At 37.4% G+C, this 72,089-nt stretch overlaps 1 pseudogene; it reads right to left on the minus strand.

Moving 5' to 3' along the window:
- Positions 1–31,305: 31,305 nt before the first annotated feature.
- LOC145035985 (isopentenyl phosphate kinase-like) lies at positions 31,306–33,120 on the minus strand (annotated as a pseudogene).
- Positions 33,121–72,089: the final 38,969 nt, after the last annotated feature.

Genomic DNA, 72,089 nt, shown 5'->3' on the forward strand with positions numbered 1-72,089 from the left:
GGGTCCTGACCCGTACTAGCTGCTGCGCGCAATCTATCACCACCCCATTGGGGCTCAGCCAATCCATGCCTATAATCACCTTGTTCCCACGCAATGGAATGGGAACCAAATCTACCAAATAGCACTCCTCGAACAAACGCAGCACACAATCTCGGAATATCATCGATGCTCGCACCGATCGATCGTCAGCGATCTCCACTTCCAAAGGGCAATCTAACTCAACCGATGGCTCATGAAACTTCTTGCTAAGTGCAAGGGAAACGAATGATCGGGATGCTCCTGAATCAAATAACACTTGAACTGGGAGGCCGTTCACATGGAACGATCCTAAGGCATACATATACATATAGAGCACATATCAATAACATAACTGATGGGTTTTGAGCATTCTAACACTTCCTAAGTGTACATGCAACCCTAATAACCTTGGATCTATGTTTGTCTAATTATCATGCAAAGTTGAATTCCAATGTTATATTCCTATCTAGCATACATGGGGAACAATTTTAACTTAAAGTATAGATAGAATAACTTACCTTGTTGTTGTTTGTGTTCCTTGAAACCTTGTGAGCCTAGCACCCCAAGTGTGATGCCTCAAATGCTTCACACAACACCAAATGCTCTTGGAAGAACTTATGAGAGAACACACACTTCTCAAAATCGGCCAAGCCCTCTTGTTTCTTAGTGTCAACCGATTTTGGTGGAGAATATGTTTCTTATATAGTGTTGACACATCTAGGGTTAAACCCTAATGTGTCATGACTCTTCATTTCCATGACCCATGGGTTTGTAACTCCCATGGAGCATCCATGGAGCATCTAATGGGTGGAACCCAACTTGAAAATCCATGGAGCCTCTTAGCCCACTATACAAGATATGGATGATTTACATAATCAACCCATATATTTAATTAGTTATCTTTTGATCACATAATTAATTCTAAATTAATTCTTGATCAAACTAATCAAATAATATTATTAATATATTAGAACTTATCATATATTAATAATCTCCAAGTGTTATTTCTCTCATTTAGTCTATCGAATTGCACGGTGCCATACAACCCAAATGGACCATGCCGGGTCGGGTCAAGTACATACCAGAAATAGTTATGGACTTAGACACCTTATCCAACAGTCTCCCACTTGGATAAGTCTAATAACTATTACTGCAAGTATGACTTTAGGAACCGATCGACAATCGTAGCTCTTTACAAGGTTTCTCGGAACTGAGAAGATGATGGTACGCCATTTAAGATAAGTGATCATATAATCCTCTGTTCTAGATATCAGTCGGACAAATACACGGAACAATGTCTTACTTATTGTCCAACAGTTTGTTTCCCGATTTCCGATTTGTTTGACAAAGAACTTCATTGAACACATCAACTTAGTTCTGACCGGGCCCGGTACATAGGTCAAAACAAAATCATCGAGGGGCCCAGATATCAGCTTCTAATCCAAGAAGGAACAGATAAACTTCGACTCATATGTTTGTTCTACTACTCATTGAATTACACACAAGAGCGCGATTTATAACATCGAGTTACCAATGCGTTTTTCGTACAATCAATGCATAACCAACTTGTAAGTAACAAATCATATCTCTAGGTTTAAAGACTTATATGATATTACCGTCTCACGATCACTCGAGATAGAATTCCATGAAGTGATTCCAGTGAGCGTGGGTTGAGTCCAATGCTCAGAACTTTTGAGCACTCATGATTGCTGTAGCCTTGTCCAAGACCTCTACAACCAAACATGACAGTCTTGATTCATATCTACTTCCGACATATGACCGACTGTGGAGGTTTGAATAATATGTTATACCAAACAAAAATTATTCTGGAAGTCAAAACATGCAAAAGAAATATAGTAAATGATCGACAAGAGATAGCAACACTTTACTCATAAATAAAACACTTTTATTCATCATCAGATGTCAATTACACTTTACAAATTTCGAGGTTATCTAACTACTAAATCTAATATCATCCTTCAGCCCTATGCTCCGAGCATGCTGGAGATGCTTAACCCGAGTCAGTCCCTTCGTGAGGGGATCTGCTGGATTCTCATCTGATGATACCCTCTTTGCCACGAGGAGTCCTTCTTCGATCCGATGTCTGATGAAATGGTATTTTCTGTCGATGTGTCTGGATCTCCCGTGATCCCTTGGTTCCTTGGCTAAGGCAACAACGCTTTCACTATCACAGAAAATTTCCATTGGCTCTTTAATAGCTGATACAACTCCAAGGTCTCCAATGAAGTTCCTCAGCCATAACGCCTCCTTTGCCGCCTCGCTAGCTGCAATATACTCTGATTCACAAGTAGAATCTGCCACTGTCTCTTGCTTGGAACTCTTCCAAGAAATTGCTCCTCCATTTAGGGTAAAGACCCAGCCCGACTGAGAGCGGAAGTTATCCCTATCAGTCTGAAAGCTAGCATCACTATACCCTACAACTCTCAAGTCATCACTCCCACCGAGGGTAAGGACCCAGTCCTTAGTCCTTCGTAGGTACTTGAGAATATTCTTTACCGCAATCCAGTGTGCCTTGCCAGGGTTCCCCTGAAACCTGCTAACCATGCTCAGGGCAAAAGCTACATCAGGTTGAGTACACGTCATAGCATACATGATCGATCCTACAGCCGAAGCATAAGGTACTCGACTCATTTGTGCTATCTCAGCCTCAGTGCTAGGGCTTTGTGTCTTACTCAGTTTGGCGTTACTCTGGATGGGCAACTCTCCTTTCTTGGGGTCTTGCATTATGAATCTCTTCAACACCTTATCCAAGTAGGTACTTTGACTAAGTCCAATTAGTCTTTTACTCCGATCTCTCAAGATCCTTATCCCTAAAATATAGGCAGCTTCACCAAGGTCCTTCATAGCGAAACACTTTCCAAGCTAGGACTTTACTTCCTACAGGGTTGGAATGTCGTTTCCTATGAGTAGTATGTCATCCACATACAATACCAAAAAGCTAACTATACTTCCACTAGCCTTGACATACACACAAGATTCATCTTCACTCCTAGAAAAGCCAAATTCCTTGACCTTTTCATCAAAGCAAAGATTCCATCTGCGAGGTGCTTGCTTTAATCCATAAATGGACTTCTCAAGCTTACACACTCTATTGGGGTACTTGTTGCTGACAAAACCCTCTGGCTGACTCATGTAAACATCTTCAGCCAACTTTCCATTAAGGAAAGCGGTTTTGACATCCATTTGCCAAATTTCATAGTCATGAAATGCGGCTATGGCTAACAGAACCCGAATAGACTTAATCTTGGCTACCGGAGAAAAGGTCTCATCATAATCCACTGCAGGAATTTGAGAGAAGCCCTTTGCAACCAGTCTAGCCTTATAAGTGTGTACTTTACCATCCATGTTGGTCTTCTTCTTGAAGACCCATTTGCACCCTACAGTCTTTCGACCTGGTACATTCTCAACCAAGTTCCAAACTTGATTGTCATACATGGATTGTATCTCGCTATCCATAGCCTCTTTCCATTTAGCAGACTCGGGGCCTGCCATGGCTTCCTCGTAGCTGTTAGGGTCATCTTGACTTACTATTCTCACCTTCTGCAGTAATATGGAATCCATAGTAATGCTCAGGTGCACTCCTAACTCTCGTGGAACGCCTCAGAGGTACAGATTCGTCAATTGGCTCAACAGGAGTTTCCTCCTCAAGTTGAGGGCTAGAGTTTGAAGTTCCATCACCACTTGACTCTTGAATTTCTTCAAGATCAATTTGCCTCCCACTGTCTCCTTGGCTTATAAACTCTCTTTCTCGAAAGACTCCTCTTCTTGCTACAAAGACCACATTATCACTAGGTCTGTAGAAGAGGTAACCAAAGGATTGCTGTGGGTAGCCGATGAAAATACACCTCTCACTTCGGGGTTCGAGCTTATCATGAGTCTTGCGTCTCACGAAAGCCTCGCAACCCCAAATCTTGATGTGGTCTAGTTTAGGTACTTTACCAGTCCACATCTCGTGAGGAGTTTTGGCAACTTTCTTTATAGGGACTAGATTAAGGATATGGGCGGCAGTCTCTAAGGCATACCCCCAAAATGAGATTGGTAGCGAAGCTCGACTCATCATGGAACGAACCATGTCCAACAAGGTTCGATTACGCCTCTCAGCCACACCATTCAACTGTGGTGTCCTGGGAGGTGTCAATTGTGAGACAATCCCACATTCCCTTAGATAGTCGAGGAACTCTGAACTAAGATACTCACCACCCCGATCGGATCGAAGCATCTTAATGTTCCTGCCCAATTGATTCTCGACTTCCTGTTTAAATTCCTTAAACTTCTCGAAAGTCTCTGACTTATGCTTGATTAAGTAGACATATCCATATCTACTGTAATCATCAGTAAAAGTCAAATAATAACGATTAGCATCCCTTGTGGCATGTTTGAATGGTCCACACACATCCGTGTGTATAAGGTCCAACAAACCTTCACCTCTTTCACACGAGCCTGTGAAGGGCGACTTTGTCATTTTTCCAAGTAAGCATGATTCGCAACTATCATTTGACTTAAGGTCAAACGACTCCAAGACTCCATCTTTTTGGAGTTGGCCTATGCGTTTCTTGCTTATATGTCCAAGACGACAATGCCATAATGATGCTTTATCCAAGTTATTATTATTAGTAGAATCAATACACAAAACATTATTTCCTAAGTTATCTACAACAGACACAGCTTCAAACATACCATCATAAGGTAATGCTTTAAAATAAAGAACATTATTAAAGAAAGCATCAATAGAACCAACTTCATTATTAAACGAAAAGGTAAACCCTTGTTTGTACAAAGCATGAAAGGAAATAATATTTCTTGCCATTCCTGGCGAGTAACAACACTTATTCAAATATAAACTAAACCCACTACTTAGCGATAAAGTATAAACTCCAATCTTGGTGACAGGTGAAGCTTTCCTATTCCCCATGATCAAGTTTATTCTTCCTTGCTCCACATCCTCACTTCTTCTAAGTCCCTGCAAGTCACAACAAATATGAATACCACAACCGGTATCAATGACCCAAGATTTCGAATGGGGTGAGTTATTAGAAATGATAGTGTAAATACCTGCATGGTTGGGTTTGACTTTCCCATCCTTCACATCCTGCTGGTACTTTGGGCAGTTCCGCTTCCAATGAGCTTTTTCATGGCAATAGAAGCATTCAGCCTCTTTTGGGTCAGAAGAAGGAGTAATGAAACCTTTCTTGGTTCCACTTGAACAAGAGCCATCAAGGGTCCGAGCCTTGGTACCCTTTGAAGATCTCTTTCTCTTCCTCCCTCGACTTTTCCCGATTGCTAAAACCGGAGTTGAGTTTGGAGTAGGAGTGATAGCAACCGACTTCCCCTTAAGACCTGTTTCTGCGGTCTTGAGAAGTCCCTGAAGTTTGCTGAGGGTGACCTCTTCCTTGTTCATGTGATATGTCATGCGGAATTGATCATAGCACGATGGTAAGGAGTGAAAAATGATATCTATTGCAAGCTCCTCAGGGAAGTTCACATTAAGCTTCAGCAAAAGATCCACATACCTTTGCATTTTCTGCATGTGGCTCGTGACGGAATCTCTGTCCTTCATCATGGTTGTTATCATGGAGCAGATGATTTCGTAGCTCTCTTGTCGTGTACTTTGATGGTATCTTTCCATCAAATCTTGGTGCATTTCATAAGGGTAGAAATCCTCATAAGACTTTTGGAGTTCAGCTGTCATTGTGGCCAACATGATGCAAGCCACCTTGGTTGCATCTCTTTCATGAGTATGAAAGTCAGCGATCTCCTGGGGAGGTGCAGTGGACTCATCAATTTCCTTAAGCTCCTTGTCAAGGACATATTCTTTGTCCTCGTAGCGGGTAATCATCCTGATGTTTCTGATCCATTCATTGAAGTTGGATCCATCAAAGGTGACTTTCCCACACAGACTCATAAGAGTAAAGGAGCCATTAGGATTCGAGCCAGAAGCATTATTTGAAGACATCTGAAAGAGAAGAACAAGTTTAGTATAGATTTAAGAGAGTCCTTAATAAAAAACCCAAATGTAATATTAAGGCTATGATCCAATCACAATATAATATAACTTAGAAGAGGTATGCCGTAATCTAAGCTATACCATATTTGAAAGGTAGGTGAATGACGATTCACCAATTTCCACCATGAAAACTGAAATATTAGATATTAGGCTTTATTGGTTTTTAGAAATTCCTAGATTCTTTGAGATTCAATGAACTTTTCAAAGGCATGTTTCAATCTCGAGAGTGCCCTCCAAGTTTTGTGACTGGGATACCGAGGATCACAAAACGAGGTGTGAAGTAACCATGCAAATCACTTGGTACCCTTAAAGTTTATCACTCAATCGATGTGCCGGTAAACCACACACGCTCCACTGATACTATAATAAACCTTAAGTCACCCTTTACCTACCTTGTTAAGTCCAAGTTAGTGTGCCGGTTAACCACACACGCTCCACCAACGACTTAGACAAAGTGTAAAGTGTAATTTCATGGATTAGCACCTTATTCACATTTTCCTAAAGTAACTAAGATTGGGAATTTAATAAAACATTTAGTTACTTTATTATATTCATCATACTTTGAATGAGAGTTTATAAGTCCTTGTCTTACCCGTTCGGCTAACGACCCTCCACCAGTCAAGCAAGCGGTGGGTGAGAGTAGACACCCATTAAGTCACCATTTTATAGGCAACAACCTTATACCCACCTTATAGACCGACTTCGTGAATGAGGCGTACTAGCGGTAAGACGACTTTATTCTTATACATATATATATATATATATATATATATATATAATTATTAAATCATCATAATATAAGTATAAGGGTTGAATTTTAACTTTTAAAATTCTAGGGGTTGGAACTTAAAGTTTTAACTTAACTTTTCTTGTTCCAAAACTTGAGGGCAAGTTTTGTAACTTTCAAAACTTTTCATTTCTTGTAACTTATGAGTTTAATAGAGTAATTAAAATGAAGACTCTTCATTTTTCTAACTCTTGTGTTTTTTTTAATGGTTTTAATTCAAGTGTGACTCTTGGTATACCATAACTTGAGGACAAGTTATGGACTCCATTAAAACACATTATGATCAAGAATTAATCTACCACATAGGTTACAAATAATTCCTATGATCATCTAAAACATCATAAGAACAAGAACATGAATATGAACACATTCATAAATTACACTTAAAACTTTGTAATTTTGATAACTAGTTGTTGTAAATGAATTAGCAGAGACATTACACCACCAAAAACAAGTTTTTCAATTACCAAAACAGTTTAGGGTAATGTTTCTAATTCATTTCCAGCAACTAAATCGAAATTCTGCAATCAGTCGACCCTACTCGCCGAGTGCATGAACTCACTCGCCGAGTTGGTTGAAGATACTCATGAACTCGACGAGTCCCCCTTATAGACTCGACGAGTCCACTCGCAGACAACAAGATTTTTGACTTTTTTCAACTTTTAAGCACAAATAAAAAACAAACAAGCCTAGGCTCTGATACCACTGATGGGTTTTGAGCATTCTAACACTTCCTAAGTGTACATGCAACCCTAATAACCTTGGATCTATGTTTGTCTAATTATCATGCAAAGTTGAATTCCAAGGTTATATTCCTATCTAGCATACATGGGGAACAATTTTAACTTAAAGTATAGATAGAATAACTTACCTTGTTGTTGTTTGTGTTCCTTGAAACCTTGTGAGCCTAGCACTCCAAGTGTGATGCCTCAAATGCTTCACACAACACCAAATGCTCTTGGAAGAACTTATGAGAGAACACACACTTCTCAAAATCGGCCAAGCCCTCTTGTTTCTTAGTGTCAACCGATTTTGGTGGAGAATATGTTTCTTATATAGTGTTGACACATCTAGGGTTAAACCCTAATGTGTCATGACTCTTCATTTCCATGACCCATGGGTTTGTAACTCCCATGGAGCATCCATGGAGCATCTAATGGGTGGAACCCAACTTGACAATCCATGGAGCCTCTTAGCCCACTATACAAGATATGGATGATTTACATAATCAACCCATATATTTAATTAGTTATCTTTTGATCACATAATTAATTCTAAATTAATTCTTGATCAAACTAATCAAATAATATTATTAATATATTAGAACTTATAATATATTAATAATCTCCAAGTGTTATTTCTCTCATTTAGTCTATCCAATTGCACGGTGCCATGCAACCCAAATGGACCATGTCGGGTCGGGTCAAGTACATACCAGAAATAGTTATGGACTTAGACACCTTATCCAACAATAACATCATCATAAAAAAAATAAAGGGGAAGAATCATACCCGTCACCACATCGGGTGCGGCGCGTGCCTCCTCGGCAGTCAACTGAAATGTCCGACTCCTCACCACTGGAGCCTCTGCCTTGCCCTTTCGACCATCCGTGATCCGCAGGGTCGCTGGAGCTGGCGCCTTTACTGGCGCTGCAACTGTCAACTGGGGGCAATTGGCCTTCTTGTGGCCCCTCTGGTTGCAGTGAAAACACAGCAACTCGGATGTCTGAATAGCTGAAACTGGAGCAGTACAATCCCTGCTAAAGTGCCCTGACTTGCCGCACTTGTAGCAGCCTCCTGATCCCATCCTACATATCCCCACGTGCGTCCTGCCGCATTTCCCGCAGCGGCTCGATCCTGAATGACCTTTCGGCCTACCGTCCGATCCCTTGGGCTTCTTCCCCGAAGCCCCTCCTGCCTGACCGTCCTCTAGTTTCCGTTTCCGAATGTGCTCCAAATCTATCTCCCTCTCCCTAGCCCTGGCAATCATAGAGTCCAGGATAGGGTAAGCCGAAAAGCTAACATGCTCCCGGATGTCAGCTCGTAGCATATCATGGTAACGAGTCCTCCTCATGTCCTCGTCACCAGCATACTGGGGCACCAATAAAGCCCTCTCCCGGAACTTGGCGGTGATCTCCGCCACAGTCTCCGTCGTCTGCCTCATGTCTAGAAACTCCCTAGCCAGCTGCTGAAGCTCGACCGCCGGTGCAAACTCTTCCCTGAACCTAGTCACAAAGTCCGACCAGGTCATTGCCTCGATAGCTGAGGCTCCCAACGAGTCACCCACTGACTCCCACCAATCCCGAGCTCGGTCTCGTAAACACCCTGCTGCGTACCTCACCTTCGACCCCTCGGGGCAGAAGCTAGTCAACTGGGCAGACTCGATATCTGCAATCCACCACCTGGCGACAATGGGGTCCTTCACCCCATGGAAATCTGGCGCACCACTGCCCCTGAAGTCCTTGAAGGACAGTGTGCAAGATCCTGACTGGCTAGAGGCTAAATCGCTCCTGAATGCCCGTAGGCGATCCTCCATCAACTCTATGATCCCTTCCTTGATAGACCCAAAGAGAATGGGGGTCGACTCAAGGATGCCCCTGGTGATCTCCGACGTGATGAACTCACGTAGCCTCTCGTCAATCGGCTCGGAGCCTGATCCCGAACCTGACCCCTCTCCTGAACCGCCATCTGTCAGTCTCGGTCGAAGTACCACCATTCTGCAAAACATCATAATAATCATTAGTGATACTGCTACTTTCTGAGGGATCTCAACTACTTACAGGTTCCCTGGTCTCATCTTGGCCTTCCTTGGTTCGGGTACGGATCCTCTGCTTTCAGTAGTACGGGCCCATACTACCTTCCACATCTATCCGTACCTTCTCCAAGGAATTCCTCGACTCCACCAGATCCCCTTCACTACTGCTGCTCAAAGCTATACTCATCCTAGGCTTGCCCTAGGGAGATCTCTAATTCTACTCTAACCAGTCCTCAGCTGCTGCAGGCCTCATTATAATGCCAATTGGCCATTACTCGAATGCCATCACACGTGACGAGGCTTAGATAATCCTTCGAGTACCGGACTCGTCCCTACAACGGTTGGACTCAAACAAGAGCTACGCAGTGGGATCAAATTCGGCACTTTAAGATTATCCAATCCTGATTACATGTGATGTGACGCATTCGACTAATGGCTAACTCCCATTATTCAGAGTCCCACGAAGCACGAAGCAAGCAGCATTCAGACAAGGGTAACAGTCTCACTTAACTCTATCCATTGTCAGGAACTGAGCTAGCATATAGTGCTAAGCTCATACTACCAGGCATAACCTATTCAGGCTATCCTACTTACTGTATACTCCGTAACTAGCATGCAATTTCTCACACAACTGAAACACAAATAGTAGGCACATAAGGCATCACTCCTAGATCCTTAGTCCTATTCTAGCATGCGGTTCTACGAAAGCTGATAAACATAAGATAAACTTGTATGGGTACTATGGGGAATACTTACTTGAGCTCGGCCGGTCGCGCACGTCACACACTTCGCTCTTTCTTATGACCCTTTTCCAAGTTTTAGAGAACATTTTCTTTTAGAAATTCTTTCAATCCCTCGATTTGAGTTCAGACACTCCCGAAGGCGTGTCCGAATCCCTCAAACCAGGGCTCTGATACCAACTTGTAACGACCCAATTTTCACATCAAAATTTTTTTTGTTTAAAAACGTTACTTTAGAAAATATTAATAACTAAAACATCATTCGATCATCCATAATATAAACTGAACCATGTCCGAAAACCAAAACATACAACTAATCAGAATATCAGAGTATCAATCCCAGAAAAGCTCGTAAATGCGGAAACCGAAGAGGGTGTGTGTGACATGCTGCTACCGCGCCGGCTCCTTTCCCCTAGCTGAGGAGGTACCTGAAACCAAAACTGAAACCGTAAGCACAAAGCTTAGTGAGCTCCCCCATAATACCCCATACCATACAAGCATTTAACAAATAACATGCAATTAGGAGATACGGGCCCCGCCCACACTCGTGAAGATATGGGCCCCGCCCACACCTCACTTTCTGAGAGATACGGGCCCCGCCCACACTTCGCTATCTGGGAGATACGGGCCTAGCCCACACTCCATTCTCGGAGAGATACGGGCCTCTCCCACACTCAACCGCCAACTCATAGCATACAAGTCTCGCACAGACAACAAGTGTAAACAATTCTATCATACTGGCATATATCATAATCAACTCAACTAATAGATACGGGCTCGACCCACACTATAATACTAACGTCTCATCTATACGGGCCGACCTTGGTGCCTTAGACCCGTTACTACTGGAAGGAAACTCACCTCGAAATAGCTGCTGGTCTGTGTGGGAATTGATCACCTACTACTGCTGCTGCTGCTCCGGAAACTCCCCGGCTGTAATTCCCACAATATACTTAATCATACACTGCTAACTGTCCTTTGGGTAAAAAGACCATTTTACCCATGGTCTAGCCCTAAGTCAATTCGAAGTCAACTTTTAGTTGACCCAACTCGCCGAGTGGATCTCCACTCACCGAGTCCCTGTCCAGACTATTGTCCTGGGTCCCTGATTCTACTCGTCGAGTTGGGCTATGACTCGACGAGCTCATCTTCTAATCTGTCATTCAACTCCTTCATCCTACTCGCCTAGTTGTATGAACAACTCGTCGAGTTCATCTTCATCCAAAGAACACATATGCTAAGACTCGCCGAGTTGTATGAACAACTCGCCGAGTCTGTTCTTGATCTATGAAGATTGCCTTGGACTCGCCGAGTCAGGGCATTGACTCGCCGAGTCCTAACATGGGTGAGTTCAGCTCCCAACTCACTGGGTCACACCCTGTGACTCACGGCTCAACTCGACACATCATGAAAGGACCAGTCCAGTGACTCGCGACCAGACTCGTCGAGTCACATATACGACTCGCCGAGTCGCAGCCATGCATCCATCAAATACGCCGATTTGCTCAATTCCAGTCCATGCCATTCACAGATCTGGGCTTCTAGGACACAAATCACACGTAAAGTTTCCAACTTTACGTGTAGATATTCACCAATATGGATTTTAAGGCTCAAAGTGCACCAAAAGAGGTAGATCTAGGGCTTTCATGCAATATGAACCCATAAAGGCATTAGATCCAAGTTCCAGGGACTAAATCATGCCTAGATCTAAAGGCTAACAACTTATTACAACCCACAAAGCATAAACAAGCTTGGGGAAGAGCCCAAGAAGGACTCCTATGAAGCTAAAAGAGATTACAAGCTTGAAAACAGAGGGGAAACGAGCTATACCTCAAGGAAAACGTTGGGATGACACAAAGATGCCTGGTCTCCTTCTCCTCTTCTTGATCTACTCTTCTTTCTCCTCAAAATCTTCAAGAACACTCCAAAAACACTTCAATCTCTCAAGGAAATAAGGGAAAAGCGATGTTGGGAGTTCTGGGGGTGAATGGGGACGAGGTTGGGGCGGAATGAGGGTTTAAATAGGGTGCAAACCCTTGAAATTTAGGGTTTCATCCAACAGCGGTGACTCGCCGAGTCCGGGATATGGACTCGCCGAGTCGCCAATTTAAACGTGTCCTGAGTCTCGTCCCTACTCGGCGAGTCGGACCTTATGACTCGCCGAGTCCAAGGCTAAAATAGGGAAATGCTCAAATAAAATTCACATACCGGAAACCAGGTGCTACAATGATGATGATGATGATGATGATGATGTATATGAGTTTGTGAGATGTATGTGAACGTATTCATAAGCATTATAGTGTTAAACCACTAAACAGGCAATGGATCTCGTATGTATACACGCCTTTATAAATTATATTAACAGCTATAAATTGGTGAAAATATAGATAATCATGTATAATAAAGGTGTGAAAAAACGGAGCAAAAAAAACGACGTTTGGTGCCCGAAGAATCAAAAATAAGAAAAAATCCGTTGCACACATACACATATGGTGATGGTGATGGTGATGCTGTTGCTGGTGCTGGTGATGGTGATGGTGGTGGTGGTGGTGGTAGTGGTGGTGATGGTGATGGTGATGGTGATGGTGATGGTGATGTTGGTGATGGTGATGGTGATGGTGATGTTGATGCTGATGTTGATGATGATGATGATGGTGATGGTGATGATGATGGTGATGATGGTGATGGTGATGGTGATGATGGTAATGGTGGTGATGGTGATGATGATGGTGATGGTGATGGTGGTGGTGATGGTGATGATGATGATGATAATGATGATGTTGATGATGATAATGATGATGATGATGATAATGATGATGATGATGATGATGAAGATGATCATCATGGTGATGATGATGCTGGTGATGGTGATGGTGATGGTGATGATGTTTATGATGGTGATGGTGATGGTGATGGTGATAATGATGATGGTGGTGGTGGTGGTGATAATGGTGGTGATGTTGATGATGACGATGGTGGTGATGATGATGATGATGATGGTGGTGGCGGTGGTTGTGGTGATGATGATGATGGTGGTGGTGGTGGTGATGTTGATGATGATGAAAATGATGGTGGTGATGGTGATGGTGATGGTGATGGCGATGGCGATGGTGATGGTGATGGTGATGATGTTTATGATGGTTATGGTGATGATGATGGTGGTGGTGGTGGTGGTGATGGTGGTGGTGGTGGTGATGATGATGGTGATGATGGTGATGGTGATGGTGATGCTCATGATGATGATGATAATGATGATGATGATGGTGGTGGTGATGATGATGGTGATGGTGATGATGAAGATGGTGATGCTGGTGATGATGATGATGATGATGATGATGATGATCATCATCATCATCATCATGTAGGTATACGTGTTTGTGAGATTTATGTGAACGTATTCATAAGAATTATAGTGTTAAACCATTAAACGAGTAATGGATCTCGTATGTGCACACGGCTTTATGAAAAATATTAATAGCTATAAGTTAGTGAAAATATAGATAACCATGTATAGTAGAGGTGTGAAAAAAACGAAGCGAAAAAAACGACGTTTGGTGCCCGGAAAATCGAAAATAAGATATATCCGTAGCTAATCCGTAGCTAATTCGCTACGGATTAGCTACGGAAAGCATGTACCATAGCTAATCCATAGCTAATTAGCTACAGATTAGCTACGGATATTTCTTATTTTCCATTTTCGGGCACCAAACGTCGTTTTTTCTGCTTCGTTTTTTTCACACCTCTATTATGCATGATTATCTATATTTTCACCAACTTATAACTATTAATATCATTCATAAAGTCATGTACACATACGAGATCCATGACTCGTTTAATGGTTGAACACGCTTATGATCTACATTCACATATAAATACGCACAAACACGTATACATACACACATACACGTACACATATACCACAACTCTTTCATGTATGTAAATATACATATACAGAAATAAATTCATCACCATTTGGTGAAAAGTATAGTAATTACATTGTTAAAACTGTGAAATGAATACTTGATACTGAAGGTGCACACGACTTTATGAATGATATTAATATTTATAAGTTGGTGAAAGTATAGATAATCATATATCGTAGATGGGAAAAAATCGAATCGAAAAAACAACGTTTGGTGCCCGAAAAATAGAAAATAAAAAAATTCCGTAGCTAATCCGTAGCTAATTAGCTACGGCGTAGCTACGGATTTTTCTTATTTTTGATTTTTCGGGCATTAAACATCGTTTTTTTTCTCTTCGTTTTTTCCCACCTCTATTATACATGATTATCTTTATTTTCAACAACTTATAGTTATTAATAATGTTCATAAAGTCGTTTGCACATTCGAGATCCATTACTCATTTAATGGTTTAATATTGTATCCGTAGCTATTCCGTAGCTATTCTGTAGCTAATTAGCTACGGAATAGCTACGGGTTATCATCCGTAACTATTCCGTAGCTATTCCGTAGTTAATTAGCTACGGAATAACTACAGACTAGCATTCGTAGTTATTCTGTAGCTATTCCGTAGCTAATTAGCTACAGAATACCTACGGAATAGCATCCGTAGTTATTCCGTAGTTATTTCGTAGCTATTCCGTTACTAAATTAGGGCATCCCATTCTGTAGCTAATCCGTAGCCATTCCGTAGCTAATTAGCTAGGAAATTTTCCGTAGCTATTATCCGTAGGAAAACACCGTTTTTTCTAGTAGTGATATATATATATATATATATATATATATATATATATATATATATATATATATATATATATATATATATATATATATATATATATATATATTTGAAATGAGAACAAAAAAATATAGGAACTCTACTAATCATTTTTTTTAATTTTTGATTAACAATAGTTTGGAATAATCTAACATTAATATTAATATTAATCAAATTATTTTTTTCTTTAGTGTACAATTAGTTGACATTTGTTGTCGGACTATCATTGGAACGTCGTCGGACCACTGTCACTAAATTTAATGTCATTTTGTGGGTAGTATTCACAACTTAAAAGAATAAGCAATATAGTTCCTATTTTTTTGGTAATACCTTTTAAAGTATGCTATTTAATTTTTGCAACCAAACATACAAAAATTTAATAAAAATATGAATTATGCCTTGAAGAAACTCAATTTTATTTTTTCTATGTCGTAAATTTTCCTTTAAAATGTATCAATATATTTATAGTTTAATAAACGTTTTAATTTACTAATACACAATTTAATATTTTTATGCATACATTTATTCATATTTTAATATAAAATTGATAAGTAATTTACAATTTAATAAATTTTTTTTTTGGATAAATAAGCAAAACTGGCAACATAACATAAGTGGTTATTCAGTTTGTGTTCTATCTAAGCTGCTAGTGAAAACTACTAACACACTCTTGTAAGTTTTCTTTTACCTAGTTAATTAACCAAAACAAACTCTTCATTTATCCATAACTTTTTATTAATTTAATTAAATAAGTTATTAATCAAATCAGAAAGGCAACGTTGTGATCTAGCGTTGTGATTTGTGTACATTCCCAACAACATTCATTAATTATCACAAGCTTGGAAGCATAAAATTATGAAATTTCAGTTTAAAATAAACTCAATTCCCAATACAGAACCAATTTGATTAATTATTACTAGTTTATTAGAACAATTACAGATTTCATTAACTGATTACTAGAATGATTTAATCAAAATTTAGGTGATCAGGCTAAAAAGAATCAAAATCAAAATTTCATTCAATGGAAAACTGAAAAAATCTAGATAGAATCACAAATAAAAACCAGATATAATGATCGATTACATAAAAAAATATTTATCTATGCCGAATTAAAATCTAGGATTTAATCAAACATTGCTAAAATTGAGTCTAGAACAATAAAAAGAGACATTGAATAACTAAATCTTACTAATCTAAATGAGAGAAATGATGTACAGCCTTCAGATCTTCAAAATGATGTAAAAATGTAGAAACCGCCCTCAATAATCATCTGAAAATAGTTTTTCATCATCTGGGAACAAAAAATAAAAATCATAATAATAAAATAAAGGTATCTAAAAACTTGAAGTTAAAAACCTAAAAATAATTCACTTTTTTTTTCACATAATCAAACTTCACACCGAAAAAGCTCCAATGAAATCATGAGCTTAGAAAATACTCTTAACACATTTATTACAATTTCAGAACTCATTTTTATTAAGTAAAACAAAACTTTGAGTAAATAATTTTTATGCGGAATTAATTTGTGAAAACAATATATTTTTAAAAATAATTTCACGAAAATTACTTTATAAAAGCATAACATAACTGATCACTCCTTTTTTTTTAACTCATCCAATAAACGTGATAAGCTCCATTATAGATAGAAAATGCAAGCTTATCCCTATGATTCACTATCGATCAATATAACTCATTATACCACACATCTTCTTTGTCTTGATCAACTCTTCAAATTTAACTTTGTTTGGTCGTTGATTTCAACTTGAACTTAACTTGCATTTACCTTGATTTCTAGAGTTCTTCAGGTTGCTTGATGTATCATTTCTAACAAGTACATTGATTGGGCATAGATTTCACTTAGTGTCCTACCATATTTTCAGTTCTTCAAAAAATAATAATTAAGTATATGGATATAACAAGATTTCCCTATCATCTCAAAAAGGTGTAGAAAGTATAGGGTTCAGTATTTCAAGCAAAGAAATTAGTTATTCAATATAGGTTCTTTTAAAGGCATTAAATGAGTTTATTTTTAAAACAATGTTCGATTTTCCATCCCACAGATTCATTATAAAAATTATTTGACTCTTTCATTTATTCATCTCGTGTAAACATTTAAAGTATTTTCTAATTTTGAACAAACAACTCTAATATTTGGTTGTAATGAGATAGTTATTTTTAGTTCCTATCACACTTCATGTTTACAAAGCTATCGAATATACAGGTTATCCTCCTCTCATGTAACTTTAAAAAACATTTTTTTTAAAAATTTTTATATGTAGAAAATAAACACTAAAATAACTAAAAATAAAATCTCTTCAAATTTTTTATATAAAACGTAGAAAAAAAAATTAAAATGAAAATATTTTTGTACTTTTTCACAATGTTAGCAAATGCAATGCAGAAAAGAAAAACGAAAATTTTAACTTAAAAATAAAAAAAATTTGAAATTTTTAACAAAAATTGAAAATTTAACACTATCCTCTACCCAAAATTAAAATGAAGCATTGTCCTAAATACTCATAAAAGGAAATAGACAAGTCAATAAAATATAGAAAAGGAACATGTTGCAGCTAGGAAAGAATATACCTGATATGTTGTAGAAATTTCTAATTTCGACGAAGATGTTGACGAAAAATTTTGATTTCTAGCAAATTAGAACATCCTCTAATTTCCCCAAACTTGCTTGGAACTACGACCACACTTTATTAAAAGCAAAAAAAATAAACTACACATTGGGTTTTAAAGTCTTTGGCTCGACTTTACACAACCGTATTGTTAACTAGTGTGGTTTGGACTCCTTTTCAACTAAACTCTTTTCTTTTCACTCCAGATCCCTTAGGATATGTCAAAGATGTCAGATTTGGTATGTGCATACAAGAATTCAGATGAAACATTCTTCTTCAGTCTTTTGATTTTTTCTTGCTCTGGTCTTCTTTTGAGAAATCTCCTTCTTTCTCTTTTTCTCCAAGTTTAATTCCTTTTCAGCCTTTTTCTTAATTATTCCTTAGCAAAACTCATATAATCCTCCATAAGCTTGCCTTTTTTGTCGGCTTTATTTTAACCCCTTCAGTAGAAATCATATTTTCTTTCACCTCCCCAAGGTTGCTTCTTTTCAATTCCTTTGATGCGATAAAACTTCAGATCCTATTTGAAAAATATTTCTTGCACAAAATCATTTGAAAACTCACATCAATCCTTAAATAAAGGACCGTCGGTACCCAGAAAGTTAACAGAAAGATTATCGGTGGAAAATCCAACACATGTTCCATCTTCCTCATGTGTTTTAGCTCCACTAAGATCCTATAATGCATCCAAAACTACTCCCAAATAACCGCTCCACTCGAAATCTCTAAAAACGACATAAAAACATCAACTACATGGGAATTATGACGATAAACATGAGCTTGACAATATTTAAACTGATACACACACAAAAGCATAAAATGTGATATAAAATGCTAATAAAAACTATCCTAAAAGATGCATAAAATGGCATTTATCACCAACATAACAGACAACTAACTAAACTAGGCTAATTGCCTAATACCATACTTCACTACAACTACATTTCAATCATATGAAGGATATATACAGAGGCATATAGTACAATAAGAAAACTCACATGGACAATTACTTAGACGACTATCAGTTATCCATCAGATAATCTAACTAGTAGGATCAGTTCAACATATAACTTTTCAGAAATCTACAAGCAAGCCAACATGTACATCCTACACACATCTCCTATAAGTAGACCAATCAGAATATTTTATCAGAATTAATGACTAATATGGTACTTATAGGTTTCGAATAATAGTTATGAACATAATTATAATTTATCCTTCAAGGTTATTATGTGTAGCTTAACTTACATAAATTTCTAGTGAAAAACCAAAAAGTCGTGGGCAGAGCCTCGATACCGAGCACTTCTTAATGCTCGACTCTATGCTACCCCAGAGCCTCGATAAATTAGAATTCTTCAAAATCCCAAAAATACTTTAGAAATTTGGAGGTTTAGAGAGAGAGAGAGAGAGAGAGAGAGAGAGAGAGAGAGAGAGAAGATAGATTAGTGTGTAAATGAGAGGTGTGGTTTGATTTCTATTTATAGGAAGAAATTAAGTAGGTCGCACTACCTACCTACTAGGCATGCCATGCATATCGGTAGGTGGGGAGGGTGGATTTGGTCTTTGTTGAGTCTAGGAGTTACGTCATTGCGCTAGTTTACTAGATCCATTAATGTCACGGTTTGCGCCTGTCCAGTCGTGTTTTTGTAATTAGGGCTTAGTATATATGGTGCATCCATGCATAGTTATTGGTACAGTTCATGAAAAATCTCTCTTTGATTGTACTATAACCCTAGCACACCTCTACAGTTGAAGTTCTTTGTCAAGATCTTCTAAGGTGTTGTAGTTTTGATCATTCAACACTTGTTTGATTCATTGTGTGTTTTTGCTATTATTTACTTTCTGATTTACTTGTTAAGAATCTATACAATCTTAAAAGAATTTTCAACTCATAAATTGGTATCAGAGCAGGAGACTGTGTAATCCATAAGCATCTCTTATATTGAAGAAGTTTTTAAGGTTTCTGTTATCATCGTATTTGTTAAGAGTCGTCATCTTGCTATTGACCCTGCTCTTAGATCACAATCTTACGCTAACTCAGTTTACTAGTCTAATTCTTTGTAGGTTATCAAACCAAATCATCATGTCACATGATGACTCTCATTCAAACCCTATCAACATATCCGACAGTATCAGATCTACCATGATAATCCCGATTTTATACACTCATGATTATGAAGTCTGGACGCATCACTTTGAGGACTATGCTCTTGGTTCAGAGGAAAATGGGTATCTAATTCTGGAGGCGATCACCGTGGGTCCTTTTGGTCATTCTGGAACGAGTAAGGTCATCAAGATGCAGAAGGAATATAATCAGCTTTTGATTAACATAGAAAAATTTCCTCAAGATGAAAAGGACAAAGTGATGAGCAACATCAAAGCTATGAGGATGATCAGATTTTCCTTACAATATGATACCTTTCGTCTAGTTAGCTCATGCACAACAACAAAACAAATCTGGGATAAGTTGAAGGAGCTTTATTCTATAGATGAGGATTTAGAGCATTCAGTACAAACTCTTTTTCTCTCTGATTTCAGTGACATCAAGCAAAAGCCAGACGAAAAAATCATTCAGGCGTTTGATTGTTTCAATCATCCTCTCAACAAGATGATCAAACATGGAATTGGTAGAGAGGTTATAGAGCAGAAGGTCACTTTTATGAATGGCTTGAGACCCGAATGGATGGCGGTGGTTTCGACAATGAATGCTCATGAACAGTTCAAGACTTATTCGTTGGTGAAGCTTGTGGGAATACTCAAGTCACATGAAAGTGTTGTGATCAAGGAAATGAATGTGGTTTCTGGTATGGGATATTTGGCCCTTATCTCAAAGGGCAAGAGTGTGGTTGAAGAAGAAGAGTTGGATCTTTCTGAATGTGGTCTGACAAACAAAGAATATGCATTGATGGTCTCTAATCCCAAGAAGTTTCCTTGCAAAAAGTTCCCTACTTCCAAGAACCGAAACTGGAAAGGGAGCTATAGTTCTAAAAAAGCGAAAGAGGAGATTAAAAATGTTCCTCAGCAAGAAGAAGCGAAGAAGGAGAGAAATCTTGTAGGTGACTCTAGATATGACTACAATCTCTGTCCTGGCAAAAATCACTTTGCCAAAGATTCTATGTTGAGAAAGCTGTCCGAGAAGAAAGATGGAGAAGATGATGAAGCGTATCACCTGCGCAAACTGTAGGAACTAAAGAAGAAGAAAACCACTAACAATTCTATGAATGCTTTAATTCTGAAGGAAAACATTGTTGATGATGAGTTCGGAGGCGTAGAAGTCTGGTCTACAGACTCCGAAGACGAAGAAGTTCACAAGCCCACGCAAGGCAGGACTTTTGTGGCGAAGGAAGATAACTCTGAGTTTGCTGGAAGGTATTTAATGGTGTCACACCCCAAAACCGTGAACTGTGGAAACGTTCTGGGGCGGAGGACGTCATGTACAGTATCACAACAATGAAAAGTAGTAAACAAGCAACAACATTATCCATTGCATTAATAATATAATTTTAATACAAGTGTGTTCTGTCAAATTATAATAGACACTAAAGTATAATCAAAATGAAAGATGAGTCTTGATCGAGCTCCATCTTCTCTAAACCTTGCATCGGTACCTGTCTATCGTTGACCTGAGGATACAAGTTATTTTGAAAGGGAGTATCAGCTTTAAAGCTGGTGAGATCATAAGTATTAATGTGTCTTAATTTGTAAAACTTGTAATGAAAGACTTGAAATTGTTTTGAAAGGAAGCTCGTATAAGTTTGAAAATGTTTGTAGAACAACTGTTAACGTTTGAAAAATCCTAGAAATCCCTATGATTCCTACTATTATAAAAGGGAGTCTTCTACCAAGACCTAACTGTTCTGAATGTAGCCTTCTACCAAGACTTAACTGCTCTGAATGTAGCCTTCTACCAAGACCTAACTGCTCTGAATGTAGCCTACTACCAAGACCCGACTATGCTACTATTATTATTATTATTATTATTATTATTATTATTATTATTATTATTATTATTATTATTATTATTATTATTATTATTATTATTATTATTATTATTATAAGAAATTGTATCCTTTGGTACAAGGATACTCAAATATAATTCACCTCATCAGTTATGTGAATGAGTCACAAGATAAAGGTAATAATATAAATAACCTAAGTATTACCCTTTGGTACTAGGGTAACTAATAATGTTAACTGAAGACATATGTAGATGTACATTTACCCCTGTTGCTAACAGTTGGGTGTAGGAATAGTTAGTCCCTTTAAGTATACATGTAATGGTATTACCCGTTGACATCCATTGATGTGCTTTTTCCTCTGTAGCTAACAGAGATTCTAGGAATGGTTAATCCTGCAAAGTATCCTTTGGTACTAGGATATTAAATCCAATTTATCCCGTCGATTATGTGATTGTATCACAAGGTAAAGATAAGAATGAGGATTATATAACATAATCTATACATATAAAATGTAATAATAACTCACCATATATTATCTATGTAAATGTACTCATGTAAGCGTGTTTTTGTAAATGTACTCATGTAAATGTAATCATGTAAATAGATCTTTGTAATAGTATAGTAATGTACTATAATGTTTTGCATGTGCTAGCTGTAACGTTTGTTCTCTCTCTATCTCATGTATAGTAATGTACTGTGTGTACTAGCTGTAACGTGTGATCTCTCTCTATCTAGCAAGTATTGACTCATGAATGAACTGACTTATTGTATGATAATGTGTTCTAGTAATAGTTTTTGTATCTTCCTGAACTACCCCTATGGTAGTTTACTAGTAATGTAACTGGTAGGTATGAACATAGATGTATACCCTTGCTACCCAAGGGTATTGAATGAACTGGAAGAACCTTTATGACTATATATGTACACATGATATATAACTAATATTTAAACGACGTTTGGACGGGTACCCGATATCCCACCAGACCGCATCTCAAGGGCGAAAAGGAAATAGGGCGGGCAGGCCTTCCTAAGCCTTTTAAACATTCCTTATACAATTATACATATATAGGAATGCAATTGACAATATAAAAGCATAAAATAAGTTTTGTAACACTTTTGAACATGATTCCTATCTAAGTAAAGGTCGAGTTGATGTCAGCCTATAAAAATGGTTTGGAAGTATTTGTTTGAAAACACAGTTTAAGTATAACGAAAACATTTGTTTGAAACACAATTGTAAATGAGTTTGAAATGAAACATATAGTATATAAAGAACATTTTAATAAGGAGTTTTAAACATATAAAACATTTATGAAAATCATTTAAAGAAAACTGTTTGGTAAAACAGTTAATGTGTAGTAAATCATTTGAATGCTGCTTATTAATCACATGCGATTGATATAATAAGTAGAATGATTCTACTTGTATCCCCTCATAAAAGCATTTAAAAACATTTAAAACATTGATTAAGGGGTACGAGCTCACCTGTAGTGAGTGGTACGGATGAACTGAAGATGTAGGATTGCTAGGTGTCAAGTGAAGTCTTGAACACACTCTATGATCCCAGTTAACATATATATCACATATATGTATCAAATTAGCCTTTAAACAACTAATATACAAAGTAAAGACACCGTAGGGTATGATAAACACCTTTATAAAGTGCTATTGGCCTAAAGGGTTGCATCTAAGTGTTGTAGGGACAAGCTAGTGTGTTTGGGGTTCAAGGAACACTCCTTTAAGGAGTTTATAGTTTTATGGTCACTAGAAAAAGGGTTTACGGTCATAAACGCTTGGATTTAAGGCTGTAACCTCACCCCCTTTGCGACCATTTGATGTTTGAAGCTTTCTAAGCCAATCTAAGTATTCATACTTCATGTTTAAGCCTTAAGAAGTGTTGTGTGGCATCAAAACACTCCTAAATGGATTTTACAGTCTATGGACCATTTCTCCATGAGTTTACTACCTTAAACTCTCATGGACTTAGGCATTTTAGTGTTTTCAAGTCCTTAGCTCATCATGGTATTAGTCTAGGTTAGATTCTAGGCATTATGAGTAAATATGGGACATTTAAACACCTTTTGGGGTGTTTACGGTATTGGGAGATCCCCAAACCGTAAAAACATATTAATGTGAGGTTTTTGTACTTTTGTGTGATAAACTCGTCAAGGATGGATCTTGACAAGTCCCTAAGGCATTGTGAAGCATCTAGGCACCCTAAGGCACCACTTTGGCCCTATTCTTGGTGTTTACGGTTTTGGGAGACTCCCAAAACCGTGAACACCTTGTTCTAGGTGTTCTTGGTACTTTTCTTTGATATTAATATGTATACAAAGCTTTAAATGACTCTAGGATAGAAGTACTTACTTTGTGGGAGCTTGAAACGAACTAAAATTCCAAGAACACTAGTGTGTGTTCTTGGTGTTTTGGAAAACTAGTCAAAACACACAAATGGATGGATTAAAGGATGTATAATAACTAGATGTTATGTTATATCAACTAATAAAGTCGAGAAACACTTACGTTTTCAGGAAATCGGGCGAAAACCGGGCTGATACTTGAGAGAGTTTGTAGTTTACTCTTTAGGTTGAAAGAAAGAATGAAACACATTGGGGAGTAAACTCATGCTTAAGGCATGAGTTTACGGTTTTTAGGGGAGTTTACGGCCCAAACATAAAAGTTTGGTCGTGAACTTCTAAGCTATGTGGTTTTCGCGGTTTAGAAATTTCAAGACTCGAGTCGGCACATCCTTTCGCCTGTTCGTTTAAAGATTAATTATTAAAATAATCTAACGAACTTTAAATTTTCTAAAAACCAATAAAAGTGAACTTGACTTATAATTTGAAATGATTGACTCTAGGGTTTCCCCGAATGAAGATTTCAGGTTGTCACATCCTCCCCGCGTTAGAAGGAATTTTGTCCCGAAATTAGAATTCAGGTAAGGAAGTAGGCATGAATTATCAAGTCATGAGGTGGGAAAACTTCCTAATCGATTGGTTCTCGCGCTTATATGTGATTTCGGGTCCTTGGTTGGTATCCCAACGAACCTTCACTAACAGGCGACGGCGTTGCTTCGTCCGCTTGACCTCTCGGTTGAGGGTCACTACGGTTCTTATACGAAGGCGAGGATCTCGTTAATCTCGATCTCGTCGAGTGGACTCACGAGAGGCCTAACAGAAAGGTACGGTTTCAAGATCGAGTTGCGAAGGGTAAAATGTATGTCACTCCGCTCGCAGAGTAGGTGTAGTTTGTGAGATACAGGACCGATTCTGGTAAGAATCTCAGAGGTCCTAACTATCTTGGATTTAGGTTTCCACGCTTTACGAAGCTATTAATCCATTACCAAAGTGAGACTTCCTAAAGAATTTGGTCTCTGACTTGGAATTCCAAGGTTTCTTTCTCTTGCTTATCTTCCCAGTCAAGGGCCACCCCCTGCTGGGTCAAAGTCGTAAGGGTTTCTGTAATTTGCAAGGAGTTCTGGATGAACTATGACAGTATGTCTGTAAGACCTAGAATTTGGTGAATTTATGTTGGCGTCTTCGGTGACGACCAATTCCCAATGGTTTTGGATAAATTGACAGAGTACTCATGGATTTCCACATCACTAATAGTGTGCCTTCAGAATTTGACTCTCCAATTCCAAAACTCGTGTTCAGAGAACTTTACGAAAAGTATCTTCGATGGTAATCTTTCCGCGGGTTCCTTCTGACTATGAGGGTAGATAAGTAAGTCGTTACATGGAGAATGAGGAACTGATCCAAGTAAGAAAGACGGACCCTATTCATTAAACTAATGAATGCTTCGGGCGTATTGGTCCTATCTGAGGGGTATCACTACGGACTCGAAGTGTTCGCATCGAGTTCGGAAGGTAGTCTTCCGGACATCATTCCCTAACACTCAAACTGGTGATATTCGGATCTCAGGTCTATTTCTGAAAGTAATTCTTTCCTTTCATTTTCTCAACCAATTCATCTATGCGAGGCAGAGACAACGATTTCTAACGGAAAACCTTTACGGAGTCCTCGATATCTGAGGTACATACGATGCAATCCGTCGACCTCTGGAAGAATAAGACTGGAGCTCTCCAGGGTGAGAAGCTTGATCTCCCAATTCTATTGCTGAGTAGTTCGCTAACTTGTCCGGACTGTTCTTGTATTTCCGTAGGGGTTCAGACTGTAGGGTGATCTGGTTATAGGAGTCATACTGGACTCTAAGTTTCTTCACATGACAATGGGATTACTCGTAGTCTTGGGCAGTTCTCCATCCTGAAGTTCATATTAGAATTCATACATGGTTCAACGATCACCATCTCGTGTATACGAGTCGTATATAATTAAGATTGAAAAGATAGTCGCACTACTGATTCTTCTTTAAGCTCACATTCTATCGAGGAAAAAGAAGTTAAAGTGGAATCATCAATTCTAAACCTGTAGAACCTTGATTATATAGCACCCCTATGTATACATTCTTCAGCGACAGATCAACCGTATGGATCTTTGGATTGAACTTGACGTACTGTACGAGTGGTACATCGGGGATTTCTTCGGAAAGGAAAAGAACTATATGGTACTCTGTGCATGAGTACTTCGGTGTTCTGATATGACGGCTTCGCTGAAAAGGCGATTTCGAAGAAAGAGATGTACGTATGAAGCTGGTTTTGTGCGGATCGAATTGAATCGAGTCGTATGATAATGTCGAAATTATAAAGAAACTTAAAGACATTAGATTTGAACATAAGGAATTACAGACAAAACACAATCGTGAAACCATCAACAGAATTACAATACTTTATATTTACTACAAGACTATTATTGCGAATAAGGTATACTACCAAAGACAAGTATACGCAGCACAAGCATCCCTATACCGACAGGATCCCGCAAAAGATAAGACTCTAGTTACACTAGTTTTAAATACATTTTAAAACATACAAAATACTAACGATTGGAAGGGAACCTATACTATAGTAGGGTCCTTAACTGCCTCATTCCATTATGAGGTCAAACTCCTTCGGATTCACCGTTGTCCTTCTCTGCTGGACAGTCCCTCTTGAAGTGTCCCATGACGCCACATAGATGGCATATCTGAAAGGTTTGGACATTGGTGGTTGAAGTAATGTGTTGGATCTGGGTCCTGCAGTAGCTGGTAGTATGTCTATTCTTGTTGCACTTAAACCAGTGTAACGGATGGCAACTACCCAGATGATGAAAGCTACACTCATAGCATTTCAGTAGGTTTCCGACATATTGCCTGGCTGGTGTAGGGATAATTGGCACACCAGAAGGAATGGTAGTAGGAGGTACAGATGTCGTAGCTGTGAAGGTCGTTATCGGTGGTTGTTTCTTGTTCGCTCCTCGACGCGATTTGTCCTTCTTTTTAGCCCAAAACTTCCATTTGTTACTCTTCGTCTTGGAACTCGAAGCATCGTGGTAGTTTGTTGCTCATTGAGGTACTTGATTTTTACATGGATTGGAACTGTTGTTAACAATCCTGCTAACATTCAGGTTGTTAGCGCTAAGGTGGGTCACAATAGCTGACACGGCAGCCGAAACTGCAGCTTGAAAGGTAGCCGTATCAATCTGAAGAGTCGGTGCTTGGTTGATGGGTTGATTATTTTTCTTTGGTGACATGATTCTATTTCACGGAAAGAAAATGAATTTGTGAGCCAGCAGGGTTGAACCTAGACGTAGTTCGACTGTTTATGTAAAAAATAGAAGTATGTTCTCGAAGGTTTGACCTACATCCCTATGATGCAGTCCTAGTACTGAGTGGAACTAAGTTCGTAAAATGGTCTCAAGACTCTTTTCGTTCAAGCCGAGGTATTGTTGGTTGGTGAATAAAATGATCCAACCACTAAAAGAGACTTTGAAATGTCTCCGGAGCTAAATTGCTATAGTCCAATGACTTGACTAAAGCATGTTTAAGATATACTCCAATGAAAGTATGATGAGAGTATTTTAATAAAGAATGACACAGAAGTTATCGGACAGTCAATATCTTTGATATTCATGATGTAAAAGTTCGGGAAAATGACCTTGTAAAAGGTCTTACATCATATCCAGAGTAGATAGTCTTTGACAACATAAAGACCTAACCAAAAGTACTTACAGTACAAGATAGTTTCATAGAAAATGCCACATCCGGCATAGACAGAAAAGAATTCCTTTTAACAAGTAAAAATAACGTAAGGCATCTACTATTGGCGACGGTCACCCCTGTGGTGAACCCTTAGTTCAGCTAGTTGACGTTCCATATCAAGTAGGTATCTTTTGTATACCGTCTGACGTACTCGGAGCTCTATGACTTCGGCTCGGGTTTCAGCTAGTGCTTGCAGCAGGATTTCGTGGTCTCTCTCAGATCTTTCACGAGCATGTTCAAGGCTGTTGGTGCGAAGGATATGCATCCCTCCATTGGTGTCAACTTCCGTGATATGATGTAGAGCTGTCCTGCCCTGAATTTCGTTTCGGGCAACTCTACGGATCAGGATTGGTAGAACTCTGTCTGTTGTGCTCCCTTTATTTATGTTGTAGAAGCTTCAGTTTCCATTAAACAACATAGGTTGATCGTGATCTTCGCTCCATGCTTCCAAACATTCGACCCATGGAGGCGTCGGGCCATGAAAAGCCAGACGAGGGTTAGGATTTGGAATGGGAGCTACCGGGGGTATGTTTTCAACCTCGGGTTCAGAGTTACCATCATCCGAAAGGTCTTCACCATGGTGATCATTCAAAGGGATCGGATAATCATTCTCTGGTTCCTCCCCAAACCATCCATCAATGACCTCATTCGGAAGGTACTGGTTACTGTGGGGATGGAGTCCAACCATGTTATCTACGTGAGAATTGGGGTAAGAAAATAATTATTAGACGAACTATCTAGATAATTATTTAGAAAATATTCATTAGTTACATCACTATTTGTGAAGTGCATACCAGTTATATGTAATCGAAACTGGATAGGCCTTCGAATAAGTGACCTTAACTCCAAATTCATAAAGAACAGGGGTAAAGCAAATTTTTCACAGATTCTAAGTCTATAATATCCTAGTTACATATAACTTTAGTGTATCCAATTAGCAACTATCAACTTAGAAATGAAGATCCCTTTTAGTTCTCAAGTATAAAGTACTTATAGTAACACCAAATGCTCCTATAGTATTTTAAGTTTAATGTTATGTTCTACTATTCTCATTATGGTATTGTTGGTAAGATTTTAGACTTGTTGCAACCACACAACTACACTTAGGCACATGCTAGTCAACCCTCGGATAATATAACTGATCAGGCTATATCTTCCCAGTTTTGACTATATGTCTCTAAGTCCACCTGTGTTGCCCAACAATCGTAATTCTTTTGTACTGTCCTAGTGACATTGATTTTAGTATGAATGTAGGCGCGTATACTTAATTAAATATTTTATTATTTAAACTATAAACTCTTGGTCAAAGTATTTTTAATCCCATTGTATTAATATTCTGTATATCTTTTATGGGTTGATATACTTAATTCACTATAAACAATGCTCTGATACCAATCTATCACACCCCAAAACCGTGAACGGCGGAAATGTTCTGGGGCGGAGGACGTCATGTACAATATCACAACAATGAAAAGTAGTAAACAAGCAACAACATCATCCATTGCATTAATAATATAATTTTAATACAAGTGTGTTCTTCCAAATTATAATAGACCCTAAAGTATAATCAAAATGAAAGATGAGTCTTGATTGAGCTCCATTTTCTCTAAACCTTGCATTGGTACCTGTCTATCGTTGACCTGAGGATACAAGTTATTTTGAAAGGGAGTATCAGCTTTAAAGCTAGTGAGATCATAAGTATTAATGTGTCTTAATTTGTAAAACTTGTAATGAAAGACTTGAAATTGTTTTGAAAGGAAGCTCGTAAAAGTATGAAAATGTTTGTAGAACAACTGTAAACGTTTGAAAAACCCTAGAAATCCTTATGATTCCTACTATTATAAAAGGGAGTATTCTACCAAGACCTAACTGTTCTGAATGTAGCCTTCTACCAAGACCTAACTGCTCTGAATGTAGCATTCTACCAAGACCTAACTTCTCTGAATGTAGCCTTCTACCAAGACCCGACTATGCTATTATTATTATTATTATTATTATAAGAAATTGTATCCTTTGGTACTAGGACACTCAAATATAATTCACCTCATCGGTTATGTGAATGAGTCACAAGATAAAGGTAATAATATAAATAACCTAAGTATTACCCTTTGGTACTAGGGTAGCTAACAGTGTTAACTGAAGACATCTATAGATGTACATTTACCTCTGTTGCTAACAGCTGGGTGTAGGAATAGTTCGTCCATTAATGTATACCTGTAATGGTATCAACCGTTGACATCCATGGATGTGCTTTTACCTCTGTAGCTAACAGAGATTCTAGGAATGGTTAATCCCATAAAGTATCCTTTGGTACTAAGATATTAAATCCAATCTATCTCGTCGATTATGTGATTGTATCACAAGGTAAAGATAATAATGAGGATTATACAACATAATCTATACATATAAAATGTAATAATAACTCATCATATATTATCTATGTAAATGTACTCATGTAAGCATGTTAATGTAAATGTACTCGTGTAAATGTAATCATGTAAACATATCTATGTAATAGTATAGTAATGTACTGCGATGTTCTGCGTGTCCTACCTATAATGTGTGGTCTATCTCTATCTGGCATGTATAGTAATGTACTTTGTGTACTAGCTGTAACGTGTGATCTCTCTCTATCTAGCAAGTATTGACTCATGAATGAACTGACTCAATGCATGATATCGTGTTCTAGTAATAGTTTTAGTATCTTCCTGAACTACCCATATGGTAGTTTACTAGTAATGTAAGTGGTACGTATGAACATGGACGTCTACCTTTGCTACCCACGGGTATTGAATGAACTGGAAGAACCTTTATGACTATATATGTACACATGATATATAACTAATATTTAAACGACCTTCGGATGGGTACCCGATATCCACTACTAGAAAAACAGGCTTTTACGACGCTCATTGCGCGTCGTAAAACGCTCAGACGACGCGCAAATGCGCGTCAAGAAAGGCCCTGTCATAAAGAGAGACGACGCGCATTTACGACACACATTTATGATGCGCATTTACGATGCGTGGTTATGACACGCAATGTGTATCAAGGAAGGCCCTGTCATAAAGGAAGACGACACGTATTTGTGTGTCGTAACCTTACGACGCACGTGTTGATGACACGTAATGCGTATCAAGGAAGCCCCTATTAAGAAAGGCCATGTCATAAATGAAGATGACTCACATTTTTGCGTATCATAATTTTAAATGTTTTTAAAAAAAATATATTTGTATATTTATTAATTTTTAAATTAAATTTGCATCTAATATCTCATAATAGAAATAAAATATCATATGCAAAAAATACAATCCATTGCATAAAATTTAATGTCATACAATTCTATTTTTTACAATATCTAAATTTTCATGTAATATACTCTATACATCAAATTCTAACTAAGTAAAGTTGCATCTTGCCTTTCATAATTCTTTAAGACAAATGCTCCAAGCAGCTGATTATATGGATAGCCAGTTGTACATTGGCCCATCTCACTCAAGAATGACTTAGCTAAATTCAACTCTCAGTCTTTACTGTAACTTGCTGATAATGCTGCAAGATTTGAATCAAGTGGCTTCATATTCCTTTCTTCCATCAACTTTAAATGATGGACAAAATACACAGAAACAAAAAAACATTGTAGAGGAATGGGTATCCTCTGCAAAACAAAACAAAAAATATATATCAAAAAATGAAATTTTTTATAGTTTTATATTATAATTACGCCTAGAGTATTGCATACCTGAAGAACCATTTGTTAGCTCTACAACACTTTTTGACTCTGAACCTTGTCTTTCATCACTAACACCAGCAACTTTTGTAGCCCCTAAGACTACGCATAAAAGTTAGAAAAACTAAATATTCCAAAAATACCCATGGGACTCTTTTTGTCCCAGAATTTGAATTAAACCACAATTGATGCTTCGATTTCTTTGTTTCTTACAACTTCAACACGAAGTTTTACGATGTTGTATTTTAATGTTTCATTATTTTTTTTGACTAAGTATTCTATTTTTTTAGTTATACCAAATGTGCTGCAAGATGACTTATAATTACATCTCCACTTAATATAGTGCATACAATTACAATTTACAATTACATCCCTATTGTTAGATGCTACTTACCAGTGACTCATTGAGTACTGCATCCCCATGCGAAAACCTACATGGCAATATCAAATTATCATTGTTAGAATCATGTAACAATATCATATATTTTTCAAGGTCGTATTGTGAATGAACACTGTGAATGATAGTAAATGACAATTTTAACCTTTTATGTTGAGAAACTTAAAACTTACTGGAACAAAATCGCAGTCAAGGGCAATAAACACTGTTGACACATCAGCAGATGCTATCTGTAAAACCAGAAGATTGTTATTGTTGTATTGTTGTGTAAAAGGAGTATAAATTTAAAATGAGTTGATGGACGATAGTTTTTGAGTGCTTCCTAACATTTCTTTCATGGGTTGACCATCCACAAGAAAATGGAGACATCGCAACTGATGGAATACCCTATGCAAAAGGAGTTAAAAACATAAGTCAACATGTAATTGGATATCCAGAAGTCAAAATTAAAATGAGTGGAAACTTTAGTTTGGTAATGAGAAGTCTACCTCTTGCAAGTGCTCTAACTATTTCAAGATTGAGGGATGTCACCTAATAAAATGAGAAACAGTTAGACATAAATTTAGTAGTAAATGAATAACATAAGATATACTAAAAAGGCAATGAAGGTGAAGTTTATACAAAAGGTGATATTACAAAGATACAACTTGAAAAAAAAATAGAATGAGGGTATAGCCTTGAAACAACAATAATAAGCTAGTGGTAAAGCAATAGAGCATACAGAAATCCTAGTAGCAACAAAGCCAGCTTTCACAAGAGGTTTATTCAACCCCCCCTTTATGAACACCAGATTTGCTAGCTTGGAAGTGACCAAAAGAACCTGAAAAACAAAGTGGCACATAAAATGGATAAAAAAAGGAAACTTGATTGTTAATGTGCCAAATCATTGGAAATTAATTTCAGTGAAAACTTTTTATCATAGAGAATGAATAAGCAAGCAAGATTCTTTACTCACCACCTCCATGAATAACAACGAAACTGTTGTAGTCAAAAGCTTCTTGTTCTTTAAAAGCATCCAATATAACTGAAGTTTCTGAAATTCCAGGGAGTTTGCTCCAATCCATTTCAAAAACTGGCCAAGATAAAGATCCAGACATCATTTCCTCCGGCAACTGTGAAGAAACCTCAACAAGATTGCATGTGATTGCGGCACCTCCTAATACGCAGAAACCCCAATCAGTAGTGAACGTAGACAAACTGAGACTAATCATGATTTTAAAGAAGAACAGAGATTACTTTAGGAATCCCATTTCCCCTAGTTCATAAACATAGAATAAAAAATATAACTGAAACTAGAACAAGGTTAACTCTCTTATTAATTCATTTTTAATTTTTAATAAACTAAACACAAGAACTTGGCCAACTCACCTGTACATATTTTGACTTCTAGGCAGTCAATTCCTCGGTCAAGATTGTTAACCTATAAAAGGAAAAAAAATAGATAAATTAAATATACTTCCTAAGTCATGAAAAGGAAATAAAAACGTATGCTTTTACTGGAACCCAGTTTATATCGAGTAACAAGTAAATGAATATTTGTATTAAATTGAATACATAAAGCAAAATGATTATTAAGTATTAAGAAAAATAGGATAAATGAATATTGTACTTTCATTTATTTGTTGATTAAAGCATCCTACTTTTGTTTCTTTCTAGTGCAACGTTAAAAAATCTACCTATTTATAGCATACTTTTTCTTATCAAGACATTTTACTTTCAAAAATCTACTTAATTACATCATTGCACTTATAGTTATTCGTATTAAAATTATAAAATCTACCAAATCATAGTAATGAAAATTGTTATGTATTTGTATGACATTGCAACAGTTGATTATAATGTTGTAATAATAGAAAGAAATGAAAGTAAGATGCTTTAAAAATTAATAAAAATAAAAATATCTCACCTATATTAAAGATGTTCACGATGATTGGTTAAAAGTGGATTAATTACATATATTCTCTCCCTTTTTCCAGGAGGAGGAATCGATAATTTTCTAATTTCTTCACTTTCTTTATCAATATCAAATAAAGAAACTAAACCTACTTCCTCCATTGCTGCAATATCTTCAACAAGAACTGGTGAAGCAACAAAATCCTTTTCATTTATTTCATCAAGTTGTTCTTCATCAAGATTTATCTAAATCAAAGAATCAGAAAGCACCATGGAAAGTGTATGAGGAAAAATGATTTACTTACATTAAGTATCAGAAAACTTATCGCTTAATATTGTTTACAAAAGTAAAGAACTTCAATTAAAAAGTTAGAAAGAACAATAATGTTTTATAAAGATACTTGATACTACTTTTATTTTCAAATTCGTTTACAGAAAGTATTATAAGATCTGATAAAATTATAAGTAACACTTCAAGAAGTAGTCTTGATTATTGTTGTTTAAGTAAAAATCAACATAAACAACCAAAAACTTTATACAAAAAATAAAGAAGCAAAAAATGCATATCGTTTTCCATTAAAAAAACATTCGTCCTGAAAGTTTCCACAAGTGTTATAATATCTTATAGTGTAAAAAACTACAAATGAAAATAAAATTTTGTTATTTTGGTGGAATAAAAATCGTTATGCTAATACAATTACATACCCTAATATGAAAATGTGAATGGATGCATATTAACAAACTTTGGAATGTTCTGAATCTGCATCAAGAGCTTCTAATTGCCCAGTTAAAGAAGATCCATCAATCACTTTCTCTATTGCACTAACTACAAAAGATTTGGATTCAGATCTTCCAGCTATAAATTTCCCTATAAAGAAAGATCAAATTACATAAGGAAAACATATATGAGGACATATTTGTAAAAAGTTAGGACTTAATAAGTCTTTCTTTTTGTATTAAGTAAGAAAAACACTCTATATATAGTTTACATGATTGAGTTTTGTCCCCATTGGCCATTGATCCAATCAAAAAGTTAAAGAAAAAAAAAAGAACAAAATATTTCATATAGTGAATTGTTCATAAGTTTAAAAGAGTAGCATAATAGTTGAATAAGATACAATTGTATATGTGGAGATTGTTTGGATGCGAATTTAAACTGATTATCATGATTCGACTTCACAGTACTCAGCTTATGATTTTGAATTTTTTATTATTTGACGACAAAATTATCCAGATATGGAGATGTGCAGATATGAATTTGCTTTAAGAAAATTAATTATTGAGATAAATGTGGAATTACCTAACTAGCCCTAGTGGGATACACCTAATTATCTGATTATGATTCTTTGAAATCGCAATAATCACTTTGAAAATGCCCCTATGATTGTGTATTTGTTCGCATAAAAACTTGCGAACATTCAATCAAAATCGCTAACAAAATGCAATGTCAGATAGGAAAAATTAGGATTTGAAGAAAGGTAGCTCTTTATGTGAATACTATTCCACCATTAATGTCGACATAATTTATGTTTAGACTCGCGCATTCATAACATAAGAAGAATAAAACAAATCGAAAAATCGAGACCTTCACTTTACAAATATAGCAAAAACGAGAAACCGCATCGGTGAAAATTCAAACACATAAATGCCCAGTTGAGCATAAGAAAAAAGAAATGAAAACCCATTTTTCAAGCACACAGTTAAGCATAAACAAGTGGAGACAGGAATCCCAAAATCATCAACATATATTTCATTGATTCCATGATTGAAATGAAACACTTACGAGTTAATGGTTCTGCCATTGTTCTTGAGGCTGCCGCCTTCGCCTCCTTCAATGTCCGGATCTCGTGATGCCATGAGAAAGATGATAGTTAGTGACTGAAATAACGATGTTTTAGATAAGATCACCGAAGAGGGAAGAACGATGGTAAACTAGGGTTTTTGAGAGAGACAGATCAGCAAAATAAGAGGTGCCACAATTTTTATAGGAATTATTAGTTAGAAATATTGTGAACGTGAGAGAAATTGAACCCCGGGATTTGGATTCCGGTGAAGTATCGGAATTGGCAACACAAACACGAACGCGTTTCTTGTTCCTGTAAGCCGAACAAGAGAGTGAAAACCGGTGATGAAAATGAAAGAAAGTCATCGGAGGTTAAACGGAAGGTGGTTTGAAAGGCTAAATTGGCCCGGAAACCAATGAGTCTTTTGACTTTTGTACCTGATATGTAAGGGAAACAAGCATCAAAAGGTGCTCAAAGGGGTTTTAGGGTTTCTATGGATGGAAGAGGATTTTAAGAACTTCAAAAATATGAAATTATCGATCTTCTACACATCAAACACCAATTTGGGAAAATCGCATATTAGGAAGTGAAAAATATAATTTAAGGAACTTCACAACTAAAAATCGAATGTCAGGAACCCACACAATGCTTTTAGGGTTTCTTTTGATCGATGAGGATTTCATAACATACCAAGAAGAAGAAGGAGAGTATAGGCAGGGTTTTTAATTTTTGGTATTTCATTTCCCTCTTAGCAATTAAAAATTTGGACAACGCGCGTTCATGAAAAAATTATAAAGCGACAGTTCTACACGACACGCTCTTTTATGGTAGGTGCCCTCCGTGTTTTTTATTTTTCTTGTTGGACTCTAATTTTAGGGCACACATAAATACGTGTCCTCTATCCTTCATATTTAGGAAAGCTGACATTCATTTTTAGGGCACCGACAAATGCATGTCCTCTATCATTGTGTGTCATTGTTTGCGCGTCATTAAAGGGCTGTTTTCTAGTAGTGATCCCACCAGACCACATCTCAAGGGCGAAAAGGAAATAGGGCGGGCAAGCCTTCCTAAGCCTTTTAAACATTCCTTATATAATTATACATATATAGGCATGCAATTGACAATACAAAAGAATAAAATAAGTTTTGTAACACTTTTGAACGGCATTCCTATCTAGGTAAAGGTCGACTTGATGTCAGCCTATAAAAATGGTTTTGAAGTATTTGTTTGAAAACACAGTTTAAGTATAACGAAAAAAATTTGTTTGAAACACAATTGTAAATGAGTTTGAAATGAAACATACAGTATATAAAGAACAGTTTAATAAGGAGTTTTAAACATATAAAACGTTTATGAAAATCATTTAAAGAAAACTGGTTGGTAAAACAGTTAATGTGTAGTAAATCATTTGAATGTTGCTTAATAATCACATGTGATTGATATAATAACTAGCATGATTCTGCTTGTATCCCCCCTATAAAAACATTTAAAACACTGATAAAGGGGTATGAACTCATCTGTAGTGAGTGGTACGGATGAATTGAAGACGTAGGATTGCTAGGTGTCAAGTGAAGTCTTGAACACACTCTATGATCCTAGTTAACATATAATATCATATATATGTATCACATTAGTCTTTAAACAACTAATAAACAAAGTTAAGACACCCTAGGGTATGCTAAACACCTTTATCAAGTGTTATTGGCTTCAAGGATTGCATATAAGTGTTGTAGGGACAAGCTAATGTGTTTGGGGTTCAAGGAACAGTACTTTAATGAGTCTACGGTCTTATGGTCACTAGCAAAAGGGTTTACGATCATAAACCCTTAGGTTTACAGTCGTAAGCTCACCCCCTTTGTGACCATTTGATGTTTGAAGCTTTCTAAGCCAATCTAAGTATTCCTACTTCATGTTTAAGCCTTAGGAAGTGTTGTGTGGCATCAAAACACTACTAAATGGAGTTTACGGTATATGGACCATTTCTCCATGAGTTTACAACCTTAAACTCTCATGGACTTAGGCATTTTGGTGTTTTCAAGTCCTTAGCTCATCATGGTATTAGTCTAGGTTAGATTCTAGGCATTAGGAGTAAATTGATGGGTTTTGGTCATAAGACATCCTATCTGCTCATACAAACCCGAAAGCTTGGATCTAGGTCTCTCTATTGTACATGCTTTGAATCCAAGACTATAAACCCTAATTCTAGCATGCAAGTAATCATATTAACATAAGAATGAGTTTATAATGTTACCTTGATTGTTATGTAGGAATAACAATCCCAAATCTCCTTGATTTGACTTTGGAAGGCTTAGAGTCCCAAGTGTCACTCCTCTAATGGTTCACAAACACCATAAGCAAGAGGATGAATAGGAGAGAGGTTGGAGGCTACCAAAAAGTGTAGAAACCTTAACAAGAAGCTTAGCCACGGTTTTTAGCCTTAAGGGGTCTTTATATAGCTGGGCTATTAGGGTTATCTAACAAGGAAACCCTAATTTGGATGCTTAAGCCCTAAGCAACCCATAGACTCATTTAATTAAGCCCATGGATGATTTCCTTATGGGTTTCCCATTAGAATTCGTCCATCCCTTAATATAAGGCAATCCATGGCCCAAATTATAATTATTTTATAATTAGAATTCCAGTCCCTTAAGTTTAATTAATCTCTTTTAGTCACAAAGCTAATTACCAATTAATTATTGACTAATATTAATTAAACAATATGATTTCTCCTTTAATATATTATTCCCATAATATATTAATAAATCATATTTAATCCTTTCTCTCCATAATTCATCCTATCAAGTTGCTTTGGTGAAGGCAACCCAAAAGGACCATGCACCATCGGGTCAAGTACATACCAAAATAGTTATGGGCTTAGACACTAATCTAACAGTCTCCCACTTGGATAAGTCTAATAACTATTCTGCGTATGACTTCAGATCCTGATCTGCAATCGTAGCTTTCCAAAGCCGCTGTCAACTCTGATCCTATCAGATACGCGTGTCCTTACATAAGGGATCATATATTCCTCCATTCTACATATCATATGAGACATGATTTCTAATCATTCACTTTGTACTATTTCTCGATTCCCGATTTATGACGACTGACTAATTGAACAAATCAAATTAGCTCTAGCCCGACTGAGCATTTACGTTTGTCATCACTAAACGATCGAGGGGCCCAAAAGATATCGCTTTTATCCTTCTTTGGATAAAAGGAACGGATAAACTTTGATACAATGCTTGCTTTCACTTACTAACCAAATCACACACAACAATATGTTTTATAACACCAAGTTACTAGTGCGTTTACATATTATCAATGTGCAACCAATTAGCAAGATACAACTCACACATCTTGGTTTCAAGAATATAAGATGTTATCGTCTCACCAATCACTCGTGATACAATTCATGGAGTGATCCAAGTGAGCGTGGGTTTAATCCAATGCTCAAATTCATATTCATAAGCACTCATGAATGTTGCAGCAAACATTTGCTTATGTCCAATACTCTTTTAGACAATCCAGACACCAATTCATGACAGTCTTCATTCATACCTACTTCCAACATATGAACGACTGTGGCCCGTTTGAATAATTCGATTAGTCTTAATAAACTAAATTATTCTGGAGGTCAAAACACGCAAAGTGAAACACAAGAATAATACTAATCCCATATGGCCTCAACCCTTTGAGTATAAATAAAACTCCTTTTATTTATCACCATATTGATTACTCATTATTTGTCGTTTCAGGTAATCAACTTCTTACTTGAATTACAACACTTATCCCATGCTCCTAGCATGCACACAATGTTCACCTATGGTTCTTACTTTGTGAAATAGATCACATTGAACACATTTCCAGTCATTCTCATTTCATAACTCCGAAGCCTTTTTCATAAGTGAAAGAATATCAAAATTCTTGCTACTTATAGAATATGCTAAATTCTAACATTCTATGCAATGATTCTTTCGTAATGTCACTGCACCAAAGTCACAAAGACTATTGCTAATGATGTTACAAAATCTTTTATCGTAGATTGTTACAAGACAATTCCTTAGATATGATGTCTCTCACTCAAAGTACATTCCTTTCAACATCCTTTTGCATAAAAGTTTCTAATCTAGACATAGATTTTTCAATATTCAATTCCCAATATGGACACGCTTCCATACTTTCCATATGGCAACTCATTCTTAATAGAATCTTATCTATTCATAATGATGTCGATATGGTCCATTTAATACCATGCTTCCAACTACTCACAAGCAACCAATCCTCGTCGAACTTTGGATTGTCCTTTGATAGTTGTTTAATTATTTTAGTCAAAACCAATTCTAGTCCCTTTTTCCCTCTAAATGTGCTAGACATTTGGAAAATTTTATAATGGTCAAATATTAAAGCATTTGCAATCGATCCTATACCCGAAGCGTATAGGACACGACGCATAATGTTTTATTTGCTATGTTCTCAAAATTTGAATTGTAAAGAGGAATGCCGTAATCATAATCGAAATTTTAAGAACACACTATGTATCTTTGACTAAATTTATTAACATTCCACAACCTAATCCTTTAGATTTGAAATGAAGCATAATATTCTCTCCCTATATTATAGCAAAACAACTTTACAACCCTTACGAGTTTGCAAGGTATAACTCTTGTTTTCTATAATTAATATTGTCAACTTGAAAAACTTTCCATAATAATCATACAATCATAACTTTTATGCTCCCACTATCATGATGATTATTATAAATACATAACACTTATGCTCCTACTAGCTTCAACATGTATTCAAAACATCTTAACTTCCAGAAAAACGATACCTATTGAATTTCTTAAGTCCATGTTTCTAATACTTAATGCTTTGATAATCTTTTCTCAAGGCCTCTTAAGCTTATACACCTTTTCCTTAGATAGTTCATATGTGTGTCTAAACAATTAAGACTAATTGCCAAACCTCACAATTCAAATCATGGAAAGGGATACCGTAACCATAATTGAATTCGAGAATGCAACTTTACATGAAGGAGGAAATCTTCGTGAAAGCATTTCCTCATAATCATTTTCATGAAGGAGGAAATCTTATGACACTTAGATTTAAACGGTGTATGTGTTCCTATCCATGTGAATTTGTTAAAACCAAAGTTTACGAAAAATTCAAACTCATATGGACCGAACTTTCTTAATCTTGATTTCTTGCCTTATGGTAGCACAGCTGCCCACCACGTCTTTCAAGTAGTTAAGTAGCTCACCTTTTCTTATCAATGTACTTTTCATTGATCAAGGTCCTTGCCTTTTATGCATTCAAATGAGAATTCATAGAACTCACATGCATAATTAACTCGATTGGATTGGCACAGAATCAAAATATTGTTAACACGATAGGTTGTAAACCTCAACTCATGTGCTAGTGATGATCAATAAGGTTTAGTTGACTTGTTCTTGAAACCTTTCAAGACCATTAAGGCTCCCACTGACTCCTTGACATATAAGATTCTTTTGTCAATAACCATTTCTTGACAAACAAATATACAAGAGTTAGTGTAGTTTTTATCAAAACACTTCATAAATTGGTCCTAGTTGGCCTTTATCTTATCCAAGACATCACAACTTTCCACATTTGATGAATGTTATAAACCTTTAATACTTTTCACTCATTGTCACAATCTTAACTTTAAGACTTGTTATTGGAACGAATTACGATTGACTTTTGATTTAACCATTTCTTCAATTCTTGATTCCTCTTCTTAAAAATACAATTGTACTAAGACTTACTTAGAGGATCAATTGAGATATGGTTCTTAATCATAAAGACCCATTATAAAGCATAAAAGCTACTCTCCCTTCTTCTTAGAATGGAGAAACTTTTATCTTTCTGCCTACTTGATTCTTCTTATTCGTTCTACTATTGATCTAAACCCTTTAATCAATTCAGAATTACACTTAATCATGTAAGTGTAATCATATTTACTAATCCTTTAGTAAATCATGACGAATATCTTTGTTACTCTTATGGTGAACTTGATCAACACACAACTTTGTGTACTCGATCTCCTAGTCCTTCACTTGACACTTTGTCAACGAATTTGTCTAATTTTCAAATATGAAATTTCTCATTCATCATGCAACCAAGTTGCGTGATTCCAAATTTCAGTCCAATTAAAATTTAGGCGATGAGAAACTCTCCCTATTTGGTATATTCTCGACATTTTCATAAATAACATAACTAAGAATCATATCCATTTGTTGTAGAAATATGCAAACATCAATTTTCATAAATATTTCATTGCAAGGAAGTAAACAAATAAATAAATAAGTCAAACAAAATTTATTTTATTTATAAAAGCAGCGGAAAAACATTTGGCCTTACAATGCAAAATCTATTGAAAACTATGTAAAAGGAAAATTTCTAACAACTCTATCATAACTATCTAAGCTCAAAATCCAATCTTCAAGTCCATGCGATCAAGATCCATTTCTTGTGATTAGATTCATCTTGCTCTTTCACCAAGTTTCCTTTCTTTTCACCGATCCTACAAAACATTCAAATGCAATCTTATCACATCATGTATTAAGAATCAATGAATAGGAACTTAACGGAGTTAGATAGTGGATTTTACCTGAAGCGTAGTCATACTTTTGACTCTCCCATCTCTTAGATCTCTTAGGTAAATAGGGCAACTTCGTCTCCAATGCCCCTTCTCTTGGCAATAAAAGCAAATTGACTCTTTTGGAACAACACATGGAACTTCTTCAGACATCGCCTTTCTCTTATGATCAAACTTTTCGATCATTGCATGTCTGTCATTGCCATTGTCTATATCCATAGAGGTTTTGAAGGTAGATTCACCAATCAACTTTGCTTTTCTATTGCGCCAAACCATTGCTGATTCAGCAGAAATAAGCATATAGGTGAGATCTATAAGGCTCACGTCGTGGTTCATCATATAGTACTCTCTTACGAACTCACTATACGAGTTAGGAAGTGACTGAAGAACCCAATCAACAACCATCTCTTCACCAACAATGGATCCCATCATTCTTAACCTATCAATGTGTGACTTCATCCCTAAGATGTGTGCACACACTGACTTTCCTTCTTTATGTTTACTTGCCAAAAGGGCTTAAGTGATATTGAACCTTTCAATTTTACAATCTTGTGGGTTAGGGAGAATAATTGGAGGAGGAGGAGGAAGTGAAGTATGATTTCTTGTTCCTCGATCGAATTGTGGAATATCATCTTCATGTGGAATGCTTCTTCCACGGGATTTGGGAAGACCATAGTTGTCAAACTTTGACATCTACAAAATGGGAGAAAACAAATTCAAGTTAGTTGATCGATTGAGTCCTTAGTAAATCACCCAAATGAGATACCAAGGCTAGGAACCAACACAATATGCTACAACCTAGAAGAGGATGTCGTAATCTAGTTGCAGAATATTTGAAGGTAAGTGAATGACGATTCACTAAATCTATGAAAACTCCTAGATCCTTTGAGATTCATTGAACATTTCAATGGCATGTTTAAATCTCGATATGCCCCTCTTGTTTGTGACTGAGATGCCGAGGATCACAAAGTGGGTGTGAATAACCATGCAAACATACATGGTGCCCTCACATGTTACAATCACCTATTCGATGTGCCGGTAAACCACACACGCTCCACCGAACTATGACAAACATTGAGTCACCCTTTGCTACCTTTGCTTAGAACCATTTAGTGTGCTGGTAAACCACACACGCTCCACTAACGTCTTCACAAGGGCACAATGTGTAATTTCATGGAATTGCATCAATTCACTTTTGCCTAAGTAACTAAGATTGGGAATTAGAAAAACATTTAGTTACTTTGTATTTCATTTGTTGGGCTTAAAAGATTGCGTCTTTTGGGCTTGTTTGTTTATAATATTTTGTATTATGGTTTGGGCCTGTCCAACCGTGTGTCTTTTATGCTTTGTATATAAGCTTATGCTTGCATGCATATTAGGTTAAGGTTTTAGAGATCTGAGAATACGATATTTTCCAGACGACTAAAGGTTTCTTTGATCATACTTGTAACCTTCCAATCCTCTACAGTTGATGTTCTTAATCGAGCTCTTCTGAGGATTTTGTTTTAATCATTCGACACGTTTGATTCATTCTTGTTCTATAATTTTACTGTGTTTATATCGTCATTGTTTTCATAACTTGTTCAAGATCTAATCGATCTTCATAGATTAAAAGAATCTTTAATCTCATCAATTGGTATCAGAGCAGGAGGCTGTGTAATTGATACACATCTTTTCTGTGAAAAAGATTTTCATTAGGGTTTTTCCGCAATCATCAATATTTATTGAGCTGTCATCTCTTTATTGACGTATCTTGATATTTATTATTTTGCCCTAATCTGCTTTATTACAAGTCTGATCTTTGAACAGGTTTTTACGATCATAATGGACGCGACACAATCAAACGTTATTAATATTTCAAACAGCATTGGTTCGACGACAAGGATTCCGATCTTATACACCAACGATTATGAAGTATGGGCACATCATTTCGAAGACTACGTTATTGGGTCGGAGGAAAATGGGTATTTGATTTGGGAAGCCATCACAAACGGACCGTTCTCTCATTCTGCAACGTCCAGAATCATTAAAACTCAAAAAGAATACAATGATCTGCTCAAGGACGTGAAAGACATTGCACAGGATGAAAAGGACAAGTTCCAATGCAATATCAAAGCACTAAGATTGATCCGGTTCGCCCTTCAGTCCGATACATTCAGATTGGTTAGCTCATGTACGACGGCGAAGGATGTTTGGGACAGACTTCGTGAACTGTACTCTACAGACGAAGATCTCGAACATTCTATTCAAACTCTGCTTCTATCTGAGTTTGGTGAATTCAGACAAGGGGCTGAAGAATCTGTGACCCAGACGTTCGATCGCTTCAATCATCTTCTTTGCAAGATGATCAAACATGATATTGAAAGGAAGCTCATCGAACAGAAGGTTACATTCCTGAATGGTCTAAGGTCTGAGTGGAGAGCAGTAGTTTCCACGGTTAAAGCCCATGAGCAATTTAAATCATACTCTTTGGCGAAACTGGTGGGAATTCTCAAGTCTCAAGAGAAAAACGTGGTGCAAGAGAAGAATGTCGTTTCCGGTCTCGGTTCGTTGGCCCTCTTGTCAAAAAGTAAAGCCGTTATGGAGGATGAAGACCTCAGCCTGGAAGAATATGATCTCACATCAGAAGATTATGCCTTGATGGTATCCAATCCCAAAAGGTTCATAAAGAAGAAATTTCCCAGCAACAAAAACCGAAACTGGCAGGGAAGTTACAGCTCTGAAAAGGTGGTTAATCAACCGAAAGTTGAGGAGCACAAGAAGGAACCGAAGGTTGACGGCGACTCTGGAGTGAGCTGTTTCTACTGTGGTGGGAAAAATCATTATGCTAAGGACTGTGTCCTCAAGAAAATGGCTGAGAAAGATGATGGGAACGATGAGGAAGCTGTGTTGCAGAAAAGGCTAGATGAGTTGAGAAAGAAGAAGTCTGCTGCTAACCCGCCTAGTAATGCTCTTATTGTGCAGGGTTCTGTTCCAGGTGATGAGTTCGGTAGCACGGAAGTTTGGTCTACCGACTCAGAAGACGAGGAAGTGAGGCAGCCTACTCATGGAAAGGCGTTTGTGTCTAAGGAAGAAGGCAGTGGTGGTAGATGCCTTATGGTTTCTGACGTATCTCAATTGAGGGGATACAACACCGATGGAGGCAATGATGGATAGAATGCAAAGGAGGACATGTGCTTCACAGCCAAATCACTCAGCCAGCAGTTCAATGAGCTGGATGAACTGATAAAGAAGGTACAATCTGTTTTTATTTCATGTAAAGTACCATCATCCTCTTATGAGAAAGAACTAAAAAGTGTCAATACAAGAATATCTCATCTAGATAGTAGCTTAACTCAAACTCGGGTCACAAATTCTAACCTAACTAATTAATTGAGCAGGGCAGCGTCAAAGAGTGAGGAGCGGAGAATGTGGATAGAGTTGAAAGAATCAGAATTAGTCAAAGTTAAAGATGAAAACATTTATTTGCAAAGAGACAATTTGAAATTGTTAAAACAACGAAATGTTTTTTGTTTAATTGCTAAACGTCTGTATTCTAATATTACTCAGCTTCACTTGGATTGTGAAATAGGCCAAAGGATTCACCGCATGATCTTGCCCTTCCTAGAATTTAAGGAAGATGAAATCGATGCTGAAGCCTATAATTGTGAAAGTGTGATATCGTATGATGACATAAATCCCACCTACATGTATGGACTGGACAAAATTGAGTCCTTCATTAAATCTAAAGACCACAAGCTCATGCTTAAAAATCTTTTGGATGAAAATGACAGACTTAAACTGAGGACCGAAACCATGCAAAAATTTGACTCTTTAAACGCCAACGTAAGCTCAGAAAACAAAATTGATGTTGAAAATGCATCTGAGCTTAACGAGGGCGAAAATATGAGTGAAATTTCTGTAGAGGACACGGTTGACTGCTCAGAATTTATTAAAACCGAGCCAGAAAATCACAAGAATCTGATTTCTGAAAATTCTGTAGAGTTCGCTCGGTTGTCCCATCAAAAGTCCCCGAAATTAGTTGAGAAAGCTGTTGTGTATCAAAAGGTCAGGACTACTCCAAATCAAGTATACAAGGTAACAGGAGTAACCGAACATCAAACAGCTGAACTTGCAGCCATTGTAAACGAAGACAATGCTGATGGCTGTGATGAATACTTCTGGGAAGCTCCTATTGATAATGCAGACGAAACCATTGGTTTATCTGAAAGAACTTCCTGGAAGAGCAAAGGAAGATACATACCCGAACCATTGAATAAGCCAAATAACTTCAGTGAGCCGAGCACTAGTGGTACAAAAGATACTCCTCAGAAGAATGTTCACTCACCAAAAGCAGACATTCCTACGGCTCCTTCAGCTCAAAGTAATTCTACCGCAGTTCAAATGGAATCGGTCAAGGAGTCAGCAAAAACGAAAGAAAATGTTCATCATCAACCTTCTCAGATGCGGAATAGGAAGATAGAAAGGAATAATAGATACAGGAAGAACCTTTCTGAAAGGAAACAATTCTGGCGTTCCCAGAATGCATACTTCACTCATCAAGAAAAGAATCTAAAGTATGAAAACATTCCTGCAGAAAAGCTTGAAAGTCCCAAAAACCGAAAGTCAAGGTTCGGTTCACAAGAAGATTTCAACCGAAAGTCAAGGTTCGGTTCACAAAAAGATAACAACCGAAAGCAGAAGTTCGGTTCTGAAAAGGATATCAACCAGAACCAAAGGTTCGGTTCCAAAGGTAGCTCCAACCGAACGCAAAGGTTCGGTTCTGAAGACAAAAGAGTACAAAACTCTAAGGTCGGTCCCTCCAATGATCAAAAACAAAAGGGTCACCTAGAGTTCTCTTCTAAGTCTAATTCTTCTAATTCTTCCTCACCCTCTGTTTCATATCGATCTCGTTCTAAATCTCATTCATCAACTGAGCAAAAGTGGAAGCAGAAGATCAATAAATCCACACCAGAGACCGAAACTAACTCTACTAATCTTAACAAAATAAAAGTTTACACCATTAAAAGGAAAGATAAAACAACTCTCGTAAAAAGAACTTATCTTGTTGATATCTCTCTCAGTGCTCCTGTTTCAATGCAAAGCTCACGTGGACCCAAGAAACTTTGGGTTCCTAAATCTGTCTAAATTTTGCAGGTTATAAGTGACGAGCAGTTCGATGAAGAATGGTACATTGATAGTGGCTGCTCACGTCACATGACAGGGAGGAAAGAGGAGCTTAGGGAATACAGATCGCTTGCAAATGGTGGCAACGTCAAGTTCGGAAACAATTCTTTCGGCACCATAAAGGGATACGGGATGATAACCAATGGGGACTTCTCTATAAGGAAGGTGGCTTATGTGGAAGGACTCCAACACAACCTCATTAGTGTATCTCAACTAGTTGGAGGTACAGGTCTCAAAGTCTCATTCGATGATGAAGGTTCAGAAATTATAGAGAAAAAGTCAAATAAAATAATTCTCAAGTCAGAGCGAAAGGGTGAAATGTTTCCCTTAAACATGAAACCCATCAAAGGAAACCCAGTTGTATGCTTATTGTCAAAAGCGCAATCCGACGAAAGCTGGTTGTGGCACCGAAGATTATCTCATCTTAACTTCAAAGATATCAATCGTCTTGTTACAGGAGGTCATGTAAGGGGCCTTCCATTACTCAAGTTCGATAGGGATCATCTATGTGCTGCATGCGAAATGGGAAAGCAGAGTCGTCAAAGTCATCCATCTATTATCAACACAAAAGTTGTTGAACCACTCGAATTAATTCATATTGATTTGTGTGGTCCTTCATCTATCGAAAGCATCGGTGGTAGCAAGTACATTATTGTTATCGTTGATGACTTTTCTCGATTTACATGGGTGTTCTTTCTAAAGCTCAAATCTGAAGCGACTCAAAAGCTGAAAATGTTTATTAAGCAAATTGAAGTACAACTCAAGAAGGTTGTTCGCAACATCAGAAGCGACAATGGTCTCGAAATCAAGAACAGGGAGTTTGAAGAGTTTCTTGCAGAGAAGGGAATTGGTCATAATTTCTCAGCTCCCTACACACCACAACAGAACGGAATAGTCGAAAGACGAAACCGATCCTTGTGTGAAGCTGCCCGAACTATGCTAAGTTTCACTTCTTTACCTCTTTATTTTTGGGCTGATGCTATTTCTGCTGCTTGTTTTACACAGAACAGGTCATATCTCAACAAAAGGTTCGCACTCACCCCATATGAGATATTGAACAACAGGAAGCCAAATGTGAAATTTTTCCATGTGTTCGGCTCAAGGTGTTTCATCTTCAACTCTAAAGAACACCGCAACAAGTTTGATGTCAAAGCCGACGAAGGAATATTTCTGGGTTACTCTCTCACATCCAAGGCGTACAGGGTCCTAAACAAGCGTTCAAGAAAAATTGAAGAGACGTATTATGTGACCTTTGACGACAACTATGTCAAGAAGCTGCAGGCTAAAGAAAATATCACTGGGGAAATCTTTCCTCCAAATGGCATGGTTACAGTCTCGGTTGCTAATCTATTTGAGACATTTCTGGGGCTCTTTGACGAACCCGAGAATGCTTCACTTTCTGAAGCTGGTGCAGCAAATAACAAAGTTGATCACATGGAGCAGATTGTTGAAGATGCTGCAAGGAGAATGTATGAAGAAGAATCAATCTGTAACGACTCTCCTTCCAACGAAGCTTAAATCGAGGGGGAGCCAAGTGCTCAAGTCGAGGGGGAGCCAAGTACTCAAGTCGAGGGGGAGCCAAACGCTCAAGTCCAGGGGGATCCAAATTCCACAACTTCAACCGAAGAGGTCTCAACACCAGCAAGCTCAGGCCCACTAGAATCACACGAACCTCATATCTTCCAAAGTACACCAACTGAGGTAGAACATGATGATGTGACACTCGGTTATGATAGCCAATCTGAGCTAGACGAAATAATCAATGCTGAATTAGACCCAACTGTTGATACAAATTACCCTCCTCTTATCAAATGGACCAGAGATCATCCTGTCTCTCAAGTAGTTGGGGATGTATCTGAAAAGGTTCTGACCCGATCACAACTGAAGGCAAAACAAACTTCCTTATTTTCAAAGGTAGAATTTTGCATGTTCAATTCATTCGTATCAAAAGTTGAACCAAAGACAGTTAACACTGCTCTCGATCACTCTGATTGGGTTCAAGCAATGCAAGACGAGTTGAACGAATTTGAAAGAAACAAAGTCTGGCGCCTAATTCCAACTCCTCCAGATGCTTCGGTTGTTGGTCTCAAATGGGTTTTTAGGAACAAAATGGACAAGGAAGGTAATGTTATACAGAACAAGGCTCGTCTGGTGGTAAAGGGATATTGTCAGGAGGAAGGGATAGACTACGAAGAGACTTTCGCTCCAGTAGCTCGGCTAGAATCTGTTAGAATATTTCTGGCTTATGCTGCTCACAAGAACTTTGAAGTTTTCCAAATGGACGTCAAGTGTGCATTTCTCAATGGAGAACTTGAAGAGACGGTGTACGTAGAGCAACCTCCTGGATTCGTGAACGAAAAGCATCCAAATCATTGCTATATTCTGGATAAAGCTGTGTACGGCCTTAAGCAAGCTCCGAGAGCCTGGTATGAAACGCTTACAAAATTTTTAAAGATGTCTAAATTCAAACAAGGTTCGGTTGACCCAACCTTCTTTCGCAAAAAGGAAGGTAACCACCTTATGATAGTTCAAATTTATGTCGATGATATCATCTTTGGCTCCACGAATCCAAGCTTAACGGCTGAATTCAGAAAGCTGATGGAGACTAAGTTTGAAATGAGCTCAATGGGTCCAATTAACTTTTTCCTTGGTTTAAACATAAGACAGGGACCCGAAGGCATCTTTATTAATCAGGAAGCTTACACGAAGACTCTCCTAGCAAAGTTCGGTATGATGGGAGACTCAAAAGTCAAAGTCCCAATGGCATTCGGCACTAAGCTTACCCCATCTCTAGACAAACCAGCTGTTGATATCACGCTCTATCGTCAAATGATTGGATCGTTAATGTATCTTACTGCTAGCAGACCTGATATCATGTTTTCTGTGTGTTATTGTGCTCGATTTCAGGCAAACCCTCGTGAACCTCACATGCTTGCAGTGAAGAACATCCTACGATATCTTAAGCGAACCACCTCCTTAGGTCTATGGTATCCATCCAACTCAGGCTTCTTCGTTCAAGCCTATTCTGATGTTGACCTTGGAGGATGTGGACTCGACCGAAAAAGCACGACTGGTGGATGTCAATTTCTTGACGGGAAGTTAGTCAGCTGGCAATCTAAGAAACAGACATGCATGTCGCTATCCACAGACGAAGCAGAATACATTGCAGCTGCATCATGTACATCACAAGTGATTTGGATTCAAAGCCAACTTCGAGACTATGGACTCAATATGAAGAAGATCCCACTATATTGCGACTCCGAAAGTGCAATTAGGATCTGTCATAACCCAGTGCAGCACTCCAAAACCAAGCACATAGCACTAAGGTATCACTTCATCAAAGATCACGTGGAAGATGGAAACGTCGAAGTTCACTTCGTAAGAACCACTGATCAACTGGCTGACGTCTTTACAAAAGCTCTTCCTGAAGTATCATTCAATAAAATATTGCAAGGACTTGGTATGATGGAATCTGAATCAGTACCAAACTTAAAGATAACAACCGAACGTTAGGGTTCGTCTCAACTATCTAACCCACTCTTTTCTTCAAAGATAGTTTCTCAATGTTGTGTATTGGCTGTACAATTCTGTTTTTACTAGAATGAATTCAAAAAAAAAAAAAAACCTCTTAACTGACACCAACCAAAGGTTCAGGTTCGGTTTTTCAAAATTTTCTAGAACCGAAACCAACCGAAGGTTCAGGTTCGGTTTTTCAAAATTTTCTAGAACCGAAACCAACCGAAGGTTCAGGTTCGGTTTTTCAAAATTTTCTAGAACCGAAACCAACCGAAGGTTCGGGTTCGGTTTTTCAAACTTTTGTACAACCGAAACCAACCGAAGGTTCGGGTTCGGTTTTTCAAAATTTTGTAGAACCGAAACCAACCGAAGGTTCGGGTTCGGTTTTTCAAAATTTTGTAGAACCGAAACCAACCGAACGTTCGGGTTCGGTTTTTCAAATCTTTTCTCAACCGAAACCAATCGTAGGTTCGCGTTCGGTTTACCTCAAAAATTCCAAAATTTTTTTTATGTTTTTATTTGTTTATGTGGATACACTTTATGAACTTCCTACTTGTCCCTAGAAGCATGCTGCTGTATGTGTCTCAAGCCTCATAAGATTTTGAATAAAGGCCTTCATGACCTGGTATACACAAACCTTGTCTTCCCAACAAGGCCACTTCATTTATTCTAATCGTGAGCTACCTCATTCTTTTCTCACATGAGTTAAGAACTTCCTGCTTGGTCCTTCTTCTTGCAGTAGAGGTACTTTTGTTATCTTACACCATCTCCTATTACTTCTCCACTACACTCATTCCATCATGGTAACCCTTGAGACTCTCAGCACTTACCACTGAGGTTTATGATTGCACAACATCTGTGTTTATGATCTTAGTTTTATGACACTACGAACTAAGTGAAACCCAAAATTCAACACCTAAGGAATTGACGGTGAACGATTATATTGTTCAAGCTTTTACTAACGAATTGATGAAAGTACCATTTTATGTGATTCCTATGAAAATGTTATTAACCATAACTTTTCTTCCCCTGGGATCTTGTCCTTATCTTTCTTTCTGAGATTTCATTTAGCCGAATTAAAAGAAGCCTTTCAACATTTCTCAATAAATGGTTGATCGTATTAATAACGGACATTCCTTTTGAAATCCTAAGTTTTTCTTTGTCCTATGGCATTTAATGCGCGTGGTTAAACAGTAACGGCTTGTCCCTATGAAACGCCGATTATTGGGCGGCGTGATCCTAGGAATCTGACACTCTCTCTCCTACGTGATCATCGTCCGTCCCAACTGTCATCCATAAGAGATTTGAAACAATCTTTCTCTCTCTTCCCTCCCACTATAAATAGTCCGTTATACCTCCTTTTACCTCTTTACCACTCTCAAATTTTCCAAACCACAAACTCTCCCATACAGTTTCCTGTTCATCATCTTCTTCACACCTGCATCCATGGCTGACTCTTCTTCAGTTCATGCTACATCCCAAATCCTTCCCATTCGCCCACAGCAATGCTTAGTAATTGATCTTAACCCAAAGGCATACGATCCTTACATGTCGCCGGTCATAGAATGCCTAAAATACTCACAACTCGAACCAACACTATCCAGAATCGCATCGGTGCCAATGACGGCTCTATCGCAGGTCTATGCGACTGCATATTATGACAAGGCTGTCGACCGAGTATTCTTCGAGATTGGAGACCACAAAACCTCCGTTTCTCGCCCTAGTTTCTGCTCTCTACTCGGATTTGCTTCTGACTCATCCAGAGTCCATCCGGAGTCCATACAAACCGGTCATATGTATAGCATGTTTTACAACATGGGATACACGGAGGTTTTTACATCCGTTGCCAGATTCAAGAAGTCCTGCTTACCACCTCAATGGAACGGTTTATTTACAGTCCTGTTCAAGGGACTGTCGGAGAGAAGTTCAGGTTCCGACGGTGCCAGTCGTCTGTTCCTTTCGATTCTTTATGGAGTTTACAATGGGATCAACCTGGATTACGGGTTTGTTCTATGGCAACAACTTCTTCAGAGCCTATCATGTTCATCCAGACACTCTGAAGTTTCCTTGGCCCGATTCTGGATTCTGATCACCAAATGGGCCATGGACAGATTCGACGTTCCTACTGCCGAAGGTGCATCGATGACTTCCGTTGGTACTTTCCACACCAAGAAGATCATCATCTCAGATGCCTCCAAATTCTCCTTTATTGGCTCTATTCCAGAGTCCATGTATGGTAATGTACCTTCGGATAGCAGGCTGATCAGAAAGCTCAAGGAGCTAACACCTTCTGGTCCAAGGGTTCTGACCCCGGACATGCTCAGATCTATCCACGATGCAGATAAACCATTGAGCAAAGGTAAAAAGGCGGATAAAGGAAAGCAAGTAGAGAAACCTTCAAAGGGGCCTTCACCTAAGAAGAGGAAACAGACAAAAGCTGCAACTTCCCCCCCACCGAAGAAGAGGAAGACTCAACCAAAGCGAAAGCTCATTATACCCTCCTCTTCGAGTGACTCTGAGGGTGAGAGTTCGGATTCTGACGACTCTCAAGGGGATGCTTCTCCTACACGAGGCAATACACCACCTCGATCCCCTACCCCAGAGATTCAAATTCCCAATTCCCCAATTCCTTCTCCTCCTCAAATCTTTACCACTACCACTGAATCCCCCCATGTAGCCGAACCTCCTCAACCCAAAACCCACACAACCGAAACTACCCATATACAACCACCAACCGAAACTACCCATACAGAACAACCAACCGAAACTACACCTTCACCCACTCAACTTTCTCCTAATAAACCATCCACACCCCCAACCTCTCCACCCTCTTCTTCTCATGGCAATGCCTCTGAGGGTGAAAACCCTTATCTCGGGGGAGAATACATGGTCTTTGATTCGGTCTACTATAGTCCGTTTCAAATTCAGAGTGACGAGGAGGATGATGCACCTGTCACTAAGAAACATCTAAAACAGCTCAACGAGAAGATTGATCTCCTTCTCGCCTCCTCGTCCAACCAACAATCAATCCTGTCTGAAGCTGCACTTCAGAAGATTGTAGATGCCTTCACCAGTGCCCAACATGATTCAACAGCCTCAGCAATTGCTGCAATTCAGGCATCTACACGAGCATGTGAGGCTGCGACCGAAAAAGTCGATAAACTATTTTCTGATGCCTCTGCTCTACTGCAGTCCATGCAACAAAGTGCAGCTGCCACAAAGGCATCATTGGAACCGATTGTCCAACAATTGGTCTCCTTTGTCAAATCGGAGTTGCCATCGTTCACCAATCTACGTAAAACCATAAGCGACGACAACTCGGCTTTTACAGCCTCCATTGAAGCTCGTCTCGTCAAGCTTCAAGAATATCTGACATCCGAGCGTTCTTTAATGGACGACCTGGCATTAAAAACAACGGCTCTTGAGGTCAAGACCACTCAACTCTCTCAATCTCAACAAGAGCTGGAAGATCTTCGCTCCGAACGGGAGGTGGTTAAGACGTGTGTTTCGGATGTCCACGCTGTCATCTCAAACATCCTGGAAGCACATGATCCAATATTAAACTTTTCGGTGAGGCGATCCCTTGCTGAAAAGCTCTCTCCAGCCATTGATCTACTAAACAAGGTCGAAGGCCTCCCAAGTTTTGTGTCCATTCCGAAACAAGGGGGAGATGAGAAGCCAAGTTCAAAACCACCTCCTTCCTCAAAAGCTACTCATACAACTGAACCATCTTCAACTCATCAAATTTTAAGTTCAGGTATGAAGAACAAAGGTAAAGATATAGCTGAGGATGAAGATGCAGAAGGCGACAAGGAGACCATTGCTGACATTTTGAAACGAAAGAACAGTCGCAAGGTTGGTGATGATGCCAGTCGTGAGGCACGTGAGGCTGCCGAAGCCGAACGTAAGCAAAAAGAAGCCCACGATCTCCTTGAGAGCCGAAAGACTCTCTTCCCTGCCTGGACCAGGGAACGTTTGATCAAAGAGGCCATTGAAACACCCAGCATCCTATGGCTCGAGCCGGTCATATCGTTCGACTGCAGCAATTATGTCGATTCGCAGTTCAATATGCCGCTGACTCGAAAGGCGTTTATCTTTCACGTCTTCTCTAATATTTTTGATGTCCCTCACCCGAACGCTGAGCTTGACAGGGAGCTAATTGACTTTTACCTGAAGGCTGCTCGTCCTCAATTCCTTACATGGAGCGCTCAGAAGATTGTCAATGTTCGGGTGCTAAAGCCTTACACTGAGGGACGTTTTATAAACGTTCGGTTCAAACTGATTTGGGGATCTGCAAAATCTGTTCATCTCATCTCTCTAGCAGATCTACCGAATCTAAATCCTCATGATTGGATCGTCTTGTATAACATCCTTTTAACCAATGAAGCTGAATATGGTCCCATTCTAGACCATGTCAAAAGGATGTTAATCTGCTATATCATGGAGGTTGCCCTTATGGATCAGGAGGTCGCCACAGTCTTCAAGAAGAAACCCAAAATTGCTCCTGTGGGATCGGCCAGTGATCTAAATCAAATGCAGCTGGGCAAGATTGATCCGAGACGTAACACAGTTATGTTCACTAGAGCGGAAGGACAGAAATGTCTCTTCGCTTTAGCTGATAAGCATCTTTACACCACAACTTGCTTGGAGCATGTGCTTTTTATTGTTAAACGGTGTAAAGAAAATTCGGCTGATGATGTTAAATATTTTGAAGATATGATCAACTGGTACATCCGGTTTAGACAGACAATTCTTTCCATCACCAAGTGTCTGTTTAGTACCATGAAAAAGGTACCAGTCTCGGCTGCTGGCCCAAGTAATAAATAAAGATCTCGCTCCAAATTGACGCAAAGGGGGAGATTGTTGGGCTTAGAAGATTGCGTCTTTTGGGCTTGTTTGTTTATAATATTTTGTATTACGGTTTGGGCATGTCCAACCGTGTGTCTTTTATGCTTTGTATATAAGCTTATGCTTGCATGCATATTAGGTTAAGGTTTTAGAGATCTGAGAATACGATATTTTCCAGACGACTAAAGGTTTCTTTGATCATACTTGTAACCTTCCAATCCTCTACAGTTGATGTTCTTAATCGAGCTCTTCTGAGGATTTTGTTTTAATCATTCGACACGTTTGATTCATTCTTGTTCTATAATTTTACTGTGTTTATATCGTCATTGTTTTCATAACTTGTTCAAGATCTAATCGATCTTCATAGATTAAAAGAATCTTTAATCTCATCATCATTATACTTATAATGGAAGGTTTCGTCCTATCCTATCCGTTCGGCTAATGACCCTCCACTAGTCAAGAGTACGGTGGGTAAGAGTGGATACCCATTCAATCGCCATTTTATAGGCAATTTCCTTAAACACCCCTTATAAACCAGCTTCGTGAATGAGGCCTACTAACGGTAAGACTAACTTTTACTCATACATATATATAATGTTAGACTTTTAATGTTATATATATAGTATAGGGTGTATTTTACACTTTTAAAATACTAGGTGGTCAAATTTAACAATTATACTTTTAATTCAATTAAATTGCAAACCTAAACTTTTATGGATTTATTAAACTTCTTTTAATTATACACCTTAATTAATTAATAAAACCATAAGGGTGTAAATTGAACTTTTCCAAACATTACTAGGGTTTTAGAATTTAACATTCCTAATTAAACTTTTAATCAACTTTTAAACTCCAAAACTTGAGGGCAAGTTTTGAAACATTTTTCAAAACATTAGGGTTTTAACTATTTAAATTTCAAAACTTCAAAACTTTTGGGTTCAAATTTAAACTATAAAACCTAAAGGGGAAAATATGAAACCTTTCATAACAACAAGGATCAAATAACAAATAATTTTAAATTAACATTTAATCACACAATTATCCATATTTGATTTATTTAATGATTTCTTGCAAAACAATTTATCAATTTACTCAAAATAATTAATCAATTATCTTATAAGGAAACAATTATCTTATTAATTGATAAATATCTTCAATTAGATCAAAAAAATAGTCAAATATATCATATAATCGGATTAATATTGATCTAACATGATAAGGTAACTATCCATATGCAAAAACAACAAGAAATGCTGAGATAAGCACTATCTGACGAGTTGACTCGTCGAGTCACCCTGGACTCAGCGAGTTCAGCTATGGACTCGGCGACTCCAGCCTCTAGAACACCAAAAAATCGAATTTTTTAGATATACAACGCATCAATACAAAATAAATCGTCCTAGTCTCTGATACCACTAATGGGTTTTGGTCATAAGACTTCCTATGTGCTCATACAAACCCTAAAGCTTGGATCTAGGTTTCTCTATTGTACATGCTTTGAATCCAAGACTATAAACCCTAATTCTAGCATGCAAGTAATCATATTAACATAAGAATGAGTTTATATTGTTACCTTGATTGTTATGTAGCAATAACAATCCCAAATCTCCTTGATTTGACTTTGGAAGGCTTAGAGTGACAAGTGTCACTCCTCTAATGGTTCACAAGCACCATAAGCAAGAGGATGAATAGGAGAGAGGTTGGAGGCCACCAAAAACGTGTAGAAACCTTAATTTAGAAGCTTAGCCACGTTTTTGAGCCTTAAGGGGTCTTTATATAGTTGGGCTATTAGGGTTATCTAACAAGGAAACCCTAATTTGGATGCTTAAGCCCTAAGCAACCCATAGACTCCTTTAATTAAGCCCATGGACGATTTCCTTATGGGTTTCCCAATAGAATTCGTCAATCCCTTAATATAAGGCAATCCATGGCCCAAATTATAATTATCTTATAATTACAATTCCAGTCCCTTAAGTTTAATTAATCTCTTTTAGTCACAAAACTAATTACCAATTAATTATTGACTAATATTAATTAAACAATATGATTTCTCCTTTAATATATTATTCCCATAATATATTAATAAATCATATTTAATCCTTTCTCTCCATAATTCATCCTATCAAGTTGCTTTGGTGAAGGCAACCCAAAAGGACCATGCACCATCGGGTCAAGTACATACCAAAATAGTTATGGGCTTAGACACTAATCCAACATAAATATGGGACATTTAAACACCTTTTGGGGTGTTTACAGTTTTGGGAGATCCCCAAACCGTAAACACATATTAATGTGAGGTTTTTGTGCTTTTTGTGTGATAAACTCATCACAGATGGATCTAGATAAGTCCCTAAGGCATTGTGAAGCATCTAGGCACCCTAAGGCAGCACTTTGGCCCTATTCTTGGTGTTTACGGTTTTGGGAGCCTCCCAAAACCGTGAACACCTTTTTCTTGGTGTTCTTCGGACTTTTCTTTGATATTAATATCTATAGCAAGCTTTAAATGACTCTAGGATAGAAGTACTTACTTTGTGGGAGCTTGAAACGAACTAAAAGTCCAAGAACACTAGTGTGTGCTCTTGGTGTTTTGGAAAACTAGTCAAACACATAAATGGATGGATTAAAGGATGTATAATCACTAGATGTTAAGTTATATCAACTAATCAAGTCAAGAAACACTTACGTTTTCGGGAAATCGGGCGAAAACCAGGATGATACTTGAGAGAGTTTGGTGTTTACTCTTTAGGTTGCAAGAAAGAATAAGACACATTAGGGAGTAAACTCATGCTTAAGGCTTGAGTTTACGGTTTTTAGGAGAGTTTACGGCCCAAACATAAAAGTTTGGCCGTGAACTTGTAAGCTACATGGTATTCGTGGTTTAGAAATTTCAAGACTCGAGTCGGCACATCCTTTCACCCGTTCGTTTAAAGATTAATTATTAAAATAATCAAGCAAACTTTAAATTTTCTAAAAACCAATAAAAGTGAACTTGACTTATAATTTGAAATGATTGACTCTGGGGTTTAACCGAATGAAGATTTCGGGTTGTCACAAATGGTGACTGCTGGAGTGTCACAAATGAGAGGCTACACAACCAATGGTGGACGTGAGGAGGTGAAGGAAATAGCAGACAAGTGCTTCATTGCCAAACTGATGGGTGAGTAGATCAACGAATGCGATCACTTGATCAAGAAGGTACAATCCATTATCGAATCTGTAACATACACATACTAAAATTGTGTATTGTTATTATTAAAAGTGAAAAAAATTGAGTATTGAGTTCTAACAGCTAGTTTTTACTAGAAATGAAGTAAAACTATGTTTAGAATCACTCAAAAAATATTGGAAGTCTTATGAGATTCCAATTAAAAGCGAAATAATAAAATTTAGCGAAAATATAAAATTTTAAATAAGTAAAATTTTATTATTTGATATTGTAGAGAATCTCGTTAGAAACTTGTAGGCGAAAACCTCGTCAAAATCCAAGTTATAATGAAGAAGTTATCACTAAACGAAGATCCGCGACAAAACCGACACAATGTCGAATGATGTAAAAAGTGAGTTTTTGATAAACTACTTTTTAGCCTTAGTAATCTAAATGAAAGTTGTAGTGTTCGTTAACCCGAGAAATTCAACAAAAAGAACGCCAAAACTGACTTCGTATAAGGAAGTTGTGATTTTTCGAAGTTTCAACTTAGCAGTAGACAGCTAAAAACTCGAATTTTAGATCGAGCGATATTTGATAGATACATCCTAAACGAGAATCGAAGGTCTCGTCATTTGTAGTAAAACGGTAAAAAGTCTGACGAAAACGGATGTGGATGAAGAAGTTATGAATTTTTAACAAATTTTCCTGTCCCGGTCTGTTAAAAATAATAATATTAAAAATAAATTCAAAATTAGCCGACGAAGTCTAAATGAAAGTTGTAGAGCGTAATTTTAGCTACGCGTGCATATAAATAACGTCAAAAATGGAGCTTGTATGCGAAAGTGATGGATTTTAGAAGTTTGAGGCACAATTTTCGAGAAATTTCGCATGAATAGTGCTAGCCTCGCGAGATCTCGCCTCGTGTCCGACACGCATCGCAGTTCGGTTCGCCCAGAGCATCGGTCCAATACGCGTCCAACATTCGCCTCGCAGCTGAGTCCGATTCGTGTCATCTTCTGATTCTCCGAGGCCGAGGTCCAGTAAGAACTAGACACGTCTCATATCGGTGGCCAATCCGTCGCGAGCCACGTCTCGCCTACCAACCTCGCACCCGATGCCACGTCCGAGCCTCGTAGCGGCCGTGTGGCCTTCGCTTCTCCTACCAAGTGTCCAAAGCACGCATTAGCCATGCTTCTCCCTACTGACCGAGCCTCGCAGCTGCGAAGTGCACTCTTCTCAGCCCTCGGATCCGAGCCCCTCGCCCTATAAATAGAAGCCTGCGAGATCTTCCGGGTAATTTTAGAAAATTTCCATTTTTGGCCCCTTTTTCCACATTTTCTTCATTTCGACTTTCCCCGAAGCCCTAATATCAATTTTAGCACCCGAAACACGTCCCGAGACCCCCGAGAAGCCCGGAAATTTTATCTTTTCAGTTTTTGAAGCCCTACCTTCACAGAGCCTGGTTTTCAATTAAGCTCCTGATTTTCAACATAGAAAGTCATATTTAAAGCCGAAGTGCTGTCCAAATTACTATTTTAACCCCCGGTTAACTTAAGGTGAGTTCAATATATAAGAACAATTGTATGTTATGTGTTATATGTGCTATGTGCTTTTCAGTGTTATTATTCTGAGTTATTTTCCCATGTTATTTTATTCGCTATGTTTATAGCAAATATAATACCTTTGACCAAGTGATCAGTGAAAGGACTTAGATTCACATTGGTACTGGTATGTAGCCTCTGGCCATGTAGAGCATGTCTCTATAAGAGAATGACTTCTACTTTATGGCATTAGCAAAAGGTTAGATAAGAATTGTATGTAGCCTCTGACCATGTAGAGCACGACTCCGTAAGAGAATGAACTCTATTCTATGGTATTGGCAAATGGTTAGACAGGGCTATAAGCCTGAAATCTACCAAAATGTTAATCAGAAATTTATATGTCTTCTGTGCCATTTGGGCCAAAGCTTTATTGATGCATATCAAGTATTGAAATCGTTATGTCTCATTAATTGTAAATATTTTAATCAAATCTTGAGTTGATATTGAAAGCCTGTCATATGATACGCATATGCTATTGTTGTTCTTGTTCCATTTTTACTTCTGTCATATTGGTATATGTAAGGCATAATATTATCTTGTATCTATTTATTGAATTCACTAAGCGTTATCGCTTATTCCTCTCAATGTTTAACAATTGCAGGTGATGAGTATCCAATATAGTATTATACTGCAGAAAGATTTAGAATAGTCATTACCATTTCTCTGTATTTTAATGTTCATGTATGTATATGAATAGTAGATTCCTGGGTACACATGGAATGTAATAAAACTTAGTCGGTTTGTATCCAATACTTTGTAATCACTTTATCAATATAAAATATTGTTTTATAAATATGCATGTAGCATGTTTTGAGGAAGTAACTTAAGAATAATATTAGAATAGTATGAAAGTTTGGGTCTTTCTTAAATACGAAAGTTGGGGTCTTTTAGAATCTCTAAAAATACTAGTCACGAACTATGAAAAGGAATTAAATGAATTAAAATTCACTTTTTCTAGTTTAAATGGTAGTCTAAAACAAAATCGCCTAGCAAATTCTAACCTAACTGATCAACTCAGCAGGGTGTCTTCCAGGGGTGAGGAGAGAAGGATGTGGATAGCGATGAAGGAAGATGAGTTAGTTAGGATGAAAGATGTAGTAATTTATTTTCAACATGATAATTTGAAGCTTTTGAAACAAAGAAACATTTTTTGCATGAGCGCTAAACGTTTATATACTAATATCACTCAATTGCATTTTGATTGTGAGATCGGTAAACAGATTCATAAAATGATTTTGCCCTTCCTGGAATTAAAGGAGGATGAGGTTGATGTTGGTGGTTATAACCGTGAATTTATTGTTTCTTAAGATGCAATTTCTGATGCCTATAGGGATCGGTCTAGACAAAATCGAGTCCTTTATTAAGTCTAAAGACCATAAGAACATGCTTAAAAAGCTATTAGACGAAAACGATAAATTAAAAATCAAGACCAAAACCATGCAAAAATTTCACTCATTGAGTACCAAGTTAAGTTCAGAAAACAAGATAAATGTGGAAAACACTTTTGAATTTGACAAGGACAGTGATATAAGTGAAATATCTGTAGAGGATGAAGTTAACTGTTCAGAATCTGTCAAAACCAAAAAAAACCTACCAATGGTCTTATATTTGAAAATTCAGTAAAGTTTGCTTGAATATCCCAAGATAAATCCAAAGTTCTAAAAGTGAAGGCAGTGGTATATCAAAAGGTACAAATAGTACCAAATCAGGTATACACTACAACATGAGTCACTCAGAAATAGACAACCGAACATACAGCCATAGTAAACGAAGACAACGCATGTGACTGTGATAATTATTTTTGGTCTGCTCCAATTGACAATGCAGATGATATTGTCGGTTTATCAGAGAGAACCTCATGGAGATTTAAAGGCAAATATGTGGCAGAACCACTTAACAAGCCTACAAGCTTTGATGTACCAAACACAAGTGGTACCAAAGAGATTCCAAGCGACCATGCGAAGGTGGGAAGCAAAACCTCTTCATTGAAGAGTGAAACTCATGCTGAGAGACCGAAGGTGAAATTCAACATTCATAAGTGTCAAAAGCAACTTGTTGAACAAAAATGCCAACAAAACAGGAGATATCAAAAGACTCTCAATGAAAGGAAGCAGTTTTGGCAATACCAAAACTCCAATTATGTTTGCACAGAAAAGGCGTCCAATCTCAATGTGAAAGAAAGATCAAATGATAACTCTAATCCATGCACTCACTACCAATCTTGGAGTCATACGAAATGAAGAAGCAGTTTCAGTCCCAAATCTAGTAGTGACAAGAACCGAAAGACGAGTTTCGGTCCCAAATCCCATCCTCCTCATTCTCAACCAAAGAAAAATCCTCAGAAGGATGCCAAGGGAAAAGAAAAGATCGTCTCAGAATACAAAACGCAAACGAAGAAGTCGACATGTAACTCTTGGATACAAGAAAACAAGTTTGTTAAGAATCAAAATAAAATTCCACAATCTGATTCAAACAAATCGAAAGGCAATAAAATTAAAGTTTTCACCATCAAAAGGAAAGACGAAACCACTTTAATAAAACGAACATACTTGGTTGATCTTTCAACTGCTATTCCTTGTTTTGTAAAAAGCTCATGTGGACCCAAGCAACTTTCGGTTCCTAAATCTGCTTGGTTTTTCCATGTTATTCGTGACGAGAAGTTTGACTACGAATGGTATATTGATAGTGGTTGTTCTCGTCACATGACAGGGAGAAGGGAAGAGATGAGGGAGTTTAGAGCTCTGAAAATGGTGGATGTGTCAAGTACGGAAACAACTCTTTTGGCACAGTAAAAGGCTATGGAATGACTAAAAAAGAAAATTTTTCGATTCGAAAGTTACCTACGTGGAAGGATTGCAACACAATCTCATAAGTGTCTTGCAATTGGTTGTAGGAACTCTCCTAAAGGTCTCATTTGATGATGAAAGATCTGATATCATTAAAAAGAAAACAAAGACAGTTCTATTGAAGTCCCATCGCAAAGATGAAATGTATCCATTAAATTTCAACCTGATACGAGGGAAGCCTGATGTATGTCTTTTAATGAAAGCTGGCTATGGCATTGACGTCTCTCGCACCTTAACTACAAAGACATCAACAGGCTAGTTCTTGGTGATCATGTGCAAGGTTTTCCAATTTTAAGGATTGACAATGAACATTTGTGTGCTACATGCGAATTAGGAAAGCAAAGCTGGAAGAGTCATCCCACACATGTTAACACAAAGATCATCGAGCCTCATGAACTTCTACACATTGATCTATGCGGTCCATCGACCATAGAAAGTATCGGTGGTAGTAAGTACATTCTTGTAATTTTTGATGATTTTTCATATTTCACCTGGGTTTTCTTTCTTAAACAGAAATCAGAGGCGTCTCCAAAGCTTAAAAACTTTATTAAGCAAGTGGAGCTTCAACTGCAAAAAGTGGTTAAAAATGTCCAAAGTGACAATAGGTTGGAATTCAAAAAGCAAGAGTTTGAAGAATTTCTTACTGAAAAGGGAGTGTCTCACAACTTCTCTGATCCCTATATTCCACAATAAAAAGGTGTAGTTGAAAAGGGAAATTGTTCATTGTGTCAAGCAACCCGAACCATGCTCAGCTTTGCTTCTTTATCTCTGTACTTCTGGGCTAATGCGATTGCAGCTGCCTGCTATATCCAGAACCAATCCTTCCTTAATAAACGATTTTATATCACACCATATGAAACTCTGAATAATCGCAAGCCTAATGTTAAATTCTTCCATGTCTTCAGCTCCAGGTGCTTTATCTTTAATTCTAAAGATAACCGAAGCAAGTTCGATGTGAAGGAAGATGAAGGGATTTCTCTTGGCGAGTCTCTTACCTCCAAGGTATATAGGGTTCTGAATAAAAGATCAAAGAAGATAGAAGAAACCTATTATCTCAATTTTGATGACAATTATGTAAAGAAACTTCAATCCAGCGAAAGTCCAATGGAGGAGATCTTTCCATAAACAGGTCACGTCACAGCTCCTATATCAAATCTTTTTGAAGAGTACATGTTGATCTTTGATGAACTAGAGAATGCAATAATCTCTAAAGCGAGAGTGACTAATAACAAGGTTGACAACCTGAAGAACATAATTAACGAAGCTGCAAAAGCTATGGAAAGCAAATCTCAAGATCCTAGTGAACCTCAAGGTCTAAGGGAACCCACAAATAACCGCACCACATTCCAGGGGAGGGTTCGTCCTCACCAAAGCAATCTCATTCGCCTGTCCAGGGGAGAATTCATCTCCAACGATGAACCATGAAAGTCTGATCGAGGGGGAGAATTCTGAACCTGATGTTGAAAATTTTTCATCATTCGAGGGGGAGAATAGTAATACGAATGATGACGACACTCAATCAGAATTTGAAGAAGAAATAGATGTTGAATTGGATCCTGCTTATGATCCTAATTTCCCTCCACTCACAAAATGGAGACGAGATCATCCAAAAACTCAAGTACTTGGTGAATCACATGAGGGAGTTCTTACACGTTCTCAACTGAAAGCGAAGCAAACTGCTTTATTCTCTCAACTAGAATTATGTATGTTTAATTTTTTTTTTGAAGATTGAAACAAAAACAGTCAATTCTGCACTTAATCACTCTGATTGGGTTCAAACAATGCAAGATAAGCTAAATGAATTCGAGCAAAATCGTGTCTGGAGACTGATTCCCACACCAAAGGATGCATATGTGGTTGGTTTAAAATGGGTATTCCAGAACAAGATGGATAAAGAAGGGAATGTGATACGCAACAAGGCAAGGATAGTGGTTAAGGGATATTGTCAGGAAGAAGGGATTAACTATGAAGAAACCTTCTTTACTGTATCAAGGTTAGAATCAGTTCAGATCTTTCTGGCATACGCTGCTCACAAGAATTTCGAAGTTTTTCAAATGGATGTCAAGTGTGCATTCTTGAATGGAGAACTAGAAGAGATGGTATAAGTTGATCAACCACCTGGATTTGTGAACAAGAAGTATCCTGATTATTGCCATATTTTGGACAAGGTGGTCTACCATCTAAAGCAAGCCTCGAGAGCTTGGTATGAAACACTAACTCATTTTCTTAAAATGTCAAAATTAAAACAAGGTTCGATTGACCCAACCTTCTTTCGCAAGAAAGAGGGTGAACACCTAATGATCGTCCGAATTTCAGCTAACAACATCGTCTTCTTTTCTACGAAACCTAGCTTAACGGCTAAATTCCAGAAGTTGATGGAGTTTAATATTTTTATATATATGATCGTCCATGGGCTTAATTTAGGTTTGATATTTATATATATATATATATATATATATATATATGTATATATATATATATATGTGTGTGTGTGTGTGTGTGTCTGTGTAAGAGTAAAGTCAGTCTTACCACTAGTAGGCCTCATTCACGAAGCCGGTGTATAAGGGGGTATAAGGTTACTGCCTATAAAATGGCAGTTTAATGGTGTGCACTCTCAACCACCGCTTCCTTGACTGGTGGAGGGTCATTAGTCGAACGAGTACGATATGACTCTAATTCTCCCTTCATTTAAATTATAATGATAAATATAAGTAACTAAACACTTATAAATTCCCAAATCTTAGTTACTTAGTAAAATGTGAATATGGTGGTAACCCATGAAATTGCACTTTGCACCTTGTTAAGCCATTAGTGGAGCGTGTGTGTTTAACTGGCACACTAATCTGGACTGACAGTGCGTGGCAAAGGGTAGCTTAATGTTAAGAATAGATGAATGGAGCGTATGTGGTTAACTGGCATATTGATTAGGTGGTTGTAACATTTGGTGTACCAAACTAATTTGCATGCTTATTCACACCTTCTTTGTGATCCTCAGCAAGCAAATCACAAACTTAAAGGGCACACTCAAGATTTAAACATGCCATTGAATTGTTCAATGAATCTCAAAGGATCTAGGAGTTTCAATTCACTTAAATCCTAGAGCTCTTTTTTGTTGTTCATGGTGGAAATTGGTAAATTGTCATTTATCTACCTCCAAATACTTGGCGGTTTCGATTTTGGCATCCCTTTTCCAAATTGTAAAATATTATGTTCGGTTCTAGCCTTAATATTTCATTTGGGTGTTATGTTACGGACATAAATCAACGACCTTGATTTTCTCCCTTGTAGATGTCTGCCTCAGACTACTATGGTCTTCCCAAATCTTTTAGAACAATTTTTCATTTCATTCCGAAGATGATGTTCCAAGATTGGATCGTTGAATTGAAAATCATACTTCATTTCCTGTACATCCTCCAATTATTCTCCCTGGCCCACAAGCCCAAAGACTTGAAAAGTTTAGGATCACTCAATCCCTATTGAATAGTAAACACAAAGATGGAAGGCTTGTATGTATTCATGTCTTGGACATGAAGCTGCATATTAATAGGTTGAGGATGTTGGGTGTTGTCTTCACAAGGATGTTAGCTATTGATTGTGTTCTTCAGTCACTTCCTGAGTCATATACTTAGTTCGTTAGAGACTACTATGTTACAGATCACGACATGACCCTAATTGATCTCACATATTTGCTAATTGCTATTGAATCAACAATGATTTGGCGCACTGAAAAAGCAAATTTGATGGGAAGATCTACTCCCAAAACTTCCATGGACATTGACAATGGAAACATTGGAAGTACATAAAAGATTTTTCTTTCCAAGGGAAAGAGAAAGACTAAGTCTGAGATTGTCCCGTGTACCATTCCTAAAGAGTCTATATGTTTCTATTGCCAAGAAAAGGGGCATTGGTTGCAAAGCTGCCCTAACTACTTGAGAGATCTGAGAAAAGGTAGAATTGAAATTGGTAACTTGTGATGTTTTTGGATAAAACAAAGACAAACTAAAGCTCCATCACCTATTACCATAAAAGCTCCAACACCTATTACCATAATATAATTATACTCGCCGAGTTCCTTGAAGTACTTGTCCACTCGCCAAGTCACGAAGTGACTCGTCGAGTTCCTTTGGTTTACAATCGAACTCTAAGGCTACTCGTCGAGTTTTCCTTCTTGCAACTCTATAGTTAGACATGCATACAAAATTTGGGGAAAACTTAACCGACTCGCCGAGTTTTTCATACACTCGTCAAGTCCTATGGCAATCTTCATCAGACTCGCTGAGTTGTTCATCCAACTCGTCGAGTCCAAGTTTATCTTCATATGACTCGCCGAGTCGCCCTTGGGACTCATCGATTTCCTTCAGTACATAAGCCATACAGACTTATTTTAAGCCATGTAGTGGCTCCAAATTACAGATCCAAGCTTCTAAGGCATGCATTTCACGTAAAGTTGCAAACTTTACGTGCATGGATGGCTACAAAGGCCCTAAATGTCAAATCCATGCTTAGAATGGGGTTTCATACTCAAGGAAGGTTTCATACATGGCCAAGTTTATAGCTTTCTGACTTTAGAAACCAAGAAAGGTCCAGATCTGAAGTTACAACTTTAGATCTCGCTCATAACCCACATTATTATCTTAATATGCCATAAAATCCCTAATTCTCAACCAAATGAGGTGTAGGAGGAAAATGAAGTAAAGATGGTGAATTGATACCTTCAAGTGATGCATACTGAGGTAGATTTCTAATTCTCACATCTTCCTTGCTCCTAATTTCTTGTCCTCCAAGCTCTGCCTTTCCAAAAACTCCTCTCTAAAGCTCAAGACACACAAGGATGAACACCACATGAATTAGGGTTTCTTAATGGACTGCAAAGAGGCTAAACTGGCTTATGCTTCTTTAAATAGAGTGTAAAACCTTGAGATTTAAGGTTTCATCTACCAGCTCCTACTCATCGAGTCCCTTTATGGAATCGGCGAGTAGGCCACTAAATACGCGAACCCACCTCGCAGCTACTCGACGAGTAGGGCAACAAACTCATCGAGTAGATCTGAAAACCAAGTAACTTTCATTAGAACCTATACCTGAGAATCGGGGTGTTACAAAAAGGTAGAATCGAAAATTTTGACTATGCTTCAGGTAAGTCTACTGTCTAACTCTATTAAGTTTTGTAATGTTGATTCTTAATAGATGATATGACAAGGTTGCATTTTGATGTTTTGTAGGGTCATGCAAAGGGAAGGAAGCTTAAAGGAGGAGTATGTTGAATCTGATCACAAAGATGAAGCTCGATCGCATGGTTCGAAGATCGGATTTAAAACTACAACTTAGGAGTTATGATAGATTGCTAAGGAAATATGTAATAACATAGTTTTCATTTGTAGTTGCATTGTAAGGAAATGTTTTTCCGCATTTTATAAAGAAATAAAATTTGTTTTATTTTATTTTATTATATTTGCTTGCAATGACATTTGTGAAAATTGGTGTTTGTATGTTTCTAATTTTAGCAATATGAATTTGATTCTTTCTTTTGTGGCAGTGTCAAAATTTACCATATAAGGAAATATTCTCATCACCCAAGTTTCAATTGGACAAAAACTTGGAATCATGCGAGTTGTATTGCCTGATGAATGAGAATTTTCATCTTTGGTAAAATAAGATTGATTCCTTATTCACATGTATATGTGAGTCAAGTAAAGGAATAGAGGATTGGGTACACTAGGTGTGCACTGGTCAAGATCCACCAAAATGATCGATAGGAGTTTTCGTCTTGATTAACTAAAGTTTAGTAAATATGGTTATACTTACAAGATTAAGTATAATTCTGAAACATTGGAAAAGTTTCAATGTATGGCAGAACGAATGAGAATAATCAAATTAGGTAGAAAGAACTGTATCACAATTGATCCTCTAAGGTCATCTTAGTGCATTCATATAGCTAAGAAGAGGAATCATAAATTATGGAAATGGTTAAATCAAGAAGATGAGTCATAATTCGTTCCAAAACAAGTCTTAGAGTCATACTCCAAGATTGAAATGTTGAGTGACATAATCTTAAGATAGTTTTAAAACACTTATTAAATATAGAGTAAAATTTTTATACTCCTGTACATTTGAAATTGGTAACTTGTGATGTTTTTGGATAAAACAAAGACCAACTAAAGCCAATTGTGTGAAGTGTTTGCCTTGATAAGAATCCGCACTAACTCTTGAATATTTGATTTGTCAAGAAATGATTCATGACATGAGAATCTTATATCTCAAGAAGGAAATCGAAGTCTTAAAAACTTGACAAGTTTCAAGAACTAATCAAGAGTAAACCTATTATTAAACACTAGCACATGACTTGAGGTTTGTAACCTATCGTGTTGATATATTCTTGTTTCTATGCCTATTCCAGTTAAATGTTGGTTATGTAAGTGAGTTCTATGAGTTCTCAAATGTTTGCATAACAACATGGAAGATATTGTAGGCCCTTGTGCTGCCAAGTGGCAAGAAATTAGGATTGAACAAGTTTAGTCCATATGAGTTTGTATTTGTCACTAACCTTGTTTTGTGATTATGGTTATGACAAAATCACATGGATAGGAACGCATACACCAAAAAAATCTAAGTGTCTTAAGGCTTCCCTTTGATTCATAAAAATGATGTTGAGGAAACGCTTTCACTAAGTAGATTTTAAGGAGATGACAATTGTGATATTTGCATTCTCAAATTTGATTATGATTACGACATCCTTTTTCATAACTCGAATTGTGAGAAATTGCAAAAGGGCTAAAAATTTGAGACTTATTGCTATATGTTCCTAAATTGTTTGTACACACATGTGAGCTATCTAAGGAAAGGTGTATGAGTTTGAGAAGCCTAGATAAAGTCTCATCAAAGCATCTCATATCAGAAGTCTAAACTTTTGTAAGAAAGTCAACAAAGTGTTAATTTCTAGAACTCCAACTGATTTCGGGGTACATGTCAAGTCTAATGGGAGCATAAGTGTTATGCTAGTAAGATAATAATTATAATGCTAGTGGGAATATAATTATTATGGATAATGTTGCAAGTTAGCAATGTTAATTATAGAAATCAAAAGTTTCAATTTGCAAAGATGTAGGGTTTGAAAAATGTTGTTTTGCTATAATTAAGGGAGGGGAATTCATACTTCATTTCAAATCTAAAAGCTTAGGTTGAGTTTTTAATCAGTTTTAGTCAAATAAAAATATGAATGTCATGTTGGAATGGTTCAACATTAGTAAATTATATATATGGAAAGGTTAATTGCGTTCTCAAAATTTGGTTATGATTACCACATACCTCTGCATAATCAACATTTTCATAAAATGGCAAATAGAGATATCATAGTAAAAGAATGATGAAGTATCATGTCTTTATGTTAGACATTATGAATTGTATCCCAAATGTTTTGGGTATAGGACCGATTGCATATGTTATAATTTCTCATGTTCTAATTTTCCAAATGCCTAGGGCATTAAGAGGGAAAAACAAATAGAACCGGATTTTACTGAAGTGGTTTAACAACTGTTAAGGATAATCTAAGGTTCGCTAAAGATTGGTCGGTCAAGCACAGTTGGTAGTATAAAAATGGATGGACTATGTTGACATATTCTGAAGAGAGACAACTATTGTTTGGAAGCGATTGTCAAAATGGGAATATGGAATGTTTCCATATTGGGAGTTGAAGAATAGATGAAAAAGTTAGAAACTTTTATGTAAGAAGGATTATCATAGGAATGTACATTGAATTTGAGACTTCGTTTCCAAGGAATTTTCTTGTAACAATCTCCAAAGGAATATATTGTAATATCATTGGTCAAGTCTCTATGACTTCTGGCACCTAGACATTAAAAAATAATCATTGAATAATAGTCTAGAATCTAACACTTTCTAGCAGTGACAAGAATTTGGAATTCTTACACTTGTAGTAAGGATTTGGAATTGTGAAGTGAGCATCATTGAAATGTTTTTCAATTGATCTATTTCACAAAGTAAGGAATATAGACAAACATAGTTTGCATGCTTGGTGCATGGCATAACTATCGTTTAGACAAACATAGTGTGCATGCTTGGAGCATGGCATAAATATTGTTATAATTCAAGTATTAAGTTAATTGTTCGAAACATTATACAATGAATAATGAGTAATCAATATAACTCAAAAGTTTTTGGGCCATATAGGATTAGTATTATTATTGTGTTTCACTTTGCATGTTTTGACTTCCCGAATAACTAGGTTATTCAAACCATCCACAATCGATCATTCTTTGGAAGTAGGTATTGAGGCAAGACTATCATGAATGGGTTTGTAGTTTGTCTAGGACAAAGTCGCTATAACGTTCATGAGTGCTTTTGGAACAAGATTCAAGTATTGGATTCAATCCACGCTCATTTGAATCATTTCATGGAGTTTATCTCGAGTGATCATGAGACGATAATATCTTATATTCTTGAAACTAAGACATGCGAGTTGTAGTTGCAAGTCAGTTTCAGATTGACATATGTAAATGCACTAGTAACTTGGTTATTATAAAACATATTTTTGTATGTAATTTGATTATTAAGTACAAGCGAGCATTTAGGTTAATGTTTACCCGTTCCTTTTACCCCATGTGGACAAAAGAGATATTTTTGGGCCCCTCGATGATTTAGTGATGACACCAGGCCTGGAATGATTTGATTTATTCAATTAGTCGGTCATCATAAATCGGAAATCGGGAAACAACAGATTGACATGTAGAATGATTATAATC

Source organism: Lactuca saligna, chromosome 3 (assembly GCF_052625555.1).
Source record: "Lactuca saligna cultivar CGN05327 chromosome 3, ASM5262555v1, whole genome shotgun sequence".
Lineage (NCBI taxonomy): Eukaryota > Viridiplantae > Streptophyta > Magnoliopsida > Asterales > Asteraceae > Lactuca > Lactuca saligna.